This window comes from Gossypium hirsutum, chromosome A10 (assembly GCF_007990345.1).
Source record: "Gossypium hirsutum isolate 1008001.06 chromosome A10, Gossypium_hirsutum_v2.1, whole genome shotgun sequence".
Classification (NCBI taxonomy): Eukaryota; Viridiplantae; Streptophyta; class Magnoliopsida; order Malvales; family Malvaceae; genus Gossypium; species Gossypium hirsutum.
This window is the reverse complement of record NC_053433.1, coordinates 20779549-20851637: the sequence shown is the minus strand read 5'-3', so window position 1 is coordinate 20851637 and position 72089 is coordinate 20779549. Positions and strand designations below refer to the sequence as shown.

Sequence of the window (72089 nt, the reverse complement as noted above, 5' to 3'; positions counted from 1 at the left end):
ATTATGTCAAATGAGCTCATATTCACAACTAAATTTTAACAGAAATTACCCCTTTCTTAACCTCCCTCGAACTGTAATAACATCCCTGACACACGTACAGAGATTTAAACGAGCGTAGGGTTACTCGAAAATCAAAACAAGTCCATTTACTATCGAAGAATTAAAGTTGCAAGAAAAATATATCATTTAAACTAAACCGCAAGCTGTGGTCCATGGTAGCTGTGTTAGTTGGGTTCAGTAAGCAGCATATTACAAAAATCTTGTACAGTGCCGTAACCTGGGCACATTTATAGACAACTGATATGAGGTCGATTTTCGCTCTATCCGCCGATCCAGCTCTTAGTCAAAGGCAATACATTTAGCTAATGCAATAGCTCTTTAAGGTAGATATGCATTCCAAATTCATTTATTTTTCAAAGGAATGGGGGAGGCATGCACTACCAAGAGTCCTTGAAATGGTTGTCCAATAAATGTTAGACATTGTTCTTCATGGGTGGCTAATGGCTATTGCTACAAGCCAAGATTAAACTGAGTTGATGTGAAATAAAAAAAAAACCCAACAAAATTTGAAATAAACAATGGAAAGTAATGTACAACTTTTTACTGATTAAAAGAACAAATAAATTAATAAATTAATAATAAATAAAACATGGATGAAATTGAAGGTCATTAATGGCTTTAGGTGATGAAGAAAATATCAGCAAAACAAGAATCTATTGGGTATTTCAGCAAACATTTTGAAGTAATCAAAACCCACCATCGTGCTTTCCTAAGCGCAAATATCGCACAAGTGAAGGAAAAAGAAATTATAGCAGCAACCAAACAAAACTATATTCTAAGGTGTAGGACTCAGAAATTATTCATCTTACTCAAATGAACCACAAAATACGAATTTAATACCCAAAAATCACCCCTTTTTTAAGAGTTCAAGAAACACACCTTAAAGACAATTCTCACCTGCTAGCGACTAACTGATGCGCCTCAATTAAAACATGTTGTTGAGCGAAGTTTCTGAAGACCGATTAAAATTAGAGGAACGACATAAGATTACTAGAACCGAATAATCCACAGCGGAACAAAAGAACAACTAACAGAATTCAAGAATGAATCGAAAAAGAAACTGACGTGAGAAGAAAAAAATGGAACTGTGAGAGTTATTTTGGGTTTTCAAAATTAAAAATAAATTAAAAAATAACTAAATAAATTAAAATAATATATTTTTTTGAAACCAGCAAAAAAATAAAATAAATCCCACTTAGCACACACAAGAATTCAAACTCAAGGATACGGAGTAACCAAATGCTTAACCATTGAACCACTAAGTTCATCATTAACTCTAAAAAGTTAAAACTCACTTGTCCATCCAAACCATTGACCCTAACCAACCAACTTCAATTCTTCTAACTCCAATTTCAAGGTGTTGGCAAATCATTTTCAGTATTAAGACACATTCGTTCAAAACCATGAAATTTATTTGCAAAAAATACTTTAAGCGATTGCTTAATTTTTGCAGCAAAAAAATTTCATAGTTTTAAATTTGAAAATCGAGTTTTAAATTGTTAACCCGTGAGGCTTTGCTGTTTCATGGATAAATACTCAAAACCAAACAAACAGAATGAAAAACCAAAAATGAAGTCTATGCAAATTTATATTCCAAAATAATTAAAGACATAAACTATCTTATTTAATTAACTGATAATCAATTTGAGCTTTTGCATGCCATCCAATCCTAATCTCACCGTTTACCTGAAAGGTCAAAGATAAAACAAAGGGGTGAGCTATAAAGCTAGTGTGTAACTAAAACTCAAACTGAGATCACACAGAATATAATATGCAAATGAAAAAATAATAGAAAATTTCATAATGATCAATTAAACAAAATTGAATATGGATGATTATGCCAATGTGGTATTTTTCAGAAAATCATAATGCAATTTTTTTAGAAAATGTCCTACCCAACTCCGCTACACACCAAAATAGAGTTCCCCAGAACTCATCCAACCCAAATCACACCAACAGAATAGTTTTGTTCAATGCCACCAGATATTGCACAAAAAATATCAGATCGAATATATGTGGTCAAGCCACTATATTGCAACTCAACTGCCAAACAGAAATGTGGATAAACCATCAGAATGTGCAGATCATTAAATTGCCAGAAACTTCCTCCTTTTAACAGTATCCTAAACCCCATGTAATGTGTCATGACATGCACATATAAAATCAGAATGACGAGCATGTAGGACATATTGATGTACAATAACAGAAAACTAAGGGCATGAAAGTCCATGCTTTGCAGAACAATTTTATCAAACCTTATAGAAACACATTAATTTTGCCATGAAGTTACATGGATGGTTATATAACAGATTTAGAAATACAAATTAACATAATCGTACTTTATACACACATATACAGACATAGCGAATCAGAACATACCATTAGAACTATCAATATCGGATCATACAAATATATATTACATATACCTTAAACACATCAACATAGAAGCATATTCATAGATACCTTGTTGTCTAGTCTTATTTTAGCATATGGAATGTATATAAATACATTGTATGGTGGCTTTGGAAAATACACTTGAAATTTAATAAAAATAATTTATTTCTTTTTTGTTTCTTGCGTCTGTATCAAGTTTGTGAGCAATCTGCAATTTCACTTTCTTTTCCTTGTTCCTTAACATTTTTGGTTCAATTACTTCCAAGGTCCTTCCCATTTTCCACCATTTATCATTACCATTAAATTCTTTTCCATAAATCAGCAAACCATTATTAATTTCATGTTCAATTAAACCCCATTTAGCTTTAGCCCGATTATCATTTCGAAAATAAATCATGAGATATGAACTCGCACCAAAAAAACTTTCAACACAGTAAGCACTATTTCTTCAATATATGAGACAGTCACAACCGCCCCTTAAAGTTGATTTAATTTTAGCTCAAAATACACATGGGGCTGGAGTTGTATTGGTGTAAAAATGGAAAAATGAGACGGTCGTCTATCGAGTTTGAATTCTCGTGAACAAGTTGGCGTGTTCAACTAGAAAAAGCTAGTTGTATTCAGTCAAGGGAGATAGTAATCGAATTTAAATGACCCACGCAGTTGAGGCTGTTAATTAGAGTTGCACTTTTCTAGATCGCAAGACTGTTGAGATCTTAAATTGTGGAGCTTGTTATGTGGTTAAATAATCGGTAAGGACTGGTTTGCAGGTCGTATCGAAACCAACTACAGAAGGAAAACTTAGCAATTAAGCATCCTTGATCACTATAACCAACATATCGTTTAAAAGGGAAAATCCATTTTTTAAGGATTCAATTTCGAAGTGTATCGAAACTAAAGCTAAGCATTAATATATTTGATTCACCAATTTAATTTAATTTCCTTAATTTTATTTTGCAATCATAATTTTGTTTTTATTTTATTTTATATTTGCTTTTTTTTTATTTTGTGTATAAACTAAATCCCATTTTATTTATTTTACATCTCTGTACGTACAACTCGAGGGCACAATAGCTACCTAGATTTAGAAATATGGTAGTGTAAATAGAAAAATTAAGAATTTCATTCTCTGTGGGATCGACCCTACTACTCTATGCTACTATTTAATTAAGTTAGAGTATAAGAAATTATATTTGGTGGTTTTGACACCTATCAGACACCTTAAATGTAACGACTCGATAGTTAGGGATGTTAGAAAGTGTATTTTCAAGACTCCATTTTGACAAACTGAACTCGTAAATATTTTTATTAAATATTTATAGAGCTATATTAAAGGTGAATAAAATTCTAGATACGTAAATCTGACGAAATTAGGAGTTATTAAGGTATAGGAACTAAATTGCGTAAAGGTTAAAAGTTGAATTATAGATTGAAGTAAATAAATGGGGACTAAAGTAGCAATTATACCATTAATTAATTGGTTGGGTGGTGACCGGTCATGTTTTAATGATTTATGCATGTGTATATTATTAAGTTAACAACAACAATAATAAATAATGGTAATAAACAACAAAAACCATTTCTTCTTTTATTTTTACATGCAAACCAATTAAGAAAGAAGAAAGAAAGGAAAATAGCAAAGAGACACACGGCTAGGGGTTCAAATCTAAAACTGGTTAGTGCAATTTAGTCTTTTTCTTGTAATTTTTACGTTTTTGGAATTCCGATACTTTAAGCTACCCGATCAATGTTACAATTTTTAGCATTGCTCAATATTGATGATGTTACCATTGTTGATTAGTTAGAGCTTTAGGGATTTAATTGATAGATTTTTAAGTTAGAAGTGGAAAAAGGGGAAAGACAATATTGACGTTGAGTAGCTTAGAATATATGGTTTGTGTTTCTATAATCGGAATTAAATTACAAATTATTGCATATTGAATTATTAGCATATGGTAAGTATTTGAGGTGAGAACTCTTGTACTTTGGGCCGAATTGAATTAATTGATGATTACAATGAACTAATTATGTATATCAAGAAATGTGGTACTTTTATAAATATTGAATGAAAATGTGTATTGAGAAATTGTGGTGGATATCAAACCTATTAAATGCTTATATGTGTGATAACATACATAAATGAAATTGGGACATTGGTTGCACTGAAAAGTGAAATGAAACCCTATTAACTGTTTCGGGCTAAGTTGGATATAGATGGCATGCCATAGGATAGGAAAAGTTCAGGGATTTCTTCAACTTCGTGCTGATGAGGCGCTGGGTGCCAAACTGGTGTGTTGGTTGGATCCGTGTATCCGTCCAAGTCCGAGTCATGTTAATAGGGAAAATAAATGATAAAATCACTGTGTTCGATATTGAAATGATATGGTTGAGAAATGGAAATGAGATGTGAAATGGAATATGGAACAGTAGATTTGTTGTGAATATGGATTGAATCATGAGAAATGAATTTATGAATTTGAAGTAATGATGAATTATGCCTGTAACATCTCGAATTAGGGCCTAGTCGGAACAGTGGTTTCGAGACCAAAAACCTGAGATAAAAATAATTATCATATGATTCTTATGAGGTTTATGTTATGGATGCATACTTGTGTGAAAGTTTCATGAAGAAATTCTAAACATAAAATGTTCAATTGCATTTTAGGGACCAAATTGAATAAAGTGCAAAACTTGCATTCTAGAAGCTTTTAGCATGAAATTGCTTTAGATTATGAATTAGGGGGTCCTAATTAGCAATTTGACCAATTTATATAATTTTGGACAAAAATAGACATGCATAGGAAAAATTAGAAAGAGGAACCCTAAGGGCATTTTGGTCATTAGGTAATTAAAAGAATAAAAAGGGAAAATCAAACCAAAAATGTGTCCATCTTCCTCATTGGCTGTCGAAAATCACAAAACACTATAGCTAGGGTTTTGTTCAACATTTCCAAGCTCAATAGTAAGTGTTCCCTAGCCCCGTTTTTAACGTTCTTTATATTTTTAAAGTCTCGGTCACATGGTCTACCCATTTCTAGTTATATTTTAAGCTAGGGTTCATGTATGAAAATTGACTCATGCATGACATGCTTGTATTTTGATGATTAATAGAGGAATATGAATGTTTAATGCATGATGAACATCTTTTGTTAGGTGATTTTTAGTGAAAACACCTAAACGAAGGACTTGTTTGTAACAGTGAAAAAGTGAGTAATAATAATGTGAAATAAAAGAAAATATGGGCTGATATGAGCATAGAAAAAGTTCAGCCAAGCTTGGGTAATCAAGAAAATGCATGTATTTCATTTTACGATCCTAGGGGCTAAATCATAAATATGTGAAAGTTTAGGTGTCAAAATGTAAATTTGCAAAAGTATGATTTATGGACCTGTTTGAATAATGTGAATAATAAATAAGCTAAATTTGACATTATAGAATAAGAAAAACGTGAATCAGAACTTGATCGAGGAAAGAATAAAGTATACAACGACTAGGCTCGATTACCACCGTTTTGTACCGAGGTAAGTACATATGCAAATAATGCGGTATGATAGTATGTTTTAAATGCTTTAATATAATGTGATAATTCTTTTATTGTAATTATGAATTATATGCTTATTGATTGTTATGAAAGCATGAATGTTATTATGGTCATGATTTACGACGTTACGAGCAAGTACGATGGAGATACTATGTGCAAGTGAGGAAAAAATCCGGTTTGAACCCTAGGAATAGTTTAGGATAGAAGTGACATGTCACTAGGAACTAAGGAGTCCGAACTCGTTGAGTGGTCCGGGTTCGTGAGATATGTGGCATCTGAGCTCGTTGAGAGGTCCGAGTTTATTATGGATGCAAGCATTCGAGCTCGTTGAGAGGTCCGAGTTCATGGTAGATGTGATTCATGTAACATCCGAGCTTGTTGAGAGGTCTGAGTTCATTATGGATGTGTTACATGTTATGTGGCAGCTTCAGCTATGTTTGTATATGAGGCACTTATGTGCAAGGTTTTCGTGTATCCAATAGTATTCTGAATGTTCAACGGGTATTGTAATGAACGTAATGAGAGTCCTGAGAAGGACATATGAAAGACGTATGGTTATGAATACTTTATGATAAGTATAGGTATGTATGCTAAACCTATGAGTAATGCCTTAATAAAGATCGGTTTACGATGAGCAAGTATATATATGTGCTTATAATGAGTAAGCAAAGAGGTTTGAATGAAGAATAATCTTTATGTATATATTATCATGTTTTTGCATGTTAATTGTTTACCACTATTACATATTATTTGCATGTGGACTTACTAAGCTTTAATGCTTACTCCCCTTTCTTTTTCCATCCTTTGTAGTTCCGCCAAGCTAGCTCGGGGATCAGAAGCTATCGGAGTATTCGACCACACTATCAAAGGACTATTGGGTATAGTGAAATTATTATTTTGAGTATGGCATATATAGGAAACTTGGTCATTTTGTGATATGTGTCATGCTATTTGGCCAAATTGTGAAGGTTTATGATAATGATGATTCATTTTGTAATGGCCATGTGATATGGCTCATACTTGATCATTGGGTTGTAATCTAATTACCCATGCATGCATGTGCTAGTGTTTTGATGGTAGGACATGTTATTGCTTGGTGAAAGCATGATAATAATGTAATGTGTGGTTGATCAATGAATGTATGGTAAAGTATAAATCTGGTGCTAAAGGATAATGGATGACCTAATATCTTAAAATGACTATATGCATGAAATTGGTGTGGAATGCCTCTAAATGGTGTAGCAAATGAGTGTACAATAAAATGACATTATGAAGATGTGAGAGTGTCATGGTGTGGAATGTTTGAGTGCACAAATATGTCATGTTGCATGTTATAAAGTGTGTTTGAATGTATAAGTGATTGAGGGTGACCATTGGTTTGGAAAATAGCCTCCAAAAAGGTCTACACAGGTAGACACACGGGCATGTGTCTAGGCTGTGTGTGACATACGGTCTACCCTATGGGCGTGTCGAATGGCCGTGTGTCCCCTGCACCAAAAAATTCTAAGTCAGTATGCATGGTAGTAAACACACGGGCAGAGACATAGTCGTGTGTCTCAGCCATGTAAAGGACATGGCCTAGCGCACGGGCGTGTGCCTTGGCCGTGTGCCCCTAAATGAATAATGATGTCATAAACAAAATGTCCAGGTTTTTGGACACGGGTGATGACACGGGCATGTGCTTGGCTGTGTGAAAAACCCTGTAGGTTTGAAATCAAAAATAAATTCTAAAAATTCCACACGGGTAAGGGACACAGGCGTGTGCTTGGCCGTGTGAAAACCCCTATAGGTTCGAAATGAAAAATAAATTCTTAAAATTCCACACAGGTAAGGGACACGGGCGTGTCCCAAAGCATACGAACGTGTGAGGCTTTAACCTAAAAACTTTATTAGAATTTTCTTAAGTTCTCGATTTAGTCCCAGGTTACTTCTAATGTATGTTTTGGAACTCGAAGGTCCATGATAAGGACAAAATGATTTTGTTTGGTTAATTTTAATTTGGAATGAAATTTTATGACCCGTATTTTCTAGAAATACCCTGTTTATGTTCTATAATGCCTCGTACCTTGTCCCGATCTCGGGTACGGGTAAGGGGTGTTAGAATGCCATTGAATGAGCTGATTTATCAAATGCCATATGAAATGATATTTCCATTTACTAAAACATATGGAATCTATTGGATGTGAATAAAGAATGAGTAAATTTGCATGTTGACTTGATACATATGCTTTATAACATTACTTATTGCATTCTTACATCTTAACTACTCATATCAAGTTTAAATTGTTCGGATTATAGAAATACCACTGAGTTATACTCAGTGTGCGATTTTGTTTCCTGTGCGTAGGTTAGGTACTTTTCAGCTTATCGCTGACTCAGCATCCAACGTCAATTCCGAACTCAAGTGTGGTGATATTCTATGTTGTAATGGCATGTACCTAAGAGGTCTTTTAGTTGCTAGTTGTTTTGTTAATATGATGATATTTTGATTTTCAAGAGTAATGGTCTTTGTGTATGTTCATAAAGTTGAGACTTAAGCTTAATGTTTTGGTATGTGCTTTAACCTTAAGCTTGGTAGCCTAAATAGCTAAATGTTAGTTCAACTATGGAAAATTTGGTATGAATGAGAGTTTTTAATGGTTGATGCCTTGCTAATATATTTGAAAATATAAAATGTGGTACTAATGAGGGTATACTGGTTAGACACTTAAGATGATTGTTTTGACATATTTTGAGCATGTTTAATTGTGTTTTGAATAGGTTAAATGGTTGGTAATTGTGTTGTTTAGTGTCCTAGTAAGCATGATTTGGTAAATCTGAGTTTTAAGGTGCATTTAGGCACATACAGCCTAAGACATGGTCTGCCACATGGCTGTGTGCCCTACGCAGGCAATCCACACAAGTATGTGCCTCGAATGTGTTTCAAAATAGTATAGGTGAAAATTTCACACGGGTTGACACATGGCCGTGTGAAATCATTTTGAGAGGTCCCATGCACCAGGCGTGTGAAGACGCACACGGTGTGAAGACGCACACGGGCGTGTGAAGACGCACACGGGCGTGTGAAGACGCACACGGGCGTGTGAAGTTGCACACGGGCATGTAAGATAGCCATACGCCTATGTCTAGAGCCACATGGTATGACACACGGCATGTGACACGACCGTGCGACTCAAGTCAGTGAGTTACACCGGTAGAGACACGGGTTGGGACATGGTCGTGTGTCCCAACTTTGAAAGGCACACTGTAACACCCCCTACCCGTATTCCAAGCCTAGAATAGGGTACGAGGCATTACCAAACTTAATATGATCAATCATGTCAAAAAATCAGCCATAAAATGTTTTCTAAATTAAAAACTTTCATACATATGTTTAACGTCCCTTATATGGGCTTACGAGGCCCAAAACATACATTCAGGGTGGTTCGGGACCAAACTGTAAATATATGAAACTTTTGCAACACTTAGAAAATTTTCACACTTTGGAGAGTCACACGCTCGTGTTTTCAACCCGTGTAACTCTCTGTTTATAACTTCATCACCCTTGTCAGTCGTACACTTCATATAAATAACAAGAAACGTGTATGGGCTTAATTCTCATTCAATTTCTCATATATATACACAATTTCACGTTATGTAATCATACAACATATATCAGTCATATCTCTGTAATCTAAATATATTTTCATAACAACTTATCTTGATTTCAGACTATTTCATATTTAAGCTTAAATAACCAAAGTATTTGAAATATCATCTTTATGCAAATAGTACACATGAGGTATATAATTCTATAATTATGAATAAACACATTTATCAAACATTTTCTATATTCATATATCAATGTCTCATGTCTCCATATATCAATAACCGTCATTTTCATGAATTCCGAGTTCAATTTCATAATTATTTGTCTCGTGTTCAATTTATTCCATATCGGAATTTTATTTATTAAAACATTTGAATTATCAATACATATGGACAGTACATTCAAGATGAACAATTATATAATCACAAATGAATTCATTTATCAACCAAGTTCTATACTCGTATCTTATCAACTCGTACTTCCTTGTATCACATAGTTCCATGTAACACTTACCAAACTTTGTCAAATTAGTGAACGTCTTACGAAATTGAGTACTTCGTTTTCTCGATGCCATAGTTCAACTATGGTCTTACACATCTTCACATAATGATGCCATAGCCCAGCTATGGTCTTACACATATTCATATATCGATGCCCTAGCCCAGCTATGGTCTTACACGAATCACATATCTCACTGATGTCATATCCCAGATATGGTCTTATACAGTAGCATATATCACACCGATGCCATATCCCAGATATGGTCTTATATGGAAATCACTTGTCACTTGTAGCTGAAGCTACCACTATTCACTGATCGGGTAGCCGGAGCTACCATTTTTCACTGATCAGGTAGCTGGAGCTACCACTTTTCACTGATCAGGTAGCCGGAACTACCACTTTTCACTGATCAGGTAGCTGAAGCTACCACTTTTCACTGATCAGGTAGCTGAAGCTACCACTTTTCACTTGTCATTTGTCATTGATCAGATAAGTGTAGCCAAAGCTATCACTTATCACTTTCACTTTTCCTTGATCAGATAAGTGTAGCCGAAGCTATCACTTATCACTTGTTGCCATGGTCCAACCATGGTCTTTTCCTTCAATTCATCTTGTCACTGAACTGAAATGGTCAATTTGATCATTTATTCAATTTTCATGCTTTTACATTATTCACGATTTTATCATCAATACATATGAAATAACACATCATGAAATTCATAAAATTAACAAATAATCACTAAAATTTAGCCATATGAACTCACAAGTTCAATTTTTGTATTATAACGATAATCATAATTTCATAATAAATATACCAAATAAAACATTATATCATTTCTAATCCAACAATTATCGATTATGATCGGGCATGTGATCAATTTATACATAAGTCATTCATATATTTTTGTATATTTTCCTCCTCCTCCTCTCCATCCACATCCTTAGTATAAACAACACACTTGTAGGTAACATTATCCATAATTTTCACTATCTACTTATGTGAATATTCAAGCTGTCCATCTGTGTCATAGTCACTAAATTATTTTTATATTGGGATACAGAACTACAAATTAAGATCCATAAATTTTTCCAGAAACTAGACTCATATTTCTTCTTACCATAAAAATTTCATAATTGTTGGTTGGGCCAATTAATACAGTTTATTCATTGAAGTCTCCCCTGTTCTGCTGTCTGATAGTTCCGACCCTTCTTCACTAAAAATTAATTATCTTCTCGTACAAGATTCGAATGATGTCCTCATTTGTTTCTCTTGAAAATAGACTCATTCAGGATTCTAAACATATAAATTTAATCCTCTAATTATTTTTATCCAATTTTTTATGATTTTCCAAATTCAGAATAGGGGAACCAGAAATCATTCTGACCTTGTCTCACAAAAGTTATTGTATCTCATGATTTACAATTCCTTTTCTTACATAATTTCTTTTATAAGAAACTAGACTAAATAAGCTTTAATTTCATATTTTATTCATCCTATAATTTGATTTCTATAATTTTTGGTGATTTTTCAAAGTTAAACTACTGCTGCTGCCCAAAACAGTTTTAGTGCAAAATGTTGATTTCCATTTTACCCCAAATTTCACAATTCATACAATTCAGTCCTTGCTCAATTAACCCCTCAATTAAGATAATTTTCTCAATTAATAAATTTTCTAGAAATTATAAGTTATTTCATAACTATTGAAATTCAGAATTTCCACATAAAACTCTAACTTCAAACTCTTTTACAATTAGGTCCCAAACATTAACTTTCTATTCAATTCTTTCAATAAAATCAGAATATAAACAATTTAAAGCTCTAATTCCATGCCAAATCATCATATAATTCCAGCACTCATCCATAACAACTTCAAAAATTAGACATGGAATCAAAAACTAATGAAATAGTAAGTTGGACCTAATTGTAAAATTCCAAAAACATAAAAATGTCAAGGAGAAAGCAAGAATTAAACTTACATGAAGCTAGAGTATGAAAACCAGCTTGAACCCTCCTCCATGGCTGTTTTTCAGCTGATGAATATGAAGAGAAATGAAGAGAATTCTAGATATTCCAATTTAGTCCCATTTTTATTTAGCTAATTTTGCAATTTTCTAATTTTGCCCTTATTTCACCCTTTTCTTGATTTTTCTCAGCTATTGCCGCCCAAAATATCTCCTTTGGGCTTATTTGCACTTTAGGTCCTTCCTCATTTGACAATTGAGCTATTTAATCCTTTTAGCAACTTTTATACCCTTTTCAATTTAGTCCTTTTTATTTAATTAACCACCCTCATTCTCGACCCAATTTACCTAATTAATTCTTTTAAATCACCAAATTCACTAATTCAAAAATGCTTTTATATTCACATTTGACTCATAGGTATTAAATTATTAAATTTTCAACTCACCCATCGGATTTAGTGATCTTAAATCTCTATTCCCGATACCACTGAAAATTAGGCTGTTACACACACGGCCTGGGGCATATCACATGGCCTGGCCACACGGCTGTTTGGCCCCTATTTCTAAGTATTTTTGAAATTTTCCCTAAACTTTCAAATTTATTTTAAATTAGCCCTTGTTTGTTTTTAGACTATTTTTAGGGTCTTGTAAACTCGTATTAAAGATTGTAAGAGTATTTTTACTCTAATTTTGAATGGTATAGCAAACCTAAATTGGGTGAAGTAGGTCATCCTACCAATATCATCGAAGATAGTAGTCAGAGTTTAATCCAATACTCTGATGCTAATAATTGGAATAGTCTTGTTATGTATCCAACTTCTAGCTTTCAAGAGAGGATAAATAGTGATAAGAGTATAGATAGTGGAAGACCAAGTTTAGCATTGTATAGCATAAGGCATTACTCGATTGTATAAGATAATAATTTGGAAGTATTAGCTTAGCGTGATTTGCCCTCTATATAATATGAATGTTAATAGTCATTTTGCACCTTTGCTTATGTTGTAATTAAATGTTCTGATTGGTTAGTAATGCCCGTGACCCTAATCCAATGACAGATGTGGGTTAGGGGTGTTACAATTAATCCATGAATTTGATTCATGTTGAACAAGTCACTTTTCATTCTCTTACATTTACTTTTTTGGGAAATGAAATAAAATTGTTGTTAACATTTGAATTAGATTGAAAGGAGGATTTCAAAGCTACGGAATTGAATTTACGAATATTAAGATTTTAACTTTCAATTTTTTTGTACAAACCCACTAAATTTAATTTCTTTACACTAATTACTAATGTGTTATATAAGATGAAAATATCTACTTTACAGTTGAAAGTCTTGCTTTTATACCATTAAAATACCATTAAACTATATAATTCAAAATTGCATAAATAATGTAATTTTAAATTCAATAATTTTTAATATTCAAATTTAATAATAAAAAAATATTATTCAAATTTCCATGTATTAATATCATAAATGATAAAAGATATTTTTAATATTTCAAAAATTAATAATAAAAATAAAATTTTATTTAAATATCAATATGGTAATTTTTTTCAATTTAAAAGTTTCTTTTATAAAAACTTGTGCTATTATAATATGAAATTTATATTTTTAAAAGTTTATATTCTAAAAAATAATTATTATCAAAACTCAAGTAAATATATAATATTTTAAATAATTATAAATAGTAAGTTATGAAACTATTTTGGATGACCCACAAAATCCTTGTTCAAATGATAACAGAATTGTTTCTTGTAGATTTGGGTCACAAATTGGTTATATGAGTTAAAAACTTATTTAGTATTTTTCTAATTTTGAAACTGAGCAAATTAGTTCTTATAAAAAAATTAGAATAATTTAGTCCTTATTAATTTTGAGATTAAGCAACTAAGGATAAGAATTAACACATTGACACTTTCTGTCAGTATTACTACTTTAATATAATACTATTTTATTAAAGATCTTATATGGTCGTGAAAAAATACCAAAAATAAACTTTAAAAGCTTTAACTTACATTTTTTCTGATGTATAAGACTAATTTTAACGAAATTGTTATTAAAGATCATACTTCAATTTGATTTTTTAAAAAGTAGATAATAGGCAAAAAAATAAAAAATAAACTCTAATTAAACAAACTAGAAAACTTTAACTTAGTAACCTAATTAAAAATAAACCCTAATTAAAAGATTTAATTTTTTCCATATATATAACTTTAATTAAAACTAATCTCATAAGCATTCAATAATACGAAAATTTTAACTTAAAGCAAAAATTTGTAAATTAATTTTATTAAACAAAAAAATTATTAAATATTTTTATTCAATAGGCATAACAGCTGAATTAACATATAAGATAGTTTTATTGGAAAATATACCCTAATTAAAAATTAATAATAACACATAAATAGTAAAATCTAATCTAAGATGATGGTGTTGCAGTTAATTCTTTAGAGCAAAACCCTTTGAATTTGGAAGTCGCATCACACTAGGCAACAAATATTACTTCTTTAAAGAAATAATCTCGAATTGCCATAATTCTAGAACATTCTGCTAGAATTAAAACCTTGTAGGAATTAAAAGATTTTAACATATCTTGTGGGAACCGTGGTGAAAAATTATTAGGTTACTCAGTTAAATGATAGTCATTAATAAAAAATCTTTGTCTAGGCAATGCGATTAAGAAAGACAAAATAAATAACGAAGTTAACAAAACATCATTCATATCAATGAAACTTTGAAAAGATTAACAAAATTGAAAGAAAGAAAATAGATTATAATTTTGTATTGCATATAACTAGTAGAATAAACAGATATTTATAGCAAGAAAATTTTATCTTATTTTTCAAGTAATTATACACTAGATGAGATACATAACAACCTTATCAATTTATTGTACATAAAAACTAATTTTTGAAATGAAATAATTTAAAGCAAATCATAACCTCTTTTTATCTAGTATCAACAAAATTTGAAAAAATATATTTATAAATTAAATAAGTTTTTTTTCTACTTGATGTCCACAAAACTAACTAAAAATATGACAAAGACAAGTGCACCTATCGATAAAAAGTATAGCTACGGTGAGCAAAGCTATCGTTCCTACGAGTACTAAAAGTACTAGTAATTACTGTCTTTCTATTATTTAACCGACAAATTGGAGAGATTGATTTAAAACTAAAAGTAACTAAATTAATTAACTAAAGAACACGACAAAGAACAAATCAGGAAAACAAACGTTTAACAACAAAGAAGAGAAACAATACCCAGAAAAGAATCCAACTAGATTTCATCTGTTATTATCAATCTGAATTAAACAATTTCTTCACTTAGTATCTTGATCAATAGAAATCCCTAAATTATGTAAATATCTCTTTCGAGAGTAAGAACAACTAACTCTAGGTTGATTAATAGAAATTTCTTTCTAATTAAAACCCCTATTATCGCATTAACTTGATCCATGGATCCCCCTATTAGATTTGACTCTAATCCAACAGATTTATGTCATCCTATTTCTAGGATTGCATGCAACCCCATTCAATTATACTAGATTTACACTTAAATAGGGACTTTTCCTCCTCTGATTTACGCACATCAAACATGGATTAATAGTCCAAAAATATCAAACCAAGGATTCAGAACACATAATTGAGAACAAGATTCAAGTAATTATTGCGTAAAACATAAATAAAAAAAAATAGAATTCAACATAGGGTTCATCTCCCCTAGGTATTTAGAAAATTAGTTAATAGTCACAAATAAAAACATCTCAAAGACAGTATAACCACAAGAAATAAAGAAACTCATAATAAAATTTAAAGAAATCAAAAGGAGATCTTCAATCTTGATGGAAATTTGCTTCAAAGTGGGCTTCAATAGTGTTTCCCGAGTTGTTTTCTTCAAATATTCTCTGATGGCTTACTGACATCTTCTTATCTTTGTCATATATAGGATTTAGAATTCCCAAAAAACCTAAAAATTACATTTTTTTGTGTTGGGGGTGTAATTTGTGAAATTGATACAGTCTTGCACATGGCTATGAAGCAGCCCTTGTGGCTCACACGACCGTGTGTCCAGCTCGTGTGGAATTTCCCAGGCCATGTGGCTCCTGAAATCTACTCCAATTTTCTGATTTTTGCTCCTTTTGTTCCCAAATGCTCTTTTAAGTATAGAAACATGAATTTAAAGGATTATGAGCATAAAATTCACCATTTTACATCAATCAATAATCTAAAAATGCATTAAGAACGAGATTAAAATATGTTACTTTTAGCACTTATCACTACTAATTGAATAAAATGTATTAATATCATATGTGTGAATACAAAGGAAGAATTTGTTTATCATTATTTAAGCTAGTGGGCTAGATGCAACATTTCCTTATCATTTTTGTAATAGTTAGTTTTCAATGGAGTCAGAAACTGTGGTTTTGGGACCACAATTCTTACGTATCTGTTTGTAAATATTGATAATTTAGTATTTACAAGGTCATCTAGGTCGTATTAAAATTTGGTTAAGAGATTATATCGTTTAGATAGTTAATTAAGTAAAAAGGACCAAATTGTAAAAGCCACAAAAGTAAAGTTCCATTAATTAAAAGTTCTAGATTTCAATTGAAAGGTAAATTAAGGTATTTAAATGGTAATAATACCATTTAAAAGGTTAGTGGATGGTTGTGGAACTATGTTTGTTAAAATTTTGATTAAAGTAAATTTTAGATTAAAGTAAAACCAAAGGAAATTTTAGCATTTTATCATCTTCTTCATCAATTTTAGTTTGAAACCCTAAAAGAATAAGTAGAAAACATTCGGTTAACTTTTGGTTCTCAAATCGGGAGTGTAAATTTCGTTCGTTTTTAGTGATTTTTATGTTTTTGAGCTCGTATTAGTTTAATCTAGCTAACCCGAGGATCAACTTTTAAAAATGTGAAATGTTATAATTTTTTCCATTGATGAATTGAGTTGTTTCTTGACTGTTTAGGGAAGACTATTTAGTTCATTTGATAGTTAAGACTAATTTGTAAAGTTGTTTTTGATGATTTTAATGTTTAAGGATTAAATTGCTTAAGTAATAAAAATACAAGGACTTGATATGAATTTATTACAAATGTGGGTTGTAATGAGAGTTATTATTATTCAACTAGGATGGATTTTCAATAAAAATAGGTAATTTGCATGATTGGGGCCTAAGGACTAAATTGAATAAAAGTGAAATGTAAGGGTAAATTTGTAAAATGTGAAAAAGGACTTAATTGCATGAAATGATTTAATTTTATTGTTGATATATTTAACTGAATGAAATATTATTTTAGATCAAGAACGCATTGAGAACCATGAAAAAGAGAAAGTAACAAATTAGTCCTTGTACCATTGTAGTCACTGCGGATTAGTTAGTCTGTTCGCTTGGATTAATTTTAATACTTTTAATTTCATTGTTGAATGAATTAATTTGCTGTGACTTGGACATTATTGTTATGTATGCATTGAGAATTGAACAACAAATTATTATAGATTTTATTATCGTTGAAATCTTCTAAACCAATAAACGTAGGATAGAGTACGATTGGTATACAAATAGGTTATAGTGCGTGTAATATGGGATTAATTTGCGATGAGGTGATGATTCCTGCTTATTTCCTATTTATTTGAATATATCAAAGTCCAGCATTTGTTACGAACTATCAAGTTATACTCCAGTGTGTTTTGGCGTGTTTTCGGGGGTAGTTGTTTGCCTTCGGGCTACGCACTTAGTGCCGAGGTGTGTTAACGGTTGGATTAGCTCTTATGAGCATTTGGTGTGCTTCAAATGATTGACCGTGTACTCGTGTCCATAAATCATTCATTTGGAATTAATTATTGATCGTATTAACATGTGAACACTTTTTACTTATTGTGAATTGTGTTTGACAAGAATTCTGATATTGAGTTGTAACAGGGAGTTTATTCATTTAACTAATTATCTAAAATATTATGTTATTTTGGTAAGATTTATTATTTAATCGACGACCTTACTAATCTTTATTAAAGGTTACTCGTGTTTTATTGTGTTATCTTGTAGATAGCATTTTGTGGATAATCGGGTGATTGAATGAACTCAAAGAATCACACTATCCCAAGAACTCTTTTGGTAGAATTTTACAAATAAATTGGCTTATATGACATGTATTAGGCAAATGATTATGATGTAATGTTTCAAAGCTATATACCTAGAGTGTTTATATGACTTATGGTGTACTTAATATACCTAGAGTGTTTATTCACGGGTTAACACACAGCCTACGACACGGTCGTGTGACCTAACATTGAATGTTACATGGGCTAGCCCACAACCAGCGACACAGCCGTGTGGCATCATTTCAAAAGCTACACGACCTGGCACACGGGTAGCGACACTACTGTGTCCCGCACCATACAATCTGGATCGTGTCACACGACCTGGCCACATGACCATACAACCCCTGTTTGAAAATTTTAGTTTTTCCTTGAATTTTTTATTTATTTCAAATTGGTCCCTGATTGCTTCTAAACTATTCCTAAGGCTTCGTAGGCTCGAATTAAGGCTTGTAATTGTATAATTGTTTCCTTTTGAATTACATATGAATTTATTTAAATTAATTTGATAAATGATTGCTATATGTTATGAAATGTTCTGTTTTGTACAATAATACATTGTAACCCTACTCTGGTGATGAAAACGAGTTATTGGTGTTATATTTAGTGGTATCAGAGCCCGTTTTAGCCGATTCTTAGACTGAATATTATGTGCTTAAAGTTTAGAAATTACATGCCATATAAACAGGTAATGTTTTAAATGTTACAAACTGTAAGAAAGTTCGGTAGGCTACCTACTAAAGACCCACGATTACATTTAAGACATTTTCTAGAAGTATATGATTCATTTAAACAGCAGGGTGTTCCTGAAGACGCTCTGAGACTTAAGTTGTTTCCATATTCATTAAGGGATCGTGCCAGAGCATGGCTAAATGCTTTACCGTCAAGAACAGTGGCAAAACGGAATGATCTTTACTAAATATTTTTGCTACGGTATATCCCACCATGAGAGTGTGTGTTCATTGTTTCATTTTTGTCTTTTTTTCACCAAATTTTTTTAAAGGCCAATTCATCCCGTCTTGGCATATTCGGTTTGTTCCATCGAGTTAACATGAACTTGAAAAGATACATAATCATTTTCATGTTTTGATGTTGAAACGGTACAGGTCAAATCCTTCATATGTAATTACTACTTCTAAGGTTGAGATGCAGTCGGATTTATCGTCTTCTTAAGAACCAATCAAGATTTTGACATTGGAAGTAAAATGACTTCGAAATAAAAGAGTACAATTGGTTAAAGTCTTATGGAATCGACATAGGGGTTGAGGAAGTTACTTGGGAAAAAAAAGAATCGATGAAATTCCAATACCCAAACTTATTCCATGGTAATAAATTTCGGGGACAAAATTTCCCAAGAGGGAGAAAGTTGTAACAGTCTATTTTCAATGGTATCAGACATAGTGGTTTTGTGACCACAATTCCTACATATCAGTCTATAAATATTAATAATTTAATATTTACGAGGTCATCTAGCTCGTCTTAAAATTTTTTTAAAAGATTATATCGTTTAGATAGTTAATTAAGTAAAAAATACCAAATCATAAAATCTGCAAAAGTAGAGTTCCATTAATTAAAAGTGCTAGATGTCAATTGAAAGGTAAAGTAAGATATTTAAATGGTAATTATACCATTTAAGAGGTTAGTGGGTAGTTTGGGACTATGTTTGTTAAAAATTTGAGTAAAAATCATTAAGGGCAAATTCGTAATTTGGAAATAATATAGATTAAAGTAAAACCAAAGGAAATTTTAGCATTTTATTATCTTTTTCATCAAGTTTAGGATGAAACTCTAAAAGAAGAAGTAGAAAACATTCGACTAGCTTTGGTTCTCAATTTGGGTGAGTAAATTTCATCTGTTTTTAGTGATTTTATGTTTTTGAGCTCGTATTAGCTTAATCTAGCTAACCCGAAGATCAATTTGTAAAACTGTCAAACCTTATAATTTTTTCGATTGATGAGTTGAGTTGTTTATTGATTTTTTTATGGAAGATTATTGAGTTTAATTGATTGTTAAGACTATTTTGTAAAGTAGTTTTTGATAATTTTAATGTTTAAGGATTAGATTGTGAAAGTAATAAAAATACAAGGACTTGATGTGAATTTATTACAAATGTCGGCTGTAATGAGAGTTATTAATATTCTGCTAGGATGGATTTTCAATAAAAGTGGGCAATTTGCATGATTGGGGCCTAGGGACTAAATTGAGTAAAAAGTGAAATGTGAGGGTAAATTTGTAAAATGTGAAAAAGCACTTAATTGCGTGAAATGATTTAATTTTTCTGTTGATATAGTTAAATGAATGAAATATTATATTAGATCAAGAACGCGTTGAGAGCCGCGGAAAAGAGAAAATAGCGGATTAGTCCCTGTACCTTTGTTGTCACTGTGGATTAGTTAATAAGTTCACTTGGATCAGTTTTGATACTATTAATTTCATTATTGGATGAATTAATTTGCTATGACTTGGATATTATTATGTATGTATTGAGAATTGAAAAACATATCATTATATAAGTGATTATCGTTGAAATATCCTGAATCGATGAACGTAAGACAAAGTATGATTGACATGCCAATAGGTTATAGTGCGTGTTGTACGAGATTAATTTGAGACGAGATGACAATTCATGCTTACTTCTTGTTTACCTAAATATATCGAAGTCCAGCATTTGTTGCGGACTATCGAGTTATACTCTAGTGTTTTTTGGCATGTTTTCGGGGGTGGTTGTTAGCCTTCGGGCTAGGCACTTAGTGCCGAGGCATGTTAACAATTGGATTAGCTCTTATGAGCATTTGGCGTGTTTTGGATGATTGGCCGTGCACTTGTATCGACAAATCATTCATCGGCATTGATTATTGATCGTATTAACATGTGAAGACTTCTTACCTGTTGTGAACTGTGTTTGACAAGAATTCTGATATTGAGTTGTAATAGGGAGTTTATTCATTTAACTAATTATCTGAAATATTATGTTATTTTGGTAAGATTTAATGTTTAATCGATGAGCTTACTAAGCTTTACTAAAGGTTACTCGTGTTTTATTGTGCTCTCTTGTAGATAGCATTTTGCGGATAATTGGGCAATCGGATCAACTCGAAGAATCACACTATCCCGAGAACTCTTTTGGTAGAATTTTACAAACAATTTGGCTTAATATTGAATGTGATTGAGTATGAATGTGATTGAGTAGTAGACTTATCGTGTGCTTAATATACCTAGAGTGTTTGTTCATGGAATGGTAAGTGATATATTAGGTTGGTGTGATATAGTTAAGTTTATTGAATTGTATATGCAATGGTTGAAATGTGGTAGTAATGATGGTAAATGTATGTGTGCATTATATTGTGTTAAGTAAGGTTTTAGGTAGTTTGTAATGGAATGAATTGGTTGTCTTTTTTATACTTACGGTCTTGTTAATATATGCTATGTAATAGCGTAGGTACTTGTGCATTTAGGTGAGGAGCAAGTTTGAATTCAGTCTCTTTTAAGCACACATAGCCTGGGGTACAGGCTATCATACGACTGTGTGATGCCCACGGGCTACCCACACGAATGTGTGCCCTGAGCGTGTTTAGGTGCATTTTTGACATAGGTAGTGGAAGCACAAAAATATACACACTTTTTCATGCCCTTTTTAACTAAATTCATGCAGTTTTGATAAAATTCTTATCGAAAAATAATTAATTTTTATAAAATAATTAAATTACACTTAAATTATGAACATGTTGAAATTTAATTAATTTTATAATTAATTTTGATTAATTTTGATCATTTTTCGACAGATTTGCACAAAAGGCAAAAAAATGACTTGGCAGTCACCGCTAGAAGTTCAAAACTGAGAAGCAATTTGAAGTATCGAGATGAATTAATTTTTCAGCCTAACTCGGTCCAATTATGTGTATTAATTCATGATATAATTAATTTTAATTTATATCCAATTTAATTTGAATTAAATAAATTATTATTAATTAATTATGGAAAAGTAGTCCAGTTGAGCCAAATCGAGTGAATCGAACCAACCATGAAGTGGACAGCCCAAAACCGTCCATATGCTGACCCAAATCAGCTTATTGGCTGATTATTTAGCTTGCAAAGAGGCCCTTGAAGACTTGTTCAAGTTGCAAACAAACCCCTCTACAATTGGTGGCTTTATAGATTTGCCCTAAGCCTAAATTAGCAAAGTTGAAACTATCAACCTTGCCACATGTGTGGCTGGCCAAGCGATGGCTCTTTGGCTGCTATTTTTAGCTAATTTTAGTAGTCATCTTCAGCTATAAACCCTTGGCTGATCATTCAACACATCTCAAGCATTCACATCTTTTCTCTCTTCTCTCCACTTTCTCTCTTCTTTTCCATTCCAAATTCTCTTGCTCTCTTGCAGATTTCTCCTCTTGGAAAAGGGGCATTCATCAGCCATTTGGAGCAGCAATTAAGTGTTCATAGCAGATTTGGTCAGCGAGGACAACGGAGAAGGAAGAATGGAGCAAACTAGTCAAGCCATGAAAAAACATCAGATTTGATTCTTGTTCCCTATCTCTTTAATTTTTGTTGTTGTTATGACGGACAAATCTATGAATATTTATGTTGTTGGAATGGTTAATTTAATCAATTTAGCTTGAGTTTAATTCGTGTTAGGTTGATTGCATTTCGTCTTCTTAAATTGTTAAAATTGTGTTTATGTTGTTATAAGCCTCGGTAAGATGCTTGATTAAGTAAAATCATGACTGTAGACACACAATTTTGCCCGGGCCCAGAAATAAGTCCAAAAATAATAACCCCCCCCCAAAAAAAAACAAAGTCCAAGTTCAGTCCAGAATTACAAATATAATTTGGCTCGATCGGAATGGCCCATTACTTGAAAAGATTTAAGGCCCATCTACAAGTTTGACTCATATGGAAATATAATCTTCAATGATATGCAATCTTAGATGTGATATGGAATCTTAGATATGATACAATCTTAGATATGATTTCAATCTTAGATATGATTCAATCTTAGATATGATTGCAATCTTAGATATGATATACAATCTTAGAAGATATGATTTTGTAATCTTGGAGATTTAATTTGTAGATATCCTTTAATCTTAACCGTTGATGTAATTGATCTGTACCGTTGGATTTGCGGAGGCTCAACTATAAATATAGGCCTCTCCTCTCATTGTAAAACGACTGGACTTCACTTGAGTTTTGGGAAGCAATAAGAATTCTTGAGAGTATTCACTCAAATTTCTCTCCCTCTTGTGTTCTTATTTTCTACGGTTTGTTCTTATTTATTCTTTGTTCATCTTTGTTTTCAACCTTTTTTATTTAATCCCTATCTCCTTGATTTTTTAATTCTCTTTTTTATTTTATTTTTTAATAATTTTAGGATTATATCAAATTATTTTTTTATTAAATTCTATATTATTCATTGTTTTAAAAAATATATTTCATTTAATTGAAAAAGTTTTTTTTCTTAAATAAGGAAATGTTTGGTGTTTAGAAATTCGGAAAATAGTGCCCTAACATGCTGGGTTGCGATTTTGTCATTTGACTAAATAACCAAATATCCTTTTTAATAAATTTTCAAAATCATGAGATAATTTTAATTACGAGGATTTAAAACACCGTGTCCTAACATGCTGGATGTGATGTTTGTATACTTTCGGAACAAAGGAATCTCAAGTTTCAACTTTAAATTGTTCAAATTTTAAAATCTTTTCAAATTTTCGACATTAGGACAATAAATAATCAATTCGGTACCAATTTTGGGCGTTACGAGGGTGCTAATCCTTCCTCGAACGTAACCGACTCCTGAACCTATTTTCTCACAATTTCGTAGACCAAAACGTTTTGTATAGTGATCCAATCACACTTTAAAAGATTGGTGGCGACTACCATTTTCATTTTTCAAAAAGTCGAACCCCGTTTTTCAAACCCCTTTAAAAAAATGGTTTCATCAGCTTGGCGACTCCACTGGGGACCTATAAGAGAGTCAAGCTGAAAATTGATTATTTCCTGTCTTAATGTCGGAAATTTGGAAAATTTTTAAAATATGTCATTTTTACATGTGTTAGTTGCATATGTTTGTTATTGTTTACGCACACATTGCTTTTGCATGACCGTTGTGGTCACACCCTTAAGTGGGAGTGAGAAGCTATGCTTTCGTGAGGTTTTCACCTCCGCATGGGCTAGTGGATTACTTCCGGGATACATCCGTACCTATGTCTTCGTGAGATTTTCATCTCTGCATGGCCATAGGGAAATGTGTCCCCCTGAACCAAACTTGGTCCATATGAGCCTATAATTGGTGAGAATCGAGGAATCTGCTGGTTCAGGTACCCTTGCTTTAGAACCGAACTACATATAGTGAACTTTAAGTGCTTGCCCCAGGTAGTATGATGATGACCTTTAGTGCCTACCTTTATAAGCTCTTATTTATTATATTTTCTTTTCATATATGTGACACTGACTTGTTTTTCTTATTTTGCTATCATTGCATGTCATTCATCATTAAAAGGTGTCGATTCAAGGTTCGATTTCTGAGTTAGAAGGTTTTGTAATGGGGAACGAATATCTTAATAAAGCGGAGGACAACTCTTTCGTTTGTGCTTGGTCAGAGAAAACCCAGATAGAAAAAGGAAATAGTGTCATCGAAGGATACACATCAGAATTATGGGACTACACTCTCATTAGTGTGATGCAAAATAAGCTCCAAGAGTTAAAGGAAATATAAGATTAATGGAGTAACGAAGCCAAGCAGTTGTTCTACAACAGTTATGGTGAATTGCAACATTTGCTTGGCATGAAGATAGATGAATAATTCAAGGTGAGCGTGGGGAGTACTGATGGACACTTCTACCATTACAGATGAAGATAGTCACCTCGTGGATGGTAAGGGTTTAAGACCTACAAAATTGAATTGGATGGAAAGAATTTTGCTTATGATGGTAGAAAGGCTCACTTACTATAGGACCACTACCAAACAACAAGCTGGAATTTACTGTAGTACTTTAGGATGTTGTACTTATCAGAAATAATGGAAATGAAAGCCCTGATGACCAGGACAACCCAAATGAGCATGAAAGAAAGAGATTAAAGAAGATCGTATCGTTTAAAGACCTTTAAAGTGGAGAAGATACCCATGCAAGCAATTCGAAATGTTCTGTGGAGGCAGAAATTTAAAGACTCTCAAAAAGTACTGAGGATGTTTGATATCATTTTAAGGCAGTATGCTGCGAAGCTGGAATGCCTACTTGTTCACTAATCTTTCTTTCAAGGTAATCAGAGCAACTTCACAGACATTAGAGGAGGTGTCTTTGGCTGTAGAGCTTACTTCATAGGTGAAGCCGTAATTCAAATTCAAGAGATAGCTGATCATTTACAGATACTGGTAGAAAGGGCAAGCACGTTGAGCACCAATATGAGCTACAGTTCAGATAGAGGTCGAGAGTTAGCTTTGTTATTGATAGGGTTAAGACTCTGGGCTTACGAACGAAAGCGTATTTGTAATCCGTTTTATGAAAAGATTTTTGATCCTTAAATAACGTTTTCTAAAACGAAACTGAATCGAGATCGATACCTTTTTGCATTCATGCATTTGCATTACATTACATCAAATAAAAGAAGGTGTTGATTCGAAATTCGATTCCTAAATAGAATAGTTTGTCATAAGGAAACAAATTTCTTGATAAAGTAGATTATAGTGCGGTCGTCTGAATATAGTCCAAGTAAACACGACGAGAGAAAGCTGGTAGTCCACGGAGGAATACATGATGTAATTGCCAAAGATTCAAGCCAACAAAGGTTATCCAAGAGCATGACGAGAGAAAGCCGAAATTCCACGAAGGAATACATGACTTGATTTAATTGCCAACGAAGAATATCCAAGAGCAGACACTTTTTGATGAGTATCATGGAGATAAGCGAGCAAGAGATCGAGGCTCAGATTAAGCAGCAAGGAGCTAGCAAAGGCATCTTTTGGAGAATTTACAGGATTCGACCATGAAGAAAAGATCAGTGTTTACTTGGACTATGAAGGGCAAGATCGCATATGTAATCTATTTTCATGTAAAGAAATCTGTTTTCTAGAAAAGTTATTCTAATGGAATTGAATTCAAGATCAACATCTCCTTTTCTTTTGCATTCATGCATTTGCATTGCATCACATCAAATTCATTTAAATCCATAAAAATACCCTAATTAGTTAAAGTTATTAAAAAGAGAAAGAAAGAGAGAGAGAGAGAAGAGGGTCACGGTTGAGTGAAAAAGAAGTTGAATGGCGTTCCCTTACATTCCTCGACTTTTGTGTCAGGAGGGATAGCTTACCCGGGGAAGGGGGTGTTTGGAAATGAAAATCATCCCATCAATGTCATACATGAGGAAGGGACTGAACAAAGAAACCTTGAGGGCATTCGCCCTTACGAACCGGGAATTTCTTTAAACAATTGGACTGCAGAAGAACTTCCTGTAATCTTTAGGAATTTTACGGAGTAATATTCAGAACACTCTTATTGCTCTAAAACCTAAGAGTAATGAGATTTATTTTTTGAAATCGGCTCATGTTCAGACATTTTTATTTTCAATAAAACATACTTTTATTATTCATCCGAGTAAATATTCTTTCATTCTGATTCTTTTGACCTTTGACATTCTTTATAAATTTTCATTTCATATCAATAGTCATTTTTGAATTCATTTATTCCTTGTATATTCTTTTGTGTACCTATCATAGATCCCTAGATATCAATGACACGAGCAACGATACTACAGATTCAGAGTTCCTTTTGAGTGCAATATGTGTTTAGAGGAATCTCAGTACTTTGAAGGTGACAGAAATTGTGACTTGTTTTTGTTGAAAATGGTTTTTACCCCATGAAGTGGTGGTAGGAAATATAGCCTTAGAGGAAGGAAAGATTGTGAAATTGGAATTAGCTGAGGAGACAAGACAAGACCTTGTTGAGACTATTATGGGAATTGAAAAATATGGTCCAAAAACGCATGTAGGAGGATTTGCAATTGCCAGGATAAACATGAGGTTTTGGGGCACTGTTGGTCCACCATGAAAAGGGATCGCATAAGTTGTACAATGAATGCCAAATTTAAAGGAGTCAAGACTTATGAAGCATGTATGTTATGGGCCCGAGCTCGTCAAAAGTTTCAAGCTGACAATGACTCATCTTTGTGGACGTCAACTGCTCCATTAGGAGGGGAGATAGCTTCATATGCCAATATTACAAAGTCAAAAGCCATCCATCTTAAAAAAAAAGAAAAAAAAAGAAAAAAGATTATATATAACTGCACAATGCCAAAAGTTTGCAGTCTTTTCAAAGATAATGCGCCATACCACAGTACAACAAAGGTTGCCAAAAGAAAAGAAAAAGAAAAAAAATTACAGAAGATGACCGAGACTAGTAAAAATTGGCATAAGAAACTACCGCCTACTCTCTATGCTTACGCTGGGGCAAACACCTTCAATTCCAGTTGTTTCAAAGGTTCCAACCATTATCCTTGGAATGGGTGCATTGTTTGGCTTTCCTGAGCAGTCTGATGTGTCGTCAATAGCTACGATGGTTAGCTCCAGACGGTGGCCATTGATTTCCAGCTATGGGGCATCAGGCCGTACACAGTCTCTGAAGCTTAAAATGATAGATTCTTTCTTCAAAACCAGTTTCTGACAAAATGGATGACGGTATCATGAAGGAAGCTCTCTTAGACTTCTATACAAGTTCAGGGAAGAGGAAACCTGATCAAATCATTATTTTCAGGGATGGGGTTAGCGAGTCTCAATTCAATCAAGTTTTTATCAAGTTATTGAGTCTTGCAAGTTCCTTGACGAGAAGTGAAACCCTAAAGATTGTGATTATTGTTGTACGAAAAATCATCATACCAAGTTTTTTCAGTAGGGATCTCCTGACACTGTGCTACATGGTACTGTCATTGACAACTGCCATCCAAAGAACAATGATTTTTACCTTGGTACCCATGCTAGAATGATTGGAATCACGAGGCATGTAACATCCTGATTTTCGGGTTTTTTTCGCGATTCTTGGTATTTTAAGTAAAGTTTCTAAAATCTGGTATGTGATTGTGAAATTCATAATTTGAGTATGTAAATAGGCTTATGGAAGGCCCATGTGTTGGCCAAAATCCAGTAGAATTTTCAAATTTTAAGACTTAAGAGTTAGGGGTCCAGGCTAGGTGACCTTATGTAAAGTTGTAGGAGAAATGTATCACAAAAAGAGCTTTAGTAAAGTGGCAAGGGTGACGCCACTAAGCTCCTAAAAAGGTGGCGTGTGGAGCATAGGGGATGACATGGGATCGATTCCCTGTGTTGGCAAATAGGGGTATTTATTTTTATGTGCAGGAAGGGTAAGTGTTGGAACCCAAGTGGATTCTGTAAGAGGAGAGTTTGGATCAAGTCAAATGCATGGATTAATGAGGGATAAGGGGAGAGATTTTAGGGATTTGATATGAAGATAGAGTTGGTCGAATAAGGGAGATTGGAGAGGGGATTTTCGGCAGAGGGGTTTAGTTAGGGATTTTCGGCACTTAGGTATTTGTGTGTCGTTTTATCCCTTGAGGTTAGTCTTTTTCTCTCTTTTTCTTTTTGCAGCCAAATCTACTATCTCTCCATTCACCTTTTCTTCCTTCTCCTTCTTTCAAACCAGCCCACTATTTCCCTCCATTCATCCATTGTTTCTTTCCTTTATCTCTACTTCTGTCGAAATACTGCAAAAGCCGAAATCAGTGAAGCTAGGGGGTGCCGATTCTTTGTGACCAGCAACCTTTTCTTTCCTTTTCAATTGTTGGTGTTCAATTCCCTTATCTTTTAGGCATACGGATTCAAGAGGATAAAGACTGTGGTAAGTGCTCGAACTCTAAACGATTCCTAGAGTAACTATTGGCCAAAAGCCTAAACCCCTCTAGTTTAGGGAGGTGGCCGAATATGGGTATAGGCCTTATGGGGTCTTCTTTTAATATTTTTATGGTTTATTTAGTGGAGGAGCAGCAAGGTGTAGTGTCGACTTGGATTAGCTTGGATCACCGGAGTGGCTAGACCTAGTTATCAATCGCGGCAAAGGTAAGGTTCCTAAGGCCATTATGGATGGTGGCCGAATGTATAAATATTAATATTAGATGATTTTTGATTTGGTTCAATTATTAGAAGGTGATTTATGAACGATGGATTATAGGAGAAATCGTGTAGGAGATCTCGTTGAGAAATATCGCAAAACAGGTGTGTAACGAACCCTTATGCATAGCTTAAAGCGATAAATGCCGAAAAGCCGAAATGCCGAAATTCTGGCATTTTGAGGACTTGTGAGCAAGCGAACGCTCATTAGTTAGTTAGATTCGATGAGATGATGATCGGGAGAAATGGAAACGGTAAGAATGTGATTTTTGGCGTTCTCAGTAAGTTGGGGCTCGAGGGGCTCGAGTAGGGCCCAATGGGCTTTCGAGCCCATTTGGGTAAAATTGGTAGAATATGAAAACTGGTTAAATTGCGCATCGTGACTGATAAAACCGTCATGGAATATAGGCTAAATGGGCCTAGATGACAAAATCGACTAAGTAGGGCCCATTAGGGTTTTTGGCCCAATAACTCAATTTCGCTAAAAATGGGCCAGAATCACTATTTGCACACATGAATTGTTAGTAACCGTTAATGAACATGGAAAACCCTAATTTTTGGTAGAACTACAGAATTACCCTTATAATATGAAAAAGATCGTTTTGCCCTTAGGTAAAAATGACCATTATACCCCTAGGGTTTAATTATGAATTTGATACATGGGATTTTGATATACATGATTGATATGATATGCACATGATATGTATGATATGCACATGATCTGTATGATATGCACATGATGTATTCATAAATGCATTGGGTTGGGTCTTTATATGGATGGAGGAAGTACAAAAGGGCTTATGCCCTAGTTATTAAAAGGGCTTATGCCCCAGTTATGATAAGGGCTTTGCCCCAGTTATTCCCCACATGGTGTGTTGGTTGCTACGAGTGGAGAGTAGCGGATGGTGGGTCGAGTAGTCTCCCCAAATGGGCTTGCATTCATTCTTTCAGTGACGATACATGTGATATTGAAATGGGCCTATGGGCCATACCGTTTATAGTAAAAGGCTTCGGCCCAGTGTTATGAAATATGAGATATGAAAAGGCTACGGCCCAATATTTGTTGAGATTGGATTTGGGCTTAGGCCCAACAGGCTGATATTGTTTTGGGCTCTGAAAGGGGCTTGTTGCACACTGAGTTTCCAAACTCACCCCCTTTCCTTAACCTTGCAGGTGAGCCTTGATGTGGGGACTTGGAGCCGGAGGGGATTCAGAGTGGCCACGGTGATCGCCTTTGGGCTTTTAAATAAGCGTTGGTTTTCATTAAATTTCCTCTAATTATTATTTATTTTTGGGTTGTAATAAGGCCATTTTAACTTTTCTTTTATTTTCTTTCGAGATTATTTTATTTTTAATAACTTTAAACCTGGTTGATAATTATTCAAATAGGCTAGACTTAGGACGTGTTTTCAAAACGATACTTGATTTCAAAATTTCTCAATGCCACGATTAATCAATTTATCAAAGACGTCCACTTAAAAAAATTTAAACTCGATATAACAAAGTGTGGCAATGGTTGTGGGCATGTCTAGGATTGGATCCAATCGAAGAGCTTGGTACTTAAGTAGCCTTCATGGCTCACCTCCTCTGTCTCGGATACCTACCTGGTGCCCAGCCTCCATTCACTTTTTTAACTCAACAAAATATATGGTTTTTAAAACACTAAAATGGAACGTGGGTTTTCAACTCCAATGTGGCAGTCAGATTCGGCCATAACGTCTGGAGCGGGTTTGGGGTGATACATTTAGTGGTATCAGAGCCTAGGTTGCAACAACTCTGCTGTGGATCGGGTTCAAAATTTTTTTTCAAAAACTTGGGCCTAAGAAGGGTATTTTTGGAAATGGTTTTTGAAAAGTTCATTTTAAAGAGGTTTTGCGGAGTATATATGTTAAAATGGTACAAGTTTTTCTGTTTTAAACAAGAGTTTCAAAATAAGGGTGTTTTCAAATCAAAGTTTTTTTTAAATTTCTATTTTCGGTGATAAAAAACATGGTTTTTGAGTTTTAAATGGATTGAGAATGAAGTGGCACACTGAATCCCCGGTACCAAGTCTGTAAGTATATTTTCTTTACGATATATGATAATGATATGATATTATGAATAGTACTGAGACTCTACTATGATACTGTAGATAGGGTAAAACTGTGAAATGGTAGAAATGAGACTGTAGCTAGGCTACGATGATACGAAAACAATCCTTGAATTGCTAGATTTCCATAAGACATTTCGTAATAAATAGAGAACATTATACTAATATCATAAAATTCGTAATCAGATAATTCGATATGAGTACAAGAGGAGTTCGTGGACGAGGTCGCGAACGTTGTCGCGGAAGGGTGCAAGCTGAATCTTCATCCTCAGGGCATAGGCCAGCTGAGGAGGCATCTGTGCCACAAGCAACGGAGACTGGGTCTTATGATCGGGCTGCGGGGGATAATACTTTGTCCCAAGCCATGTTAAGGGTTTTAGAAAGAGTTGCTAGAGCTAGTACTGGGACAGTGAATAGGGGGTCTATATCGGAGCGACTCCGGGCCAACGGAGTAGAAGTATTTAGGGGTGTATCTGGAGTAGCCCCAAATATGGCAGAATATTGGCTAGAGGCAACAGAATGGATCATGGACGATCTAGACTGCTCAGTGGAGCAAAAGCTGAAAGGAGTTGTGTCGCTGCTACGTGACGAGGCATACCGATGGTGGATCACCGTAAGGGAGAGTACCCCAATTGAGCTAGTAACTTGGGAATTATTCAAAACTGCTTTTAAAGGGACGTATGTTGGAGCAAGCTATGTGGATGCTCGTCGGAAGGAATTTTTGAATCTGACTCAAGGTAATAAGACTGTCGCGGAGTATGAGGCAGAATTTTTGAGGCTGAGTCGATATGCCAGTGGGATAGTGGCAACTGAATATGAGCGCAGTGTCCGATTTGAGGATGGTTTCCGCGATGCGCTTAGGATATTGATAGCTCCACAGAGGGAGCGTAGTTTTGCTGTATTGGTAGAGAAGGCTAAGATAGTCGAGGAGGTGAAGCTGACTGAGCGACAGAATTGTGAGAAGGATCGACCCAGATTTAAGAGGGATTTTAGACCTTCAGGTGCCACGAATCGGAATGTTAAAAGAGCAAGGATGGAGGAACCGGTTCGAGCAGTTCCAGTAAATACTTATAGACCGTAGGCTTGCAGGGATTGTGGTAAGGTGCATATGGGGGAATGCTGGAAACGAACTGGAGCATGTTTTCGTTGTGGGTCCAAGGAGCATAAGTTCAGAGAGTGTCCTCGGCGGACAGCTCAGGAGCTAGCTACAGAGCAAAGGGATATCCAACCACGGCGGGGAGGACCACCACCACAGAGGGGTCATCGGCAAGGTAGAGGTGGCAATGGGAATGGACGAGGACGTGGGGCACCTGGCAGGGGTGCTGGACATGCTGAAGCTCGATAACCGGCGTTAGTTTATGCTGTACGACGTCGTGAGGAGGGTGACGCTCCTAATGTTATAACTGGTACGTTTTTTATTCATAGCACGCCTTACACTGCTTTGATTGATGTGGGTTCCACTCACTCGTATGTTACTTGTGATGTATCTGGGGCTTTGGATGTGCTTCCTGAGGAGACTGTGAGTGGGGTATCGGTGATAAGCCCATTGGGACATTCGGTTAAGGTAGATAAACTTTTTAGGGCAGTACCGTTAGTGACACAAGATAAAATTTTTGAAGAAGATTTGATGGAGCTGCCATTTGGGGATTTTGATCTTATCTTAGGAATGGACTGGTTAACTAAGCACAAGGCGACGTTGGATTGTGCTGCAAAGAGGATGGTATTACGAACTGTTGAAGATGAGGAGATAATGGTCATAGGGGAACGAAGGGATTATTTGTCCAATGTTATTTCAGCTTTAAGAGCTGAGAAGTTGATTCGGAAAGGTTGTGAGGTGTACTTGGCCCTTGTAAGTCAAATCTGGACTTTGGGTTAAATAGTGAGGGAGTTCTTTGTTTTCGAGGAAGAATTTGTATGCCGAAAGACTCCGACTTGAGATTGATGATTTTGAAAGAGGCGCATAATGGACCTTGTGCTATGCATCCAGGAGGGAGTAAGTTGTATCGAGACTTGCGAGAGCAATATTGATGGCCTGGGCTTAAGCGATAAGTGACTGAATTCGTAGGGAGATGTTTGACATGTCAACAAGTGAAGGCCGAGCATCAACTGCCTTCGGGATTGTTACAGCCGGTAAAGATACCACTTTGGAAGTGGGAAAGGGTAACTATGGACTTTGTAAGTGGGTTGCCGTTGACACCTTCTAAGAAGGATTCAATTTGGGTGATTGTGGATAGACTCACGAAATCTGCTCATTCCATACCTGTCCGAACCTACTACTCACTTCAGAAGTTGTCCAAATTGTATGTGGCAGGGATAGTACGGTTGCATGGTGTGCCAGCATCGATAATTTCGGACCGAGACCCAAGGTTTACATCTCAGTTTTGGCAGAAGTTACATGAGGCATTGGGAACGCGATTAGATTTCAGTACGGCTTTTCACCCTCAGTCGAATGGGCAGTCAGAGAGGGTTATTCAGATTTTAGAGGATATGTTGAGGGGTTGTGCTATTGAGTTTAGGGGCAGCTGGGAGGACCATTTGCCATTGGCGGAGTTCGCGTATAACAACAATTACCAAGCAAGTATTCAGATGGCTCCTTATGAGGCACTGTATGGGCGACGGTGTCGTTTGCCCACTTGTTGGGAAGAAGTGGGGGAAAGGCATATACTTGGGCCAGAGTTGGTAGCAGATACTGAAGACAAGATTAAGGTGATCCGGAATCGGTTAAAGGAGGCAGCGGATCGACAAAAGTCTTATGCCGATCTGAAACGTAAGGATATTGAATATGCTGTAGGAGACATGGTCTTTTTGAAAGTTTCACCTTGGAAGAAGATATTGAGATATGGTAAGAAGGGTAGTTGAGCCCACGGTTTATTGGGCCTTACTGAGTTATTAAGCGGATAGGGTCAGTGGCTTATCAACTAGAGTTACCTCCAGAGCTGGATCGTATTCACGATGTTTTTCATGTGTCCATGCTAAGGCAATATCGTTTTGACCCAACTCATATCGTGCCAGTTGCAGAAATCGAAATACGGTCGGATTTGACTTTTAAAGAGGAACCTGTGTAAATACTTGATCGCGATGTCAAGGTGTTGAGAAAGAGGTCAGTCCCATTAGTGAAGGTACTTTGGAGGAACCATGGCAAGGAAGAAGTTACCTGGGAGACCGAAGAGGCAACGCATCAACAGTACTCTCAACTGTTTGGATCAGGTAAATTTCGAGGCCGAAATTTCTTTAAGGAGGGTAGAGTTGTAACATCCTGATTTTCGAGTTTTTTTCGCGATTCTTGGTATTTTAAGTAAAGTTTCTAAAATCTGGTATGTGATTGTGAAATTCATAATTTGAGTATGTAAATGGGCTTATGGAAGGCCCATGTGTTGGCCAAAATCCGGTAGAATTTTCAAATTTTAAGACTTAAGAGTTAGGGGTCCTGGCTAGGTGACCCTATGTAAAGTTGTGGGAGAAATGTATCACAAAAAGAGCTTTAGTAAAGTGGCAAGGGTGACGTCACTAAGCTACTAAAAAGGTGGCGTGTGGAGCATAGGGGATGACATGGGATCGATTCCCTGTGTTGGCAAATAGGGGTATTTATTTTTATGTGCAGGAAGGGTAAGTGTTGGAACCCAAGTGGATTCTGTAAGAGGAGAGTTTGGATCAAGTAAAATGCATGGATTAAGGAGGGATAAGGGGAGAGATTTTAGGGATTTGATATGAATATAGAGTTGGCCGAATAAGGGAGATTGGAGAGGGGATTTTCGGCAGAGGGGTTTAGTTAGGGATTTTCGGCACTTAGGTATTTGTGTGCCGTTTTCTCCCTTGAGGTTAGTCTTTTTCTCTCTTTTTCTTTTTACAGTCGAATATACTATCTCTCCATTCACCTTTTCTTCCTTCTCCTTCTTTCAAACCAGCCCACTATTTCCCTCCATTCATCCATTGTTTCTTTCCTTTATCTCTACTTCTGCCAAAATACCGCAAAAGCCAAAATCAGTGAAGCTAGGGGGTGCCGATTCTTTGTGACCAGCAACCTTTTCTTTACTTTTCAATTGTTGGTGTTCAATTCCCTTATCTTTTAGGCATACGGATTCAAGAGGATAAAGACTGTGGTAAGTGCTCGAACTCTAAACGATTCCTAGAGTAACTATTGGCCAAAAGCCGAAACCCCTCTAGTTTAGGGAGGTAGCTGAATATGGGTATAGGCCTTATGGGGTCTTCTTTTAATATTTTTATGGTTTATTTAGTGGAGGAGCAGCAAGGTGTCGTGTCGACTTGGATTAGCTTGGATCACCGGAGTGGCTAGACCTAGTCATCAATCACGGCAAAGGTAAGGTTCCTAAGGCCATTATGGATGGTGGTCGAATGTGTAAGTATTAATATTAGATGATTTTTTATTTGGTTCAATTATTGGAAGCTGATTTATTAACGATGGATTATAGAAGAAATCGTGTAGGAGATCTCGTCGAGGAATATCGCAAAACAGGTGTGTAACGAACCCTTATGCATAGCTTAAAGTGATAAATGCCAAAAAGTCGAAATGCCGAAATTCTGGCATTTTGAGGACTTGTGATCAAGAGAACGCTCATTAGTTAGTTAGATTCGATGAGATGATGATCGGGAACAATGGAAACAGTAAGAATGTGATTTTTGGCGTTCTCGGTAAGTTGGGCTTCGAGGGGCTGGAGTAGGGCCCAATGGGCTTTCGAGCCCATTTGGGTAAAATTGGTAGAATATGAAAACTGGTTAAATTGCACATCGAGACTGATAAACCGTCATGGAATATAGGCTAAATGGGCCTAGATGACAAAATCGGCTAAGTAGGGCCCATTAGGGTTTTTGGCCCAATAACTCAATTTCGCTAAAAATGGGCCAGAATCACTATTTACACACATGAATTGTTAGTAACCGTTAATGAACATGGAAAGCCTTAATTTTTGGTAGAATTACAGAATTACCCTTATAATATGAAAAAGATCGTTTTGCCCCTAGGTAAAAATGACCATTATACCCCTAGGGTTTAATTATGAATTTGATGCATGGGATTTTGATATACATGATTGATATGATATGCACATGATATGTATGATATGCACATGATCTGGATGATATGCACATGATGTATTCATAAATGCATTGGGTTGGGCCTTTATATGGATGGAGGAAGTACAAAAGGGCTTATGCCCCAGTTATTAAAAGGGCTTATGCCCCAGTTCTGAATAGGGCTTTGCCCCAGTTATTAAAAGAGGCTAGGCCTCCAGTTATATGATAAAGCAGCTATGCTGCCAGTGGAAAGTTATGGTTGGGTGGGTTGAGTTATTCCCCACATGGTGTGTTGGTTGGTACGGGTAGAGAGTAGCGGATGGTGGGTCGAGTAGTCTCCCCAAATGGGCTTGCATTCATTCTTTCAGTGACGATACATGTGATATTGAAATGGGCCTATGGGCCATACCGTTTATAGTAAAAGGCTTCGGCCTAGTGTTATGAAATATGAGATATGAAAAGGCTACGACCTAGTATTTGTTGAGATTGGATTTGGGCTTAGGCCCAACAGGCTGATATTGTTTTGGGCTCTGAAAAGGGCTTGTTGCACACTGAGTTTCCAAACTCACCCCCTTTCCTTAACCTTGCAGGTGAGCCTTGATGTGGAGACTTGGAGCCAGAGGGGATTCAGAGTGGCCACGGTGATCGCCTTTAGGCTTTTAAATAAGCATTGGTTTTCATTAAATTTCCTCTAATTATTATTTATTTTTGGGTTGTAATAAAGCCATTTTAACTTTTCTTTTATTTCCTTTTGAGATTATTTTATTTTTAATAACTTTAAACCTGGTTGATAATTATTCAAATGGGCTAGATTTAGGACGTGTTTTCAAAATGATACTTGATTTCAAAATTTCTCAACGCCACGATTAATCGATTTATCAAAGACGTCCACTTAAACAAATTTAAACTCGATATAACAAAGTGTGGCAATGGTTGTGGGCATGTCTAGGATTGGATCCAATCGAAGAGCTTGGTACTTAAGCAGCCTTCATGGCTCACCTCCTCTGTCTCGGATACCTACCTGGTGCCCAGCCTCCATTCACTTTGTTAACTCAACAAAATATATGGTTTTTAAAACACTAAAACGGAACGTGGTTTTTCAACTCCAATGTGGCACGTCAGATTCGGCCATAACGTCTGGACCGGGTTTGGGGTGTTACAAGGCAAACCCACTATCATGTTCTCTTAGACCAAGCTAGGTTTTCGGCTGATGATCTGCAAGAGTTTGTTTATTCTCTATCCTATATGTATCAAAGAAGCACCACAGCCATATTTTTTGTGGCTCCTATTTGCTACGCTCATTTGGCAGCTTCACAGTTGGGGGCAATTTATGAAGATTAGGGATGCTTCAGAAACATCATCGAGTCATGGTGGGATGTATACTCCTGGAGTAATCTCTGTACCTCAGCTTTCCAGGTTTAAGGATAAAGTCAGTAACTTCAATCTTGTCTGCTGAGAATCATTGAACCATCTTTTTGTAGGGTTTGACAAACAACAGCCAGGACTGTTGCTGGAGCAATCCCTTTCATGGGTTTATGAATCAAGATTTTTCCTCCAAGCTTTGATGGAGTCAAGAATTGAATACCTCTAGTAAACTTAACTTGAAAGTACTCATCCTAAGCAAACGTACCAAGAATGGATGACACAGACTTATGACAAAGAAGGTTCGTCCAAAAGGATTTCATAAAGGAAACCTTATGCTGAAAGAGATCCTTCCCATGCAAAAGGATGCCGAATTGGGAAAGGCCATATGTTGCGAAGAGGGCTTTCTCTAGAGGTGCACTGATTTTGACAAGAAATGGATAGGAAGAATTTATCTGATCCAGTGAATCCGAACTCGGTCAAGGAGTACTTTGTCTGAAGGAGAAGGGAAGCCAAGGTAAAAACCCGCAAAGGGCACTTTGGGACTTCTATTTCAAAAAAAAAGAAGAAGAAAAAATAAAATAAAAAGAGAAAAAAGAAAAAAGAAAAAAGAGAAAAAGAGAAAAAAGAAAAAAACAAAAATGGAGAGGCGAAGGTCAAAAACCCGCAAAGGGCGCCTTGAGACCAAATGGGTTTTGAGTTGAAAACCCAAAAGGGCAGCTCAAATTTGGAAAGTCATGCAGTGACCTTGCTATACTGGATTCAACGAGAAGTGAAGTATGTTACATATCAAGGCATCAACGAATTACTTTGGATCTTTTAAACACATGTTGAACTCAAAAAAGTCTTCATGGAGCTAGTGTATAGACGCTCAAGCGGCGATATCTAATGCATCTGATTTCTGTCCTATTTACTATCTTTGAATTCTTTTTCTTTGCAAAGATATGTTCTCAGGTTAATCTTTTCACATTCCTTCCAATAATTTGTCCAAATCTAATTATCCTCAGGATCCATTTATTTGTCTTCCATTATTCATAAAGCATGTTGCATTGAAATAATGATAGATGAACTAAAATATCTTCACAAACGAAGTTTTGCATATTACTCTGGAAATTTCTAGATAATACAAGAAACTGAAACAAGACAATTGTTTAAGGAATTCTCATATGTATGGGTTGGAGATACTCGAGAGATTTTCTTCTTCAGTCCAAAAGGTGGTTGGACGTTTTAAGTAATATTGATCTTAAGAAAGGATCATTTCATAAACATCTTCAGTGGATCATAACATTCAGGGAATGGTACGGTAGACCAAATTGATGGAGAAGATTCAAGGCATATGAGTAGAGTATGATTGATATGTCGAGAAGAACGAGGTAGAAAGCTCGAGGTAGAAAGCTCGATAGATGAATAAGTGATGATGTCTGAAATAAGAGTTCTTTTCATAAACATTTTGCATCATAATATGTCTAATTAGGAGCATTTGAATCATTTCGATCATGACATCTTAATTATTTGGCATAAGCATAAATTCCAGGAAATCAATTCTACAAGTGGATTCCTCAGTGGACAATGTAGTAAGATTGATTGAAAATTACAAAATTCAGCGCCTTAATCCCCTAAGCAGTAGGGTAACAGGTTAAATTTGCAGATCTTATCTCCCTAAGCAGTAGTGAAGCAGATCGAAGACTCGCCCTAACCCCCTAAGCAGTAGGGTAATAGGTCAAAATTGCGGATCTTATCTCCATAAGCAGTAGTCGAGTAGATCGAAGATGCGCCTTAACCCCCTAAGTAGTAGGGTAACAGGTTAAAGTATAGCAAATCTGGCCTTCAGGTGTTCACACTGAAGCAGATCCAAGATGATTTGGTGTCTCTGTATTGTCAGAGAACAAATCGAAGAAATAGATTTGGCATCTCCATATTCGACGGAGAGCAAATCGAAGACATAGCTGATTTGGCTTTCACGTGTTTACGATGAAGCAAATCTAAGATGATTTGGCATCTCTGTATTGTTAGAGAACAAATCGAAGTTTGGCATCTCCATATTCGACGGAGGGTAGACACATAGCAGATCTGGCCTTCAGATGTTTATACTAAAGTAAGATCCAAGATGGTTTGGCATCCTTGTGCTTACAAGGAACAAATCGAAGACATAGCTGATTTGGCTTTCACGTGTTTACGTTGAAGCAAGTCTAAGATGATTTGGCATCTCTGTATTGTCAGAGAACAAACCAAAGTTTGGCGTCTCCATATTCGATGGAGGGCAGACACATAGCAGATCTGGCCTTCAGATGTTTATACTGAAGCAAGATCCAAGATGGTTTGGCATCCTTGTGCTTACAAGGAACAAATCGAAGACATAGCTTATTTGGCTTTCACGTGTTTACGTTGAAGCAAATCTAAGATGATGTGCCATCTCTGTATTGTCAGAGAACAAATCGAAGTTTGGCGTCTCCATATTCGACGGAGGGCAGACACATAGCAGATCTGGCCTTCAGATGTTTATACTGAAGCAAAATCCAAGATGGTTTGGCATCCTTGTGCTTACAAGGAATAAATCGAAGACATAGCTGATTTGGCTTTCACGTGTTTACGTTGAAGCAAGTCTAAGATGATTTGGCATTTTTGTATTGTCAGAGAACAAATCGAAGTTTGGCGTCTCCATATTCGACGGAGGACAGACATATAGCAGATCTAACCTTCAGATGATTAGACTGAAGCAGATCCAAGATGGTTTGGTATCCTTGTGCTTACAAGGAGCAAATTGAAGACATAGCTGATTTGCCCTTCGCGTGTTTACGCTGAAGCAAATCTAAGATGATTTGGCATCTCTGTATTGTCAGGGAACAAATTGAAGAAGCAGATTTGGTGTCTCTGTGTTCGATGGAGAGCAGATCGAAGATATCAACATGACAGTCATGAGTTTGCAAGAAGCAGATTGAAGCCATCAAGAGGCCATTTAAAGAAGATCAAGAACTCAAGACTCGGCAAGATCGGGCAAAATTGGTCTTTTTGTAGTCTTTGCTCTATTCCTGTTACATAGCAATGAGCAAAGAGGGGCAGCTGTAGACACTCAATTTTGCCCGGGCCAGAAATAAGTCCAAAAATAATAAACCCCCAAAAAAAACGAAGTCCAAGTTCAGTCCAGAATTACAAATATAATTTGGCCCGATTGGAATGGCCCATTACTTGAAAAGATTTAAGGCCCATCTACAAGTTTGACTCATATAGAAATATAATCTTCAATGATATGAAATCTTAGATGTGATATGGAATCATAGATATGAGGCAATCTTAGATATGATTGCAATCTTAGATATGATACAATCTTAGATATGATTGCAATCTTAGATATGATATACAATCTTAGAAGATATGATTTTGTAATCTTGGAGATTTAATTTGTAGATATCCTTTAATCTTAACCGTTGATGTAATTGATCTGTACCGTTGGATTTGGGGAGGCTCAACTATAAATAGAGGCCTCTCCCTTCATTGTAAAACGACTGGACTTCACTTGAGTTTTGGGAAGCAATAAGAATTCTTAAGAGCATTCACTCAAATTTCTCTCCCTCTTGCGTTCTTATTTTCTACGGTTTGTTCTTATTTATTCTTTGTTCATCTTTGTTTTCAACCTTTTTTATTTAATCCCTATCTCCTTGATTTTTTAATTCTCTTTTATATTTTATTTTTTAATAATTTTAGTATTATATCAAATTATTTTTTTTATTAAATTCTATATTATTCATTGTTTTAAAAATATATTTCATTTAATTGAAAAAGTTTTTTTTCTTAAATAAGGCAATGTTTGGTGTTTAGAAATTCGGAAAATAGTGCCCTAACATGCTGGGTTGCGATTTTTTCATTTGACTAAATAACCAAATATCCTTTTTAATAAATTTTCAAAATCATGAGATAATTTTAGTTACGAGGATTTAAAACATCGTGTCCTAACATACTGGATGTGATGTTTGTATACTTTTGGAACAAAGGAATCTCAAGTTTCAACTTTAAATTGTTCAAATTTTAAAATCTTTTCAAATTTTCGACATTAGGACAATAAATAATCAATTCGGTACCAATTTTGGGCGTTACGAGGGTGTTAATCCTTCTTCGGACGTAACCGACTCCCGAACCTATTTTCTCACAATTTCGTAGACCAAAACATTTTGTATAGTGATCCAATCACACTTTAAAAGATTGGTGGCAACTCCCATTTTCATTTTTCAAAAAGTCGAACCCCGTTTTTCAAACCCCTTTAAAAAAATGGTTTCTACAATGACTAAGTTATTCTTGCATTACGATTGTTAGGTAACTAAGGAATTAAATATTTAAACGGATTGAAATTGTAATTAATGGACACAATACTTAATCAATGCATGTTTAATCATCTAAGGTAGTTGAGGGTTAAATTAGCAACGGTATCTAATGATACATTTGCCTTGCATAACTTGCAAGATTATTGTGATTAAACTGTTTCAAGATAAGGATACTTTGTTTTATGTGCTTAATAAATTGAGTTAATTGTTTAAATTGACATAGGGGTATGTTTAAGAGATTATTTCGATTTAATAAGTATGTATGTGCAATAACATATTTGCCTATTAATATTTGTTTAATCGGTTGAATTAACACAGGGATGTAGTCAAGAAATGAATGGATTTTGGTAGGTGAGTATGTTCATAAGTTAGCAAATTATCGAGTTGCTGTGAATTTATTTGTAACAATATAAACATGAGTTTAATAATTCTAAGTTATGAAATGTAATTAATCTAACACAATTATGTCATCTTGATTAAAATCGTATTTTGAAATTGTGCATTTGAGATTTATTTATTTAGTTTACTTAGTTTAAAATATTAGTTTTTAATCACCCTCTTCAAACAAAATATTTTTCTTCACTAAAGTGTTTTAAATAGCATTCATAAATAATTCTTTTCACAGTCCTTGTGGGTACTATAATTCGACATTTACTTGTCACTTTATTACTTATTGCGATTGTGTACACTTGCACATTTCCATCGTTCTAAGTAGACACACGGCCTGCGACACGACTGTGTGGTGTTATTTTGAATGTTACACGGGCTAGCACGTAGCCAGCGACACGACCGTGTGGCGTTATTTCAAATGTTACACGTGCTAGCGCTCAGCTAGCGACATGGCCGTGTGGCATCATTTCGAAAGTTACATGGCCTGGCACATGGGTAGTGACATAGTCATGCCACGCACCCTACGGTCTGGATCATGTCACATGTCCGTGTGACCCCTGTTTGAAAATTTTAGTTTCTTCCTAATTTTTTTTATTTTAAATTGGTCCCTAATTGCTCCTAAACTGCTCCTAAGGCTTCGTAGGCTCGAATTAAGGCCCATAATTGTATAATTTGTTCCATTTGAATTACATATGAATTTATTGAAATTAATATGATAAATGAATGCTATATGTTATGAAATGTTTTGTTTTGTATAGTAATACTTCATAACCCTATTCTGGCGACGGAAACGGGTTATGGGTGTTACAATTTCTTGATGTTTTCGTACCTATAATATTAATCTGTTTAATTTTTTTTTCTTTTGTGATTGTTAATCTATTTTAAGACTTCACTTTTTTTTAAGGATAAATCTCAAAATTATACATAAACTATGGTTTAATGTGCAATTGTATACATGAACTTTGATTTTGTGCAATTTTATACATGAAATTTTGATTTGATCCAATTCTTGTAAATCATTAACACAATTATTGATATAACATTATTTTATGTTTATATATAGCATACATAAATAATTATTTATCCAATATAAAAACAAATTGATGTATTTATTTTTTGAATGTGTATGATTAAATGAAAATTAAAATTTCAAGTATACATTTGAACCCCAATTAGAGTTTCACATGTATAATTGCATCAAATTAACAGTACGTTTGGTTCACTGTAATGGAATAGGGTTGTAATTGAACAGAGCTGTAATGGAATAGAGCTATAATAAGTAATTCAACTGTTTGGTTGAATGGAATGGAATAAAACTGTAATAGTATTCTTGTGTTTGGTTGAATGGAATAATGTTGTAATAGTATAAGGAAAAAAACTAAAATGACCAGATACCCTTAGCAGAATTTTTTTTAAGGTAGATGATTATTGTTATTGTTATTAAATTTTAATAAGATTATTATTGAAAATAATTTAATAAAAATAATAAATAGTTTAACCATATTTTAACATAATTATTATTAAATATAATTTAATAAAATTCTTTATATAATTATTATATGAATTAAAAAATCAAAATATATAATACTATAAAAAATATATATAATCTACTTTATTAATAAATGAACAATACATATTAATAAATAGGATAAGTCTGTTTAAAAATATATTTGCTTATATATAAGTAAATAATTTATCAAGCATTTAGTAGTGTATAATAATAATATCATTTTCAAAGTTTCAAAGTTTGTTACAACTGAAATTCGATCTTCATTTTCAAAGAATTTCATGGTTATTTATATAAATACAATTATCCAAATAAATGTTTATTTGAATACTTACATCTTTTAACAATAGATATAATTATTCAAATAAGTTTAAGCGGCACAAATTTAATAACTAAGAAACATAAGTCAATACTTATACTCCTTTTGTTTTATATTTGCCCTTGGCCTTTACATCTATCCAATTCTGGTCATAACGGTAGAATGTAATGAAGAATAACGACTGATGGAAGCAACACAGAAATCATACATCCAAAAGAAACAAATTCAGTAACAGGAAAAACAATAACAAAGGCAATGAAAATTGAAAAGACCAATTTGATCAAATTAATGCATCTGAAAACAGGTTCAAAAATCAGTTACTCGACAATAGTTGTTGAAAAGAAGAATCATATAACACAACCTCATGTCCTCTGATAAAAAAAAAAGCCCCATAATAATCCCAGTTTGTAGTATATGAACCAAAAAGCACTTGCCTACTAATTGTAATGGTAAAATCCTCACTTTCAAAAAAAGTTTCCAAAAAGAAGAAATAAAGTAGAAAAATCATATCTTCTGCTGCTTAATATTCTATAAAATTCCTATTAAGTCCTACAACTAAGTTCAAGAGCTTCATAGTGATTGAGCGGAGATTATTTTGTTCACATATTTTGTATAAAACTATCCATGCATGCTAGAGTCCACAAACTAGACATCCGGAATTACTGAAGTTTTCCACACAAGCATTTAGAATAGAAACGAAGAGAACCATGAAGATCTAAAACCATGAAAAGAGAATCAGAAGTTGCCAGTCCCGTTCATTAATAATTTACTGACAGAAAACTAGATTTGTTCACCTCTTGAATGGTTTGAAAATATGAATGAACTACCAAATCAAGCTATAAGTCAAATAACTTGGATTGTACAAGAGATTATTAACATCTTCATAAAAGGTTAAACCCAAATAAAAAGACTAAGCATATCTAGATCACAATTTGAAACAAATCAATGAACAGATTGAGATCCAAGGCTCAAGTAATAGAAGTTCCCAATGATCAAAGATGTTTATTCAATATTTTCAAGCTCCTTTTATGGCTGACACAAAAGATTGTAGATTACCATAGCTTTCCAATTAAGAAAAACACCATACAAAAAGACAACTAAAGAACCAATTTAACATCCCAAATAAGAAGGAAAAGAGAAAAAAAAGAAGTGCATTCACTATTTTTCAACAACAAAATACCAATCAAATTAATGAATAAGTATGCATGATCCAAGTCCAACATTGAATTTAATTAGCATGAGACCTTCAAAAAAGAAATTAGTAATGAGAATATTATCCATTGTATACTCATCATTATTTATTTAGGATTTGTATTTTGAGGAGTATAAGTCGGTTTATTCTTTATTCAAATCGATGTCTCAACTATTATTTAGACAGATTTTTGAATATACATATAAATAAAATAATTTAACAATAGTTTATAAACAAAGAGTAAGTCAAAGAGAGAAATCAATGGCCTTTTGAAAAATTGTATAAAGACTCTGAAGCATAACTTTTATGAGTGTTACGACCTTTTCAATTATAGAAGTGGTTTTGCTTGGAGTCCAGACACTAAAATGTGGACTGCTAAGGAACTATGGAAAGCACTTGTGAAGGTTGGTAAAATGTTCTTGTCCAAGTTATCTGCTTCTTGTGCTTGGTTATTACGGAACTAATTTCCAGTTCGTGCTGTCTTGTTTGTCAGTTAAAACCTGATGCAAAAAAAATGGATGATTACAAGAATTGCTAATTATGATATGCTTGTGATGCTTTTTGCTAAAGATAGAGAGAAGAGGAAAGGAGCTAAAAGGGGTCAATTGGGCTGCTCAATAGGTGGCCGAGTATTTGATGGTATCCCTTTGCAAGATGTAGTTGGTGCAAGTATTGAGGAAAAAGACACGAATGATACTAGTCAGCAACATCATTGAAAGGGAAAAAAACAAAAGGCGACAAGAGTTGAAGTATTTGAAAGGGAATTTAAAAAGCATAAGGGAAGCAATTAAAGATGTTGCAGAAGCAATCAGGGAGGGGAATGTTATAGCCGAGAGAGGACAACTACGTGTTTACTCAGAGCAGGAAGTATTTGCAGAATTAGTGAACATAGGGCATATATTTTCCTTATTGCAAACGCTGGGAGCTGAGGAGCGAAAGGAATTTTTATTGCAGATGCTGCATAATAGTTCTGGGGATTTGGCATATTAAAATTTATTGGCTGGTTAGGATTCTTTTTCTTTCATTAGCCTTGAATGGCATGGCAAGCAGGGATAATGTACATAAGATATGATGCTTCATAATTTATGGTGTGTTATAGTAGAGCTATTTGCATTCTTTTTTTTTAGGAACATTAGTTGATTACTACAGCAGCCATATATTAAAGCGAATGGCATTAATGCCTCAACACAAGCTGCAATAATAAGTCAAATCAACAATTCCTTCTATCATCTCCACCTTTCTAACCTATGGCACTATGTTGTATTGCAAAGAACAAACACCTGCATAGAATGTTTAAAAATAAAAGAACACAAGCAATCATGTGTAGAATGTCTAAGGAAATTTTTTGCTGTTACTGTACACTTCTAATACATTATTAATATTAATGAAATAAACAAGCCATTCACTACCTGTGTGTGAGCAAAGAAGGTTTTGTTCCCTTGACTGAAGCCCTTTCCAGTTGATTCAATTTCCATGACTTTTTCAAAGCAATCAAATAAAAAAATTGATATTTATATCTATGAAAGAGCAAACTTGACATGATCACAGGGCAACTACATAACACAGAAGAAGCAAAAAAGAAGGATCGATTACTTCACAATATACACACCCATACAGGTAATCTTAATTGGTCAAAGTAAGAGAACAATAGCTAAAGAAACCCCCTCCAATGACATAGTGAAAAACAAGTTCAACCAAAGGAGAAGAATACCAACTGAATCAGTGAGCTATTGAGACCATGAACAGCATCTGGCTGCTGATCAAGTTCAAGTAAAAATCTTCTGCTACCAAGGTAACCCCAGGCCTCACCAGTGAAAACAATAAAGACAAGTTGCATTAAATTTATAGAAACATTAACAAACAAAAAACTTATCTTGGAGATTGACCTTCCAGAAATGTAGCTAGGGAGAACGCCATAGAAAACCTATTTACTAAGGTTGTCTAAACCATCTATATGAGAAAGGGCATCAACTGTTGCGTTTTTGTTGAGAGGAAATTGAAACCATTGACCCTGATTTCAACCGGAGCTTGAGGACACTGAGAATCGATTGAATTCGTCGGTAGGTAAAATTTTGATGGCTTTTAATTTGAAATTGAATCTGGGTTCAGGCTTGGATAGGGTTGGAAATGATGCTTCAGACGTGAAAAAGAGGGAGAAGGCTGGAACGAAATGGGAATCAGACTAAAAAAAAGAAGAAAATGCTCAGATGTGAGAAGGGTAAAGTGGAACAATTTTCACGCTGAATAGGTATTCCCTTGGGGGAGTGCTGAATTGTAAACGGTGATTTTGCCTTGAATAAGGCTATAAGGAATATGGATGTAATAGCCTATTCAGCCAACCAAACAAAGGGAAGGGTTGGGCCCACTGAATAAGGCTATAATGGTTTAGCATTACAGCCAACCAAACATGCTGTAAAGTTCATGTTTGCAATTGCATATTAAATTAATGTTCATATATAAATTTGAGATTTATCCCCTTTTGAAACAAATAAATCTTTCAAGAAATTAAAAAAAATATATTAAAGAGAAAAAGTAAATTAGTAGATAGATAAATAGATAGATAGATAAATTGATATAATCATGGTCAGAAAATTATTTAAATTTAATTATAAGCATAACTACTGAGTTAACATCTAAGATAATTTTATTGAAAAATATACCCTAATTAAAAATTAATAATAACTTATAAATAGTAAAATCTAATCTAAGTTGATAGTGTTACAGTTTTTAGAGCAAAACCCCTTAAATTTGGAAGTCACATCACCTTAGGCAACAAATATTATTTCTTTAAAGCAATAATCTGAAATTGTCATAATTATAGAACAACATTCTATTGGAATTAAAATCTTGTTGGAACTAAAAGATTTTAACATATCTTGTGAGAACTGTGGCGAAAAATTATTAGGTTGCTCAGTTGAATGATAATCTTTAATAAAAATATTTGTCTAAACAATGTGGTTGAGAAGGACAAAATAAATAACGAAGTTAACAAGACACCATTCATATCTATGAAACTTTGAAAAGATTAACAAAATTGAAAGAAATAAAATAAAGTATAATTTTATAATGCATATAACTAGTAGAATAAGTAAATATTTATAACAAAGTAAATATTTATAACAAGAAAATTTTATCTTATTTTTCAAATAATTATACAGTAGATGAGATATATAACAAAATTTTTTAAATGAAATGTAACACCCTGAACCCGAGACCGTCGCCGGAGTCGAACACGAGGTGTTAACAGACTTCAAACCACTTATAAAAAAATTTCCCAGACAAGCTGCCACTCTGCGTACTAGTCGCTTTAAAAATTATATCTTGAGTTCTGAAACTCGAAATCCAGTTCCGTGAATTTTCCCTGAAACTAGACTCATTTTCCCATCTACATATTTTTTTCTAGAATTTTTAGTTGGGCCAATTAGTACAGTTTATTAGTCAAAGTCTCCCATGTTACAGGGATCAACTACACTGACCTTTGCGCATTACAACTTGGATATATCCCTGTACAGAGCTTCAATACTGATGTCGTTTGTTTCTATAGAAACTAGACTCAAAGGGGAATCTATGCACATATGGAATGACTTCTAATTATCTCTGGTTAATTTATAATGAATTTCCAAAGTCGGAACAGGGAATCCAGAAATTGCTCTGGCCCTGTTTCACAAGAGTTTAATTATCTCCTAACATACAGCTCATATGGTCGTTTCGTTTCTTCTATATGAAAATAGACTCATCGAGCTTCGATTACATAATTTATTCATTAATTAATTCCTCTCCTACTATTTTTAGTGATTTTTCAATCTCACGTCACTGCTGCTGCCAGCATCTGTTACTAAAGCAACTATGCATATTTCGTGATTTCTCCTTGATCTAACTAGTAATTCATCATACATATCACAAATTATGATCATGACTAGCCATGCCAAAGGCTAATCATTGTCAAACATCTCCCTACTACACTATTGCCATATCATGACTTTTAACACCAAAATAATCAACCATGACATATGGCATAAAAATCGAATTTCCAAGACTTACGACCTAACATTATAGAACCAAATCCAACCGAACATTTATGCCATTTTCGCATGGCTAAAAGTTTACATACCAAATTTCAACAAAACATATTAGCTTATACATGCCGAAATGTTCTCCTAGACCGACTAAAAAGAAGATACCAAAAGTTGCTAGCCGGTGTGATGACTCCGATGACGGCCCGATCACGCAAAAAGAGACGAGTCCAAGAAACCTAAAATAGGTGACAAGGAAACACCGAGTGAGTATATAACTCAGTAAGTCATAAGCAATGCACTACCATCCATTAATAACATTATCACAAGAGGAAACAAAATGGAACGAGGCTAGTTACTCCATCCATACCGAACCATACCATAGTTCCTTAAACCTATCGGTTCAATCTCATACCAAGTCATGCATTCACATTCCATATACTAATCAATAGGATATTTGAGGCATTTTCATACATCATTTTATTTTCGTTACAATCATACAACTAAACGACCTTTCACCTATTCCACGATAAATCTTATGTACGTGACTTCAATTATAATTGTCACATAGGTTCAAACTTACCAAGCTCAACTTCAAATATAAACATAGCGCCTATTAGTCACGAACTCAAGGTACTTACCCGATCCGCTGTCCGTGATCAACTCAATAATGTCGCACACTTAGTGTCCATAGTGATTCAAAAATATATATTAAGTCCGCACACTCAGTGCTATATAATCAACTCGCACACTTAGTGCTATATAATCAAACTCGCACACTTAGTGCTGTACAATTTAAACCCGCACACTTAGTGCCAATCTCATGATCATAAATGTTTATACCCGCACACTTAGTGCCAAGATCAACAACTCAATACATCTCACCTCTTTTCTTTTCATTCAACACTTTCATCACCACATGCATACATGTATATAAATTTATCATTCCATTCGGCATAATTACATAGACATTATGTCTATTTAGATCAATACAAAATATATGCTTGGTGACTTACCTTATGTTGGGTAAAATAATTCCAAGTCGGCTACTCGATGACCTTCGATTTCCCCTTGTTGGACGCCTTTCCTTTAGGTTCTTGAGCTTAAATAAATAAATTAACTAGTTTAATTACCTTGCTAGTTATTTATATCCCATAACATTAATAGTTTCATATCAAAAGAATCATACGGCAACATTTTATTTTTATTCACCTTATGCTTTTTACTAACTTTAAGCCATTCGGCTATTGATCACCTAAGATCCAATTACTATAATTAACCCAATAAATATTTCAATAAAACACACATAAATATTATATACACGGCAACCACCCTTGTTAATTACTCATATATATTTTAATAATTTTCGTTTCATCTTACAACCATTCTTGTTCAAAACATTAGAACCTTAACTAATACTTATAAATTGTCTCAAGGCCGAATGCATTCTTACTTCCAAAGTAACATAGTCGATGATATATTTTATTTCAAGGTACATATTCATAAATCAAATTCAACCATATAAACCAATATCACCCACTTGATCAATTATAGAAAATTAAAGTTAATATCACAATGTGTACTCTATATGGCCCATTATACATAATCAAATTTAACATCATCTATATATTTACTCATATGGCCGAATATACATACCCCCATATAATATCATTTTCATTCCATTTAACACTTAATTTCCACCACATAAACACTTGGCCGAATAATCCTAAACTAGCAAAACTCCACATTTGTTCATACCATCTTTTAAATTCACATATATCTATTTAGGTAGCTCATATTTTCCCCTTTCTAATATTTCAATCCAAAATATCAAAACACCATCCTTTTAGCATTTATCCAATAATACCGTATGCACAATTTGTCACCAAAACTAAAGAAAAATCAACATATGGGTTACAATAAGAGCTTGACTACTACTAGATTCTCATAAAAATCAATAGAAATAACATGAACTCCTACCTTATTTAACCTCCAAGATAGCTGAATGCCCTAGACAAATTCCTGCCTCTTTCCCCTTTTGTTTCGGCTTTGCAAGAAGGTAAGGAAGATGAACACACTCTTACCTTTATTTCACTAATATTATTTTTTTCTCACATAATGCCATTTCTTATTTTAATAACTAATTAAACATATATATTTGCCCATCAACACCCATCTTGGCCGGCCACTATAAAGAAAATTGGGCAATTTGACATGCAAGTCCACCCTTGTGTTGACATGCACTAATAAACCATTTAAAATTAGTCTATCATATTTCACCATGTCTCATATTGATCCCTATTTAATAATTTCTCATGCAATTGGCAAAATTAGGGAATGAAACGTCGACATATGCATGTACACACATAATAAGCATAGAATATAACAATTAATCATTTTTACGACTCGGTTTTGTGGTCCCGAAACCACTTTCCGACTAGGGTCACATTAGGGCTGTCACATGAAATAATTTAAAGCAAATCATAACCTCTTTTATCTAATATCAACAAAATTTGAAAAGGAAATATTTATAAATGATACAAAGTGTACTTTTTTTTGTTGATACAAAATTTAGTGTTAATGTTTGGATGATTGTAAATGATTCATGTAAAATGGTTGATAGTTGTCGATTGAATCTTAACTCGATTAGTATGGGTATTATTGCCAATGCAAAAGGATGTGGGTTTAAGTGTACTGAAGCATATTATCTTTCTATTTATGGATTGAAGAGAAACTATGAATAATTCTAAACATTATATTAGAAAAAAAAGATATCACCATAGCCTAAAAAATATTGGACAAAATTTTGATAAGTGCGGTACTGCCTTAAACTTCAACTAGATTTATGATTAACAGTAATAGCACTGTATCTTTTAAGTAAAAAAGAAACAAAATTAGATCTTTAAAATTAAGAAGTAATTGGAATAAGTTTTTTAAGCATTTGGATTTTCAATTTATTATTGAAATAAAAAAACAATATGATAGAAATTTTCTATAAAAAATGTGAAAAATAATAGGTAGATAATAGCTACTTATTGCTTAATGGAGAATATTTTTAATTTATTTATTTTTATTTATTTATTTAAATATTTTATTTCCTATAAAAACCTTAGATTTAAAATTTGATTTTTGTTTAGGATAAGCTGAAATGCTTAAATTTTAAGTATAAAATGTAGACTTTTAGATTTCATCAATTAATTTTAGCAGTTATAATTACTTTGTTTGGATAAATAATTATTTTAAGAAAAATTAGATTATTCAAATTTTATGAATTAAAATAATTATAAAAGAAAGAATTATATAAAAATAAATTCTATAAATAAGATTCAATATGTGTATTATTATATTGTAAAAATTTTATAAATATTTTTAATAAAATAAAAATTTTAAAAATATATATTACATGTTTTTGAAGTTTAGGTATTTATCTTATAGTAGAACAATGATTATTGAATGAAATAAAATTGTAAGGAATTTTGAAAATCCACCTCTTTAGATAGAAATTGAAAAGGAAAATTGAACTACTAAAATCCTTTCTTGAAATCACTAATGAATTTTGAAATTCTCTAAAAATTTTACCCAAAAAGGTAAATTCACTTTAGAAATCTTTTTTTTGGTGGTAAAAAAACTTAAAAATTTATACTACATTAATACAATCAAAAGCAACAATAGCTTTGTCACTTTCAAGAATTACTAGAAGATCTGTAAGAGCAAGTGCTAAAACTGTAATACCTCCTACCTATATTCGTCGCCGGAATAAGGTACGAGGCATTACGGGAGTTTACAGAACCATTTTTCATTAAATTTCTCATATATATAGACAATTTCACATTATGTAATCATATAACATATAGCAACCATATCTCTGCATTTTAAATACATTTTCATAACAACTTGTCTTGATATTTTATATTTAAGCTTTACTCATCAAAGTATTTGAAATATCATATTTATGTAAATAGTACACATGAGGTACATAATTCCATAATTATGAATGAACATATTTATCAAACATATTCCATGTTCATATACCATAATCTCATGTCTCCATATATCAATAACTATCATTTTCTTGTATTTCAGATAAATACTTGTAACCATACATAAGTATGCAATTCACTATTTCTTCCTATCAATCACAATTTCAAACGACAAATTCTTGTGAATACGCTCACCAATTTCATAATTCCATGTATTTACCGTTTTTCATATTTATCCTGTTGAATTCCTCGGAATTTCGATGGATTTCTTTTAGTACACTTATGGTGTACAATCTCATTAACCGTCAATTCGTACACATATATACATAAGTCCTTTTCAGAGAACACACTCCCGCAAACCTCATTTCTTACAGCAGGATTACCAGTCCAGGCTAAATCCCCTATAAGAGAGCACACTCCCATGAACCTCATTTCTTACAGCGAGATTACTAGTCCAGGCTAAATCCCCTGTAACATATGCTCAAAGAGTATTGTCGGGATTACCAGTCCAGGCTAAATCCCCTGCAATGACAAATACTCTATAGAGCTTTGTCTGGATTACCAATCCAGGCTAAATCCAAATTCACATTTACTTTGGATTACCCGTCCGGGCTAAATCCATTTCACACATATTCTTCGGGAAGGCTTATATCAGGATCACCCGTCCGGGCTAGATCCTTTTCACACATATTCTTCAGGAGGGCTTATATTAGGATCACTCGTCTGGGCTAGATCCTTTTCACACATATTCTTCGGGAGGGATTATATCAGGATCACCCGTCCGAGCTAAATCCTTTTTACCATCAAATCCTTTTCAGTGATCCATCGAATTCCATTCCATTCAACCGGGATTTATTTCCCTTTTTATTGAATAATATCAACATTTCATCAATAATCATACATAGAGCATTCAAATCACATTTTCATCACACAAACATACATTTCAAACATTTAAGAATACAATTCAAGTTACACAAACTTACAATTCAATTTTTATACCATAACGATAATCTTAATTTCATAATAAATATTTGAAATAAAACATTATATCATTTCTAATTCAACGTTTATCGATTATAATCGGGCATGTGATCAATTTATACACAAGTCATTCATATATTTTCCTCCTCCTCCTCTCCATTTCACATCCTTAATGTATATATCACGCTTATAAGTAACATTATCTATAATTTCACTATTTACTTATATGTATATTCAAAGCTGTCCATTCGTGCCATAGTCACTAAATTATTTTTATCTAGAGCTACAAAACTCCAAATTAAGATCAGCTTGATGTTTTTAAAACAAGATTCATATATTTTTCTACCATAAAAATTTCAGAATTTATAGTTTATCCAATTAGTATAGTAAAATCTTCAAATTTACCCCTGTTATGTTGTTCGACAGCTTTGACCTTTGCTTACTAAAAATTAATTATCTCTTAACACAGAATTTGGATGATATTCTCGTTTGTTTCTATTGAAAATAGACTTATTAAGAATTTAAACATATAACTTTAAGCCCCTAATTATTTTTCTCCAATTTTTGATGATTTTCCAAAGTCAGAACAGGGGAACCTGAAATCATTCTGACCTTATCTCACAAAATTTATTATATCTCATGATTTACAATTCTATTGCTTACATCGTTTCTTCTATGAGAAACTAGACTCAAAAAGATTTTTTGTTCATCCTCTAATTTGATTCCCATAATTTTTGGTGATTTTTCAAATTTAGACTACTGTTGCTGCTCAAAACTGTTTTAGTGTAAAACGTTGATTACCATTTTCCCCTAAACTTTTAATACATGACAATTTCGTCCCTAGGCTCGGAAAATAAAATTCTTACAATTTAATCATTATTCCAAGCCTAATTATTCTCATACATACCAATCACAGCCCATGAATTCCATGAAATTTCAGAATTTTCCATAAATTCAACACTCTTCAATTTAACCCCTAAAACATGTTTTCATCCAAAATTCTTTAATAAAACACCTTTAAACATCCATTAACATCTCAATTTCATCATCAAATAACAAAAATCATATGAACTTATCAATGGTAACTTCCAAATTTTTCAACAAAATCAAAAACTAATAGAATACTAAGTTGGACCTAATTGTAAAAGTCCAAAAATATAAAAATTTCAAGGAAAAAGTAAGAATTGAACTTACTTGAAGCTAAAATATGAAATACCAGGTCAAAACCCTCTTCCATTGTTATTTTTGACAAAAAGTTGAAGAATAAATGAACTAGAAATCATTAAAATAAACTTTGACCATGTAACTTTTGTTAAAATTCCAATTTTGTCCTTTTCACATAAAAATCTTTCATTTTTTTACGCTATGCCGCCTCAGCCATTTTAAAATGGTCCATTTGCCCTTTTAGTCCTTCCTTATTTAATGGTTAAGCTATTTAATCACTTTAGAAAATTTTGCACATTTTCAATTTTGTCCTTTTTATCTAATTGACTACCGAAACATTAAAATTTTCTGACGAAATTTTATAATACTACTTTATTGACACTCCGTAAATATTCATAAAAATATTTATGGCTTAGGCTATAACACCGAGATCTCAATACCTCTTTTTCTCAAATTCTTAACCAAATAAATCTTTATAAAACAAAGTTTATTATTTCAAAAATCTTTTAAAAGCTACATTTGGCTCGTAAATATTAAATAATATAATTTACGAGTTCATTTGCTGGATTTGGTGGTCTCAAAACACTATTTCCTACATCGCTGAAATTTAGGCTATTACAAAAACATTAACTCCCTCCATCTCTACAGCCACCATCTTTGCTATTCGATCTACGATTGGCTTCCCTTGGAACATGTTTGATATCCCAATGCTAGAAGCTTTGTAGCTTCTATTGGATCTGCCTAACCATTGCTGAGCTTGAACTATTTGTAATACTCCTTTGCAAAGTCTGGACTACCTTAAGGCTATCAGTGTAAATCGAAATACCATTTAAACCTCAATCTTGTAAAAGGTTTAGCCCATCAAAGATTCCCCATAGCTCAGCATAAAAAAACCGAACACATCCCTAGAAAATGATTAAAGCCCAAAATTCAATTCCCTTGTTGATTTCGTATCACTCCCCCTGTAGATGCATAACCTATACTCAAATTAAAAGCCTCATTAGTATGCAAATATATCCAAAATTGTGTGTAATCCAAAATTGTTTGGAGCAATAGCGTCTCTTTGATTCTGAATTTGTGACAGCCCTAAATTGACCCTAGTCGGAAAGTGGTTTCGGGACCACAAAACCGAGTCATAAAATAATTAACAGTCATATTTGATGCTCATTATATATGAATATGCATGTGTGAAAAAAATTCATGCTTAAATTTTGTATATAGTATGTGAAATTTATTAAATAGGACTTGTATGAGAAAATTTAGAAATGTGCTAGGCAAATGCTAAAGTGGCCTATTAATATATGTTGGAAAGTGCTTGTACTTGCATGTCAAATTAGCCAAACTATAGGTAGTGGCCGGCCATGCTACAAATTATATAATAAAATATGAGTTTTCTATTAACTTTAATTAGCTAAATGGCATAATATCATGAATTAATGAAAAGAAAATATAGAAAGTGGGTGAAAACAACAAAGTGTTCACCTTGTTCATTCCAAAAGGCCGAAAGTGAAGGGGAGTTGGGAGGAAAGGAGCCATTCGGCCATTTCAAGTCTTCATTAAGGTATGAAATTCATGTTTATTCTTGAAATTTTAGATAAAATTGAACTAGTTACCAAGTTCTTTAGGTAACCCATGTTAGGAATTTTGATTTTGGGAAGACTAGAACTTTCGGCCATAGTAGCTATTGAGGATTTAGGTTTTTGTTTCATGTTAAATTGGATGAATCTTGGTGTATGGGTGTTTGAACTAAACTAATGATCAAATAGGTGCACAGATACAAAGTGGGAAGAATCGGCTACTAAGTTTGATACTATTGCCGAATATGAAAATGTTATGCTTGAGTAATGCATGTGGTTAGAGTTGGTAAAATGAAAAGAATGCTTAGAGGTGTTATAATTGATTAGGTGTTAAATTAAAAGCTGCTAAAATTTTCATTGTTTTAGCCAAATATGTGTTTGTTCAAAGAAGGAATTATTGAAGAATGTATATGAACTTGGCAAGTGAATTCGGCTTAGTACATAAATGATGTGAAAATTTTGGAATTTATTTTTTGATTATGTGTATGTATGACCAAGTATAATCGGCCATATGAGTAAAATGAGTTTGATATGTGATTGCCGAATGTGACTAACAAGTAAACATTATTGGTAAAAATATTGAATACTTCTACTTGTATTCATTAAGCTCAAGAGCAAGGGGGATCAAAGTTAGATCGGGGAAAGGAGAAAGCAATAGAGTAATCAATCCACAACCGTTTCAATATACCGAGGTAAGTTTTTAAGTAGGCTCTTCTAGTATACATAATTAAAGATGCCTATAAGAATATGGTAAATGAATCGAAATTTTTGGTTGTCACTTGAATAAAATTGTTCATTAATTAATGTGGGTATGCGATTCATAGTGAGGATCATTTGGAGTTAAGTGTAATGGTGTTATGAACATGTGAATTTGAGTATAACTTTGGAGTTGAAATGTGAATGATGATATGTATATTGATAGAATCTATCCGGACTAAAGGTCCGCAGGCTATGAGCTAGAAAAAAAAATATAACCGGGTTAAGTCCCGAAGGCATTCGTGCGGGTTACTATAACTGGGTTAAGTCCCGAAGGCATTTGTGCTGGTTGTTACATCCGAGCCAAATTCCGAAGGTATTTATGTTTGGAAAGGTGCGACTCTGTCGTAATAATTCCGATTAATGTGCTCATAATCCCTAATATGACCATGTATGGATCGTATATACATTGGAAAAATTTGGTACAGTGTCAGTTGTGATTACATAATCGAATAATGCTCTTCCGGCCATTTCTTAGGATTATATGAAGTCTATAGCTCACTCGAGCTACATGAAATTGAATCAAATGAAATTTAGTTAAGTTTGACTTCGAATGTATAAACCTATTGATAAAAGTGTAAATTAAAACGAATACATGATCTTGTGCATAGGCATTTATTTATCCTTATGAATGCTATTTCTTTTATGTTTTTGTTTCAAATGAGTTCCTTACTTATAAACTTACTAAGCATCGAAACGCTTACTCTGTTGCTTAAATTCTCTGTATTATAGATTTTGTTCGTCAGCTATCAGACTCGGAGGTGTCAAAGTCGAAGTCATCCACACTATCTAAGCCACTTTTTGGTACTCTTCAGTTGAACTTGTTAATGGCATGTATAGGGCTGACCCTTGTTGTTAATTAAGTATCTTTTGGTAATGTATATCCGTATAGCCATGCGAAAATGGCTTGTATATTTTGAGTATAACATTATGATCATTTTGTATATATGGTCTTATGATATGGTTATTAAGTGGTGTGGAAATGTTTGGTAATGATTAGCCATTGGAATGGCCAATCATGGTCCTATTGGTGCTACGTATGTCATGGCTAATCGTGATTATACTTGGAAATAATGTATGTCAAATTACTAGTTGATTCATGGAAAACTATGAAATAGGTAAAATTTACCTTAAAATAGATGCTGACAGCAGCAGTGATGTGAATTTGAAAAATCACTAAAAATAGTAGAAATGGAATTAAATAATGGATAAATTATGCAATCGAATCTTGATGAGTCTATTTTCAGATGAAAGAAACGAAACGACCATATGAGCTGTATTTTATGAGATGTTTAAGTTTTCGTGAAACAGGGCCAGAACGATTTCTGGATCCCCTGTTCTAACTTTGGAAATTCACCATAAATCAACCAGAGATATTAGAAGTCATGCTTTATATGTACAGATTCCTTTTTGAGTCTAGTTTCATTAGAAACAAATGGAATAAGTATTGAATCCCTGTATAGGTAGATATCTAAGTCGTAATGCATGAAGGTCAGAGTAGTCGAACCCTGAAACAGGGGAGACTTTAACTAATAAACTGTACTAATTGCCCTACCAAAAATTCTAGAAAAAAATTAGTAAATATATGTATGAGCCTAGTTTCAGGAAAAATTTACGGAATTGGATTTCGAGCTTTGGAACTCGAGATATGATTTTTAGAGTGACTGTGATGCAGTTAACCAGCTCGTCTGGAAATTTTAAAAATGAATTGTATGAGCTATTTAAGTAAGGAATTAAGTACGTTAGCACCTCGTGTTCGACTCCGGCAACGGCCTCGGGTACGGGGTGTTACATTTAATTGGTATCAGAGCTACGGTTTAGTCGATTCTAGGACTACCGTAATACGTAGGGGAATAGCTATACATGCCATTATGTGTTTATCTGATAGTGTGGTGATTTCTGACAGTTAAAAATGTGTTTATTTATAGTAATGGATCCTGATCCAAACCGAGCGGTAGCTGATGATGTTGAGAGTGTAGCGCCTGCTCTCGCACATGGGACGGCGCCGGTGGACTCTCAACCTATTGCTAGTAATCAGAATGATGAAGCTAGGCAAGCTTTTTATAGCGTGATGAATGATTGGTTCAATCAGTATATTCGAACAAATACGGCTGTCCCACAACCCCACCCCCGACTAATACAAACCCTGCACCTGTAATATCTCCTGGAGTTGACCCGTCGAGGTTGAACAAGCCCCCGGTTGATAGGATTCGGAAGCATGGGGCTACTGAGTTCAAGGCTACTGACAGTGATGATGCTGAGCAGGTTGAGTTTTGGCTTGATAATACCGTTCGTGTGTTCGATGAATTATCGTGCACACCTGATGAATGTTTAAAATGTGCTATATCTCTGTTACGTGATTCTGCCTACTATTGGTGGAATACTTTGGTTTCCGTCGTGCCAAGAGAACGGGTTACTTGGGAATTCTTTCAAACCGAGTTCTGCAAGAAATATATCAGTCAAAGATTCATCGATCAGAAACGAAAAGAATTTCTTGAGCTTAAGCAGGGTTCTATGTCAGTTACTGATTATGAGCGAAAGTTTGTCAGACTTAGTAGATACGCTCAGGAATGTGTTTCGTCTGAGACTATCATGTGTAAACGCTTCGAGGACGGGTTGAACGAAGATATAAAATTGTATGTTGGCATTCTTGAAATTAGAGAATTTGTAGTACTTGTTGAACGAGCTTGCAAAGCCGAAGAGCTCAATAAGGAGAAAAGAAAAGTTAAAGTGGAAGCAAGAGAATTTCGTAAGAGGTCTTTGGGAAAGCCCTTTCAACAATCATCGAAGAAATTTAAAAGTGATCCAGGCCGATCTAAATACACTTTGGGCTTTTCCAGACGAGATCGTGATCGACCCCCTGTGAGTACGCAAGTCACTTCGGTTGCCAGTGTTGGAAATGATCGTCGGGACAGGACGGAGTGCCAGTATTGCGGTAAATAGCATTCGGGGAGTTGTAGATTCCATGACCGCTCCTGTTATAAGTGCGGATCAGCTGACCACTTTATCAAGGATTGCCCGAGACTATCTGAACAGAATGCAAATCAGAGTGGGAAACCGGGTGCTACTACTGCTCGAGGTAGACCATCTAAAAATGCGGGGAATGCTAGTGGCGGTCAGAGAGGATCTAGAGATGTTACCACCAGATCTGAGGCTCGTGCTCCTGCTAGAGCTTATGCTATACGTGCACGCGAGGATGCTTCTTCGCCTGATGTTATTACTGGTACATTCACTCTCTTTGATACTGATGTGATTGCTTTGATTGACCCTGGTTCTACTCATTCTTATATATGTGAGACTTTAGCATCCAGTAAGACTTTACCTGTTGAGTCTACTGAGTTCGTTATTAAAGTGTCGAATCCCTTGGGTCATTATGTGCTTGTTGATAAGGTGAGTAAGAAATGTCCCCTAGTAATTCGAGGTTCCTGTTTTCTGGCCAATTTGATGCTTTTACCGTTTGAGGAATTTGATGTTATCCTCGGGATGGATTGGTTGACCGTACATGATGCATTTATAAATTGCAAAAGTAAGACCATCGATTTGAGATGTGCAAATAATGAGATAATCCGAGTTGAGTCTACTAATTGGAACGGATTACCAGCAATAATATCCTCGATGTTGGCTCAAAAATATGTGAGAAAGGGGTATGAAGCGTATCTTGCATACGTACTTCATAATAAAGAATCAGAAAAGAAACTTGAATCGGTACCAGTGGTTTGTGAATATTCAGATGTTTTTCTCGAAGAATTACCAGGGTTACCACCTGTTCGGGAGGTAGAGTTTGGCATTGAACTTGTACCTGGGACTACACCGATTTCGATAGCTCCGTATCGTATGGCACCAACGGAATTGAAAGAATTGAAAACTCAGTTGCAAGAGTTGACGGATAGAGGTTTTGCTCGACCGAGTTTTTCACCTTGGGGTGCACCAGTATTATTTGTGAAAAAGAAGGACGGAACCATGAGACTGTGCATTGACTATCGTCAGTTGAATAAAATGACAATAAGGAATAAATATCCGTTACCGCGTATTGATGATTTGTTCGATCAACTGAAGGGAGCCTCTGTATTTTCAAAGATAGATTTGAGATCGGGATATTATCAGTTGCGAATTCGATATTCGGATATACCCAAAACTGCTTTCAGAACGAGATACGGTCACTACGAGTTCTTAGTGATGCCGTTTGGGCTCACTAATGCCCCTGCGGTATTTATGGATTTGATGAATCGGATCTTCAGACCGTATTTGGATCGGTTTGTAGTTGTGTTTATCGATGATATTTTGGTCTATTCGAGAAATGAAACCGATCATGCTGAACACCTGGGATTAGTGTTACAGATTTTACGGGATAAGCAGTTATATGCTAAGTCCAGTAACTGTGAGTTCTGGTTAAGAGAGGTTAGCTTTTTGGGTCATGTGGTATCTGCATCGGGTATTCGAGTTGATCCGAGCAAAATTTCAGCCATACTTGAGTGGAAGCCTCCGAGAAATATTACTGAGGTTCGGAGCTTTTTGGGACTTGCCGGTTACTATAGACGATTTGTAAAGGGTTTCTTGATGATAGCCACACCAATAACAAAACTACTTCAGAAAGATGTTAAGTTTGAATGGACAGAAAAATGTCAGAAAAGTTTTGATCAACTAAAAACTTATTTGACTGAAGCTCCAGTACTAGTGCAGCCCGAATCAAGCAAAGAGTTTGTCATTTACAGTGATGCATCCTTACTCGGGTTGGGTTGTGTATTGATGCAAGAAGGTCGAGTTGTAGCTTATACGTCGAGACAATTGAAGCCACATGAGAAAAATTATCCAACCCATGATCTTGAACTAGCTACCATCGTATTCGCTTTGAAAATATGGCGACATTACTTATTTGGTGAGAGGTGCCATGTATTTTCGGATCACAAAAGTCTCAAATATTTGATGACTCAAAGAGATTTGAATCTGCGACAAAGATGTTGGCTTGAGTTTTTAAAAGATTATGAGCTTGTCATTGACTATCACCCGGGAAAGGCTAATGTGGTTGCGGATGCTTTAAGTCGTAAATCACTGTTTGCTTTACGAGCGATGAATGTACACTTGTCCGTTCTATCCGATAATGTGTTAGTAGCAAAATTAAAGGCCAAACCATTGTTGATTCATCAAATTCGTGAAGCTCAGAAAGTCGATGATGAATTGGTTGCAAAACGGGCTGAATGTGTTTCGAATATGGAATCAGAGTTTCAAATTGATGATGACGATTGTTTGAGGTTCAGAAGTCGTTTGTGTGTTCCAAGAAATTCAAAACTTATCTCGATGATTCTAAACGAAGCTCATTGTAGCCGAATGTCAATTCACCCGGGGAGTACGAAGATGTACAACGATCTGAGACGTCAGTTTTGGTGGCATGGTATGAAACGAGACATATCCGATTTTGTTTCGAAGTGTTTAATATGTCAACAAGTGAAAATGGATCATCAAGTGCCTACAGGTTTACTTCAGCCGATCATGATACCTGAATGGAAATGGGATCGCGTCACGATGGATTTTGTATCTGGGTTGCCATTGTCGGCAAGTAAGAAAGATGCGATTTGGGTTGTTGTTGATAGACTGACTAAGTCGACTATTTTATTCCCATACGTACGGATTATTCACTGGATAAACTAGCTGAATTGTATGTTTCTCAGATTGTAAGACTACACGGGGTACCTATTTCTATTGTGTCGGATAGAGATCCGAGGTTCACCTCGCGATTTTGGAAGAAATTGCAAGAAGCTTTGGGTACCAAGTTGCATTTTAGCACCGCTTTTCATCCCCAGACTGATGGTCAATCCGAGCGGATAATTCAGATACTCGAGGATATGTTGAGATGTTGCATCCTTGAGTTTAGTGGTTCATGGGAGCGGTATTTACCTTTGATTGAATTCGCTTACAACAATAGTTTTCAGTCAAGCATTAAGATGGCACCTTACGAGGATTTGTATGGTCGTAAATGCCGTGCACCGTTGTTTTGGACCGAGCTTAGTGAAAATAAAATCTTCGGGGTTGATTTGATTAAAGATGTTGAGCAGAAAGTAAAAGTAATCCATGAAAGTCTGAAAGCAGCTTCAGATCGTCAGAAGTCGTATGCAGATTTAAAGCGAAAATACATTGGATATCAGGTCGGAGACAAAGTGTTTCTTAAAGTTTCACCTTGGAAAAAGGTGCTCAGATTTGGCCATAAAGGCAAATTGAGTCCGAGATTCATCGGGCCGTATGAGATATCCGAACGAATTGGGCCAGTCGCATATAGATTGATTCTACCCCCTGAACTTGAAAAGATTCACAACGTTTTTCAAGTCTCGATGCTTCGACGTTATAGATCCGATCCATCGCACAGAATTAATCCATCAGAGGTTGAAATTCAACCTGATTTGAGTTATGAAGAAGAACCGATTCGAATCCTAGCTCGTGAGGTGAAAGAGTTGCAAAACAAAAGGGTTCCGTTAGTAAAGGTGTTATGGCTCAAACACGGGATCGAAGAAGCTACTTGGGAAACCGAGAACTCTATTAAAGAACGATACCCAAATCTATTTACCGGTAAGATTTTCGGGGACGAAAATTTCTTAAGTGGGGGAGAATTGTGACAGCCCTAAATTGACCCTAGTTGGAAAGTGGTTTCGGGACCACAAAACCGAGTCATAAAAATAATTAACAGTCATATTTGATGCTCATTATATATGAATATGCATGTGTGAAAAAAATTCATGCTTAAATTTTGTATATAGTATGTGAAATTTATTAAATAGGACTTGTATGAGAAAACTTAGAAATGTGCTAGGCAAATGCTAAAGTGGCCTATTAATATATGTTGGAAAGTGCTTGTACTTGCATGTCAAATTAGCCAAACTGTAGGTAGTGGCCGGCCATGCTACAAATTATATAATAAAATATGAATTTTCTATTAACTTTAATTAGCTAAATGGCATAATATCATGAATTAATGAAAAGAAAATATAGAAAGTGGGTGAAAACAACAAAGTGTTCACCTTGTTCATTCCAAAAGGCCGAAAGTGAAGGGGAGTTGGGAGGAAAGGAGCCATTCGGCCATTTCAAGTCTTCATTAAGGTATGAAATTCATGTTTATTCTTGAAATTTTAGATAAAATTGAACTAGTTACCAAGTTCTTTAGGTAACCCATGTTAGGAATTTTGATTTTGGGAAGACTAGAACTTTCGGCCATAGTAGCTATTGAGGATTTAGGTTTTTATTTCTTGTTAAATTGGATGAATCTTGGTGTATGGGTGTTTGAACTAAACTAATGATCAAATAGGTGCACAGATACAAAGTGGGAAGAATCGGCTACTAAGTTTGATACTATTGCCGAATATGAAAATGTTATGCTTGAGTAATACATGTGGTTAGAGTTGGTAAAATGAAAAGAATGCTTAGAGGTGTTATAATTGATTAGGTGTTAAATTAAAAGCTGCTAAAATTTTCATTGTTTTAGCCGAATATGTGTTTGTTCAAAGAAGGAATTATTGAAGAATGTATATGAACTTGGCAAGTGAATTCGGCTTAGTACATAAATGATGTGAAAATTTTGGAATTTATTTTTTGATTATGTGTATGTATAACCAAGTATAATCGGCCACATGAGTAAAATGAGTTTGATATGTGATTGCCGAATGTAACTAACAAGTAAACATTATTGGTAAAAATATTGAATACTCCTACTTGTATTCATTAAGCTCAAGAGCAAGGGGGATCAAAGTTAGATCGGGGAAAGGAGAAAGCAATAGAGTAATCAATCCACAACCGTTTCAATATACTGAGGTAAGTTTTTAAGTAGGCTCTTCTAGTATACATAATTAAAGATGCCTATAAGAATATGGTAAATGAATCGAAATTTTTGGTTGGCACTTGAATAAAATTGTTCATTAATTAATGTAGGTATGCGATTCATAGTGAGGATCATTTGGAGTTAAGCTGTAATGGTGTTATGAACATGTGAATTTGAGTATAACTTTGGAGTTGAAATGTGAATGATGATATGTATATTGATAGAATCTATCCAGACTAAAGGTCCGCAGGCTATGAGCTGGAAAAAAAAATATAACCGGGTTAAGTCCCGAAGGCATTCGTGCGGGTTATTAAAACTGGGTTAAGTCCCGAAGGCATTCGTGCGGGTTATTATAACCGGGTTAAGTCCCGAAGGCATTTGTGCTGGTTGTTACATCTGAGCCAAATTTCGAAGGTATTTATGTTTGGAAAGGTGCGACTCTGTCGTAATAATTCCGATTAATGTGCTCATAATCCCTAATATGACCATGTATGGATCGTATATACATTGGAAAAATTTGGTACAGTGTCAGTTGTGATTACATAATCGAATAATGCTCTTCCGGCTATTTCTTAGGATTATATGAAGTCTATAGCTCACTCGAGCTACATGAAATTGAATCAAATGAAATTTAGTTAAGTTTGACTTCGAATGTATAAACCTATTGATAAAAGTGTAAATTAAAATGAATACGTGATCTTGTGAATAGGCATTTATTTATCCTTATGAATGCTATTTCTTTTGTGTTTTTGTTTCAAATGAGTTCCTTACTTATAAACTTACTAAGCATCGAAACGCTTACTCTGTTGCTTAAATTCTCTGTATTATAGATTTTGTTCGTCAGCTATCGGACTCGAAGGTGTCAAAGTCGAAGTCATCCACACTATCTAAGCCACTTTTTGGTACTATTCAGTTGAACTTGATAATGGCATGTATAGGGCTGACCCTTGTTGTTAATTAAGTATCTTTTGGTAATGTATATTCGTATAGCCATGCGAAAATGGCTTGTATATTTTGAGTATAACATTATGATCATTTTGTATATATGGTCTTATGATATGGTTATTAAGTGATGTGGAAATATTTGGTAATGATTAGCCATTGGAATGGCCAATCATGGTCCTATTGGTGCTACGTATGTCATGGCTAATCGTGATTATACTTGGAAAAAAGGTATGTCAAATTACTAGTTGATTCATGGAAAACTATGAAATAGGTAAAATTTACCTTAAAATAGATGCTGACAGCAGCAGTGATGTGAATTTGAAAAATCACTAAAAATAGTAGAAATGGAATTAAATAATGAATAAATTATGTAATCGAATCTTGATGAGTCTCTTTTCATATGAAAGAAACGAAATGACCATATGAGCCGTATTTTATGAGATGTTTAAGTTTTCGTGAAACAGGGCCAGAGCGATTTCTGGATCCCCTGTTCTGACTTTGGAAATTCACCATAAATCAACCAGAGATAATTAGAAGTCATGCTTTATATGTACAGATTCCTTTTTGAGTCTAGTTTCATTAGAAACAAATGGAATAAGTATTGAAGCCCTGTACAGGGAGATATCTGAGTCGTAATGCATGAAGGTCAGAGTAGTCAAACCCTGAAACAGGGGAGACTTTAACTAATAAACTATACTAATTGGTCCAACCAAAAATTCTAGAAAAAAATTAGTAAATATATGTATGAGCCTAGTTTCAGGAAAAATTTACGGAATTGGATTTCGAGTTTTGGAACTCGAGATATGATTTTTAGAGTGACTGTGATGTAGTTAGCCAGCTCGTCTGGAAATTTTAAAAATGAATTGTATGAGCTGTTTAAGTAAGGGATTAAGTTCGTTAGCACCTCGTGTTCGACTCCGGCAACGGTCTCGGGTATAGGGTGTTACAGAATTTTATTATGTGTAATCCAAAATTGTTTTGCCCATATGATAGAGACTTTAATAATCTCAGCCGCTTCCCTTGTTAGTCCTTGGAATACATAAATGTTTCTATTTTTCCAAATCCTCTATGCTATAAGGCCAAACAAACTTGCCCAATTAACTTCTAAAGAATTGAACCACTTAATAAATTGAAGATTAGAAATTAACCAATATGAGATATTGGAATTTTAAAAACCATTATCATGATTTGATGAAATAACATGTCTCTAAACTTCTTTTGCCGCTGAACAATCTATGAGAACATGTAGAATGCTTTCTTCAACCTGACCACAAATCGGACATGATGTTTCATGGCCAATGCCTCACCTAACATATGCCTCACCTAACATACTCCATGTTTGTGAGAAGGCATTGTTTAAAAGTAAGCCAAAGAAAATTTTGAACTCTATGAGGGACTTTGAATTTCCAAGGAGTATTCCACATCAGGTCCTTGGGAATCCAGCAATCTTCCCTCAGTGACCAATATGCTCTTTTCGCCGAGAATTCTCCTTTAGTATTTGGCGCCCATAAGATCCTATTTGGCCCATCAGTAGGGTTGGTGGAGGAATACTCACAATATGTCCGATAATAGACTCGGGGACCCATAAATAGAAGAGATTAAGATTCCAACTACCTTCTAAAGTTACCATGTCTTCAAGTCAACAATCTGCTTCCAAATTTTGGTGCGAAGGTATCCAATTGATTAATGGTCTAATCTGTGGTATCGAAGGATCCAACCAACACTGAAAAAACTTCCCATCTCCTACAGACCATATTAAGTTGTTTTTAAACAAGGGCCATACCCTTGACAGACTTTTCCATAGAAAAGATCTATTATTTATCATGATGCTGTTAGGCAATCTATCTTCCTAACCATACTTAGAACGAAGAACCTTAACCCATAAGGCATTATGATTGAGACTAGATTAAACCCCAGCTTAATGAGAAAGAAAACATTTTGGTCTTCCAATCTTCTCAAAATGAGACCTTTATAAGAACACGATTGGCAAACAAATTCCCAGTTAACAAGATTCAACTTCCTCTTCCTATTTGATGAACCCTAGATGAACTGTCGAACCAAACTCTCAATCTCCTCGCAAATCCATTTAGGCATCATCATAGTCTGCATAAAATAGTTTGGAATGAAAAGCAATACAGATTGAGCTAAAGTAGCTCTCCCAACAAGAGACAATTGTCTAGCATCCTAACTAGAAAGTTTACTACATATCTTTTCCACCACAAATCTAAAGGTAGCTTTGGTGACTCTTCCATGAAGTAAAATGATCCCCAAATAGGACCCAAGATCGTTAACCTTTTGAAACCCCATCCAGTTGCTAATCCATGAAGTAAACAGAGCTATGTCAAACATTACATTTTTAATTTCTTCATCAGAAACCATCTTGCCCAAAAATTCAGTATCTCTAGCATCTAATCTTGGAAAAGAACTAGAAAGTAAATTGATTAAAGAGGTTGAATCCTTACCATAAAGGTTTTCAAAAAATGTAACTGCCTCAAATTGGAGGATGTTCAGGTCATAACACCAATCACCATCTTGAATGCGTAAGGCCGAAATGCGATTAAACTTCATCCTTATAAATGTATGGCTATGAAAAATTTAGTATTATGGTCTCCAAGGTTAAGCCACTCAAATCTGGAGTTTTGCTTCCACAACAACTCATCGTGATGCAAAACTGGCTCCAATTCATCTCTAATTTGCAACTCAATACCTACAAGCCGATCAGTGTTTGATCTTTCCAAAGCTCTCTAGATATCTGTTAACCGCTTAATGAGTTTTTTTTTCTTGAACCTATATGGCTATACACCATTTTGTTCCATATATTGATATCAAATGTAAAATGCAAAAGAGCTTTTGTCATATTACTATTAAAAGACCAATTTTCTTTGATGAAATCTAAGAAACCCTGATGATCAATCCAACCTACTTAGAAACGGATAGGACGCCCCCTAGAGACAGGTATATCTAGTCTAATAGAGACTAAAATGGGCCGATGATTAGACTTGATCCTTGAAAGATGAGATGTCATACAGTTAGGAAAGGAGTTAATCCATTTCTCATTACCAATAGCTCGATCAAGTCTTTCAAAGATCTTACACCTGAAACCCAAATCATGCAGAGCAAAAGAATAATAAAAAAAAACAAATTGAAGGCAACGTTTACCTTTGGTGAGTCCACCAAACTTCTTATTCTCTGACATAATAGCATTAAAATCCCCTATAGCCATCCATGGAACTGCATCTTCTGGGATTACTAATCTCAAACTCTCTCATAGGGCTTTCCACTTAGTCTTATTTGGGTTCCCATAAACAAAGGCTATTAGCACACTGGCATGCTGATCACAACTAAAAACACGAGTCAGGATAAATTGAGGATTATTACAAATTACCTAGATCCTATGGGTGGCTTTCCAATTGATCTAGATGCCTCTAGAAAATCCCACCGCTTCAATCTAATGAGAGTGTTGAAAACCCAACTTAGCAATTACACATCTACTTTAAAACCACTAATTCTTGGTTCTTATCTTAAATTCTCTATTATATTCTTTAAAAATTCAAAGAAAATTAGATCCAACACAACATTGACAATTCCATGACATAATAGTGAAATTTAAATCCACATAACAAAAATTTGAAAAAAAAACCAAATAAAATAAGCTTATTGGTCATCCTGTTGTCTTTTACCATTAACTGTCGCAAGCTGAGTCGAGATAAAGTCAACCATTAAATTGATTGATTCAGCAAATGCACCCAAAGGCTACTAAAAAACTTTAAAACTACTCCCCAGTCCACGGATAGTTCTGTTCAAATTCTTTGTCCGTCGATTGTTGCCCATTTTTCCACGGCTGCCAGGCAAAGTTGAAGAGCTAGAAACACTCCTAGAAATATCGCCATTAATGTCTGGTACTAAACCCTTTAGATCATGGTTTTGGTTTTCTTTAAAAATGATTGCACTATGCTTTTCTTTGTCAAGCATCCCCTAATTGACCATTACCTCCATCTCAATAGAGCCTTCAAATACAGGGTTAAAATGGGATAAATTTACATTAAGGGATATGAATAAAAACCCCTACCCAAAACGACATTCTCTACTCCCAAACTTAAAACCTTAATTTCTTTATTATTAAAAACCTGCTCACTATTAGAGAGAGCCCCATCCAAAGGGATAAAATCCCCTATAGGACTATCGCCTAGTGATTCAATAGCAATTAGGTCAGTTAAATTAAAATTCCTACGTCCAAAATCTTGCATAGGCTTTTTACCTTGGGCTTTGGATTATTGAAAAAACCCATTTTCTTTACCTAAAACGGGCCTTGTAACCTTCCAAACAAGGCCTAGCCATTATGGCTAGATTGAGAAGGCTACATTAGCCATCGAAATGGCTAAGCTAACATACGTTACTTTTGAAGACCTTAAATAAACTCACTTTAGGGAAAAATCGAAGTTGTACTTTAAGTTAGTCTAAAACATTCATTTATTAGGTCAACTGTACTTAAGATTCATTTTATTATTGATAGTGTTGTTTTAGAAAAATCGTTTGCTTGTTGCTTTTCTTTGTAAAAACTCAACATTAAACTAATGCAGAGAAAAAAAACCATTTTCAAGTCATTTTGGAAACTTAGTTGCCTTATTGATTTGTTTTTTCAAAAACAATTCCTTTACAATACAGCGGAAATTAGGAAACAATTTCAAATTTTACTTAAGTTCGATATTATGCATTATCCAGTTATTATGCTTGAGTAATCCATACATGCAAAAATCCCAAAAAAGAAAAGTTACCAAGCCACAGACCAGAAATACTTAAAACTTACAAACCAAAACCAAAAGAAACTAATTAATATTTAAAAAATAGTCTAAGGTCCAAGGTGATTCTCTGAATGCTAGGTCCGGTCCAAATTTTGAGGTTTACCTGAAAAGTTAAACACTATGGGGGTGAGCTTTGAAAGCTCAGTGTGAGTCGAACAATTATTTAAATGGACAAAAATATCAAATACAGTGAAACATATTAGCATTAACAGAAGAACATAGAACCATCATAGGAATTTCATATCATTACATAACTATTATCAATATCGATGTCAAATAGTGTATGAGCATGGGTTATCATTCATTCGAGTAACAATCATTAATTTTTGATACCATTAAATACAACACAATACAATACATAGCATAAATCAACAACATTCAAGTATGTCTTGATCATGATGCAATGCAAAAAAGTTCCTACCCATACCATTCGCAACACACCACGAGTTCCCTAGAACCCGTTTTTCAAACACCAAAAAATGTGAGCATAGCTCAATGTGGTAAAAAACACCATATAACATAATTGCAAAAGATTTTTCGTATAACATACAAATGTGATAAAATCACCAATAACATATAATATGCGATAAAAT

The 72089-nt window shown here is 34.4% G+C and overlaps 1 long non-coding RNA gene across 1 annotated transcript; it reads right to left on the bottom strand.

The window, feature by feature from the left end:
- Positions 1-44543: 44543 nt before the first annotated feature.
- LOC107897587 (uncharacterized) lies at positions 44544-47871 on the bottom strand. The gene is made up of 2 exons (XR_001684208.2): positions 46887-47871; positions 44544-45977 (listed from the first exon to the last, which is right to left on the bottom strand). It is a non-coding gene; the product is annotated as an uncharacterized lncRNA (long non-coding RNA).
- Between the last annotated feature and the right edge of the window lie 24218 nt (positions 47872-72089).